Genomic DNA, 69,536 nt, shown 5'->3' with positions numbered 1-69,536 from the left:
AGTTTAATTAAACCGAGTGATTTCAGTATATTGATAGTATTATTAGAATCATTCTAGTTCTATAAACATTTGTCCACAAATAAAATATACCTGTGTTCTGCTTGTAAACCGAACCTCACTCAGTAATTGGTTGGAGGCGGCCATTTTAATGGCTTCTCATCAGCAGTGCCAGTGGGATTGATTGGCAGTTAGGCCACGCCCACTTGCTCAGCATGTGTTGCTACGCAAGGCCTCAGCCCTGGCGACACTCTTCATATCAATTAAAGCCCAATTAGGGAGCCATGTTCAGCTAATTATGCTACGCTTCACATTCCCAGAATAAAGTGAGCGTGTGTTTACTGAGATAAATAAATAAAGACACAGGCTGCCAAGGCGAGCCGACCTTAATCAGATTTTCAGTGCTTTCTCTCTCCCTCTGTATGTGTGTGTGTGTTCATTTTTTCTACTCTGTGCTCGAAACAGGTGTAATTATATGACATCGCCATTTGGTGACAGTGTTGTAACATGTCTTGTGAAAAGATACCAATTCCATGTCTCATTTCTTCCTATTTGAAGAATAATGAAATCAAGAGGGTTATTTCATGCAGAGAGGTTGTTTGCTTGTATGTGTATGAGTAGCGAAAGAGAAAAAAAGTGTGCCTACACCTGTGGACTGCTTCATCTGTTCAGACAAGCACATTTGGTCAAAATGTCGCCTAAAAACCAGACAGTATTCAGTATTCTGGAATATAATAAATAATAAATATTCATTAGCTTTTTATAAAATGTTTTCAGCCTGGTGTAATTGGACTTTTTTTTTTTTTTTTATGGTTTACCAGACATGCTTTCAGCTTTAACCACAAAGAGTCAAACAACAAGAGAGAGACAGCCGATTCTAGATAAATTGGTTAAAAAAAATGGCGTGATGAGGGATGGAAAGAGGGAAAACCTGATATGACAGAGGAGATGAGTGTAAAATAGGATAAAATCCATCGAGTGTCACCTTAAATTTGGATTATATTTGACTACCTGTCTCCCAGCAGGTCCTTGTTCCCCCGCTAAGATGGACTTTGAAGTACAATTCACTTTGCAAAAATCCTCTTTAACCTCCTCTCTTGTCTTTCTTAACAGATTATGTGCAAGATGAGGCTAGTTGTTCCACTTCGTGTCCTTGCTAATGGTTAATCTTGTCTAGCCTTAGACTTGAAATCAATCTATGCCTGTGAGACTGGCCCCTACATTGGTCATTTTTATGACTTGTCTTATGTAAGGTGTCAGGCTGATCATCTACACCACTAACAGCTGTTATTGATCATACTCGTTTCTTTTTAGCACACTAAAGCTTTATTATCTGGAAGTGGGGAACCAGGGGAAGAGCTTTGGGATTGAGCTATTCCACCAACAAAACCAAATCTCAATGCGTTACGGTCCTCAATCTGTCACCTGGATTTTTTTTATCATCAGGGGAGTAGAGTAGCTTAGGTGCTATTGCTTACACTTTTAGATAATGGTTATTTACAATAAATAAAACAATAGTTACGCTGGCAATTTGTTTACAAATGTGAACTTGATGAGAAAATGTGAGTAGCAAGACTGTCACAATGCCAGGTACAGTAGTTGCTAATGTGTTAAAATGTATGTTACTTACTTGCTTATATTTTAGCATGTAAGTCTGATCTGTAAGCATTGGCACACCTCTTTTCGAATAGCTAAACGATTTAAAGTATCATTCATATCCGTGTCACTGCACAAGTGAACGTTACTGTTGGAAGTTAGCAATGATAGCTATGATTGCTCTAGCAAACACTACTAGCTAACAGTAATCGTGAGAGTTTTAAAGAAATGTGACGTTTTGTTTTGTTTTTGACTGTTTTGATGAGCGAGTAAAGGTCGATACGAAGACATTTCTACCTAAAAATGCTGATTAAGGATTTGTTTAAAACCTTTGTGCAAGTCCACTGACAACTGCTTGTATTAAAAGGATCTAAATCAGCTTCCTGGTACATATTTTCAGTGCTGGCAGTATTTTCTTTTATAGGCATTTTGATGGGAAAGAAACATCCTTACACAGCAGAAAAGCTTTCTGAAATGTGTAACTTTGCCAATAAATTGAAGTTCAGGCCTATCATTGTCACATGGTCTCAGGAAAAAGAAAGACTAGCTCTTATACAGTATGTTTCTCCTCTTATGGCTTAAAGCTACCTTTTCACTATCTTCGACAAATAACTAGATTTTCAGGAGAAAATGTGAGTGGTGCTAATGTAGCTGTTAGTATGCTATGAGTGATTTTTAGCATGTTGTTATGCAGGGTGTTGCTTCCTGGTTAAACGTAAATATAGACACAAATCTTTGTTCAATTCAGTGCAAAGGTTGCAGCCCTGTTTGGTATGCATTTTTGTACTGTTGTTGCGCTAACAAACCTTAGCGCTTAATAGGGTAAATGAGTTCAATTAAACACTAATCTTATTGGGGATGCTATAGTTATAAACATTTAAACTGTTTAGCTCACAGTGACATTCTCTTGAAACTGTTGTAGAAAAAAAAACTGACGCAAAGGTTTATGCTAATACCCACTATACCACTAAAAATACAACGTTGTTGTGTTATGAATTGCTATGACACATTTTTAGGGATGCAGTTTGGCATGAAAGCAAGCTCATGTTGCTAAATCAAGCTTGAGTAGAAGCTGACAGAAAGCTAGTGGTAAAAAGCCCACTGCTGAAAATGCAGCTTTGTGGTGTTATGAATTGCTATAATGTAGCTAAATGCTGTGTGTTGCTAAATCAAACTTGTTTAGTGTATGGCAGATGCTAAACCCCAATTATACCTTTCTTGGCAGAAGCAGACAATTTACGCTAAAGGTCACAACCGCTATAAATGCAACTTTGTTGTCTTAAGAATTGCTATGATGTACTATAGCCTATCTAAATCAAGTTTGCTTAGCGTAAAAGCAGACAGTTATGTTAAAGCCCATTATACCACTTAGAATGCAACTTTTTTATGTTATGAATTGCAATGATGTATCTAACTCAAGCTTGCTTTGAAGAAGAGTTTATGCTAAAGCCTGTTAAGAATGCAATTCTGTTGTGTTAAATTGTTCTGACACATTTTAGAATAACACTGTGAAATCAAACTTGCATAGCTAGCATTCGCGTTCATATCATAAATGTTTCAGTGCTGTATACTGTAAGGCTTATGAATTTCATAGAGTTGTTGTAGTAGTTGCTATGATTAGCTAAGATTGTATGCGTTTTGACTCATCCACAAGCATGTGGATACAGGATAAATCAGAGCTGTGTGCCATTTCTGACACTCTTGTGCTAACCTCAGCTACTCTCTCAGTTGTTTTGCGTGTTTCCATTCTGAGTCAGCTCACTTCAAGATTGTCTGTTGCTAATTGTGAAGGACAGCTTCATGACAGAGAGTGGGCGCTGTGGGGCGCATCTGCGGCGGATAAGTGTATGAGCACGTGGGCGTGTTTTGAAATGTGCATTGCTGATAATCAGCTCAATAGTGAAGAGAGAGTATAGCTCTGTACTACGTGTCACTCGTCTGTTTTACATCTGTTTGACTGCAAGGTTTTGACGTTTTTACCCAGCAAACACAGAATGCTCCCTTTAATGTTAGTATTTGGTTTCCGGGTTTTTTTTTTTTTTTTTTGAGAACCAAATGATAACATTCTAGGAACCGTTCTTTTTATAACTTTTTCTACACTGTAAAAAATGTGGCTGCGATTTAGTTATAACAACTTAAAATTTGTTGAGATAACTTAAATATCCAACTTAACTAAAGTTAACTAAACTTAATATTTTAAGTCAAGCATAAACACATACTTTTTAAAGTTGAAACAATGTTGGATTTTAAGTTGTGATAAATAATCGCAGCGTTTTTTTTTTCTTTTTTACAGTGTAGCGACGCAGTACTCGTTCCCGTAATCTCAGGGAACCGAGGTTATGTTAGTAACCCGAGTACATTTTACTGGTGTACTGACTATCATTAATTTATCTATCTCTTTATTGAATAATTACTTATAATTTATATAGATATGAGAGTAAATATGATTTCGGAGGGATTTGACACCCTTATTGAAGAGAACCTAACCCTAACCCTAATCAATAAATTATTGTGTTTACGGACCAAAAGAAGCATGGCCCGCTAAACTGTACAAGAGTTAAGAAATAAATGTAATGATATCCTACTTTAAGTCAAATTATTTTTTATTTTATTTTTTTAATGTCTGAAATTTAAATCAATTTCATATAAAAACCATTGATTGTGTTGAAGTCACTGGGAGGAAATAAAGGAATGTTCTGTGAACTTTAGAATAACGTTCTAAAAGCCAAAAACTAACATTCTATTTCAGTTCAGAAAACTTTCCTGGCTAACCAAAAACAAAAGAACGTTCTGGGAATGTTTGAATAACGTTAAGGGAACGTTAGAATAACGTACTACAAACCAAAAACTACCGCTCTATTTCCGTTAAGAAAACTTTCCTGGCTAACCAAAAACAGACCTTAAAAAAAGAAGGTTCTGGGAACCAAAAATGGTTTGCTGGTTACTCATTCCAAACACAATTTTGTCAACTTGCTTCATTTCAGAGGCCTAGAGACCTTTATCAAACAGGCAATGCTAATCAGACAGACAGGCTGGGGTAAGGCAAGCGTCAAATCTCGTCTACCGTGATAGTGAATAAAAGGATTTGATTTGTAGTAGTGTAGACAGAGATTATATGTCAACTTGACTCTGAGAGTGGCTGCAACATGGCCAGCACATGCTCCTGGCATTACATACCCATACCTACAGTACAACCACGAAAACATGTATTCTGTTGATTATCGTCCGCCGTTGTGTCAGCTGTGTCACTTTGGCCTGGAAGCTGCTTACCACAAATCAAATCTATTTCAGCCTCCTATTTTAGAATAAACAACTCACACGTTCCTCCTTCATCCATCAGCTTAGTGGAAGAGAATGAAAAGCCATTTTTATTAGAACGATGCGCTCCCCAGGGGGGCGAGAGAGGAAACAGGAAATGTAGAGAAGAAAGTGGGAGACAGAAAGGGGAAGAATTGTTTCCTTCCATCATTACAATAAGTGGCTCATTTTGCAGTGTGGTTGAAACAGGAAGCATCGCTTCAGTAATTGTACCACTGTCAGCAATGTGGAGTCACAACAAAGTTGCCATGATTCATCAATCCTCGGAACTCATAATGCCATTCCCAAGACAGCGTCCCTATGAAAGGAAAATCACTTCTTGGTTGTTTATCATAGACTGAAATGCGCCTTTGTCATGATTGCAACTTTATATTTTCTAGTTGTGCCTGTAATTATCTTTTTTTTTTTACTTTGTTTATTATTTAGACTTTTCTACCTTAATGTAACTCTCTCACATTTGCAGATTTTATTTTTATATTTTAAACTTGTTCACAATTACCTATTTATTTATCATTTTCATGTATTCATTTTTATACTTTAAACTTTATATCACAATTAGCTTTTATTTATTTGTTTTTTGTTCTTTTAATACTTTTTTATAGTCTAATTCTCTGAGGTGGAAACTAAAATGCTACTTTCGTGTCTTTTTTTATACTCAATCTCTACTTTTATTTTAAATTTCAAGATCAAATGACCTAAGCTGCCATATACATTAACTTTATAGTGCTATATACTCTTACTGCATGTCTCATTTTTATTTCTCTATTTTTAGGTTGATGCATAAATGAGAACTCTGAGCAACGCTTGAGCAATGATATCTTCCTCTTGGGTGCCATAAAGCGGCCCATTCCTGAGTCCTTCACCCAGCATCTGCTCGGCTTCTCCGTCTCTGATCGACTGCCACGCTGTACCCATCAGCGGCCGCCATATGCTATCCCAGCGGCCATCTCTTGCTGTAAACAAACAATATATTTTGACAGATGCTCACTTGCCACGATCTCAGGCCCTGCCTGACCGTATCACAGTGCCCTGGACACAGTTCTGTGCTCTGACAGGTGGACCCTCACCCCTCCTTCCTCCAGTATGATTACAGAGCGAGTAGATTTAAAGATCAGACTGTTTAAGGTGGCCCTGAATTAACAGCTGTCAGGGGGTCTATTGTCTTCATGGCTGCGGTGTGACACCAGCGCCTCTGAAAAGGCCACAGCAGCCCTGCCATTTCTCATAATAGACTTTTAGTTAAAGGACAGGAAAATAATAAGCAGACTTAATCGCGGAAAGCGGACGTCGTTTGTCACTCCTGCGGAATCAACTTTGGAGGGACAAACGAGGTTCAGTTGTGATGACGAGACAGGGCTGCTCTTTTCATCTTTTCATTCTCACACACATGACAACCGGAACACAAAGACAGCTGTTTAGTATATATATATGTATCTGTCGGTCTAACTACAGGGTTTGGAAAGGTATAGAAAAGTATGGAATTTGATATCAGTCATTTCCACGTCTGGAAAAGTATGAAAAAAAAAAACAGAGTATGGAACAAATATTTGCATTTCCAGACGATTATTCCTGTTTATTGTAGTTTTTTCAATAATAGAAAATTAAGAATTTAATGAAAATAAATCTATCACACAAGATGTATGTTTTTATGGCAACTGTTTAGTGATTGTCAAACAGGATAGAATGAATTCAAGGTGCACTTGAATGCAGGTTATAAGCATTTTGGTTTTCTTTGCATGATATTCTTAGCACCGTATTACAGAGCCTCTAAAAGTACCGTTGCAAAAAAAAAAAAAAGTTGTATATATATATATGCATATTGAGCCACCTATTGCGCCATCAGCCCATTTCGCGCGGTGTGGTTTCTTGGCCGCCACAGAGTATGCGTTAAAGCAGATCTATGGTCTTGAAATATGACATACTGCCTCTACGAAAGCCAGATTTTGAACACCTTTTTACAGTACTCGTCTTTTTTGTAGACCCTTGAACATGCCAAATAAGACAATGCACACAGCCGTATTGTGCCATTAGCCCATTTCGTGTCATGGTTTCTCTGCCACCGCAGAGGATGCGTTAGATTGGACATTAGCCCTTGATATTAGAGGTGCTACCCTATAAGGAAAGCCAAATTTGAACAAATAGATCTCTATTAATTAATGTGCATCCATGCTCTTGTTTTCTTATTAGTAAGATGGCAGTGACGCACAAAGGAAATAGCTTATAGTATATATAAAACTAGAAATTGTATTGCGTAAGCATGCTAAAAATTCCCTGATGTGTGCATGTGAATAGTTTCTCAAGGGCACAAGAAGTTTCTCGTGTGCATGCAAAAGTCGAGACCCTGAGAAAAATACAGATATTTAATATGTATCTGTCTGTCTGTTCTGTCTGTATATCTGTCAAATTTCATTGTGTGCTGATCAAGTCGAAATCCGGTGGTTTCAATGTTCACTTTTCTAAGCTTTTCTATTTCAGAAGGCCAGCTGTGTAAACCAGCATTAGTTTGGAATAAAAAGCTCTCCGACGGAGTGTAAAGAAGCAATGATTAAACACAAACCCGGAGGAGGAGAGCCTTTTGTGGGGCTGCGAGTCTCCAGCGGCTGTCTGATCCTGCTCCTCACTCGGGGGGGGGGGAAAGCAGATTTAATTAAATCAGAATTAAAGAGCATTGTTATTTTGATTGAAGACACCCGGCTCCTTTCCCTCCACACTCTCTCACCCGACTGTCCCGGATTCAAGCTGACGGGGTTTGTCGTTGAAGGTTTACTTGAGTACATAGCGTGCATCTGGTGATCTCCTGAGCACACATGCAAACACATGCAGGTCTTACTACATGTTTGAGGAATACAAACGCCATCTTCTCTGCAGTAGATTGAGTCTAATTCTGTATTATTGGATAATGAGAAAAGCCTATACGACACACAGACTGGCACAATGTTGGAAGTTAATTAAATTTCGGTAGAGTGACAGTAAAGATCCTGACAGAACCTGAAGGCAGCATAAGAAACGGCCAGACAGGAACAATGGCATGTCTATTTTTTTCCAGGCCTCGGCTACATGGCGTGAGAGAGGCCCTTCAGATCAGACAGACAGACAGACAGACAGAGAGAAAAAGAGGGATGGAAGGACAGTAATGAATAGTGTGTGTCCTGATAATTGCATTAATGATTATTAGGCAGAGCTCAGGGGAAGGTGATGAGAGGGAGAGTTTCTGTCAGCTAACTTTGACTAATGGCTGTTCACTCGGGGCCACTGCTTGGAATATTAATTTACAAAATAAACTTTAAGGAAGCAGAGATGGAGGAAAGAGGAAAAAGGAAGGTCTGTGAAGAATTAATTTGTTTAACCCCTTGAAACAGGGCCTCAATCACTTTGGAAAAACATCACAGATGTATTTACATATTTTAATTGCATGACATTATTGTTTGTGAAGCTACTTTAAAATGATAGCTTTTTAGGTTATATGCTTCTTATAATTTAAAGATGAGTTTTAATAATGAGTGTTGTTTCTAGAACCACTAGATTTAGCTATTTCCAAACAAGGAAGTCGGATATACCCGGAAAAATATAGTTGTAGCATTCCCATAGACAGGTGCTCGGTTAGCACAGGAATGTGCGTTTTGAAATGTGCCATTTTGGATGCTCAGTTTTGGACTTCATTTATTTTTCCAATCACTTGGTCCGCAAACGCCAATTTACTAATTGCAAATCGGCGATTATCACCACAAGACTGCATATAGCTAAGCTCTTCATTAGCGACTATTGTGAGTTTTTACTTTGTCAGAATACGCTTAGATGGCCAAAATTGTCAACGGAAAGGGCTAGGCTAACTAGCTAGACATGCTAAACATTTCCCCCCAAACTAGGGTTATCATGGTTCCAACATTTCAGTAGTTGGTACCAATACCAGTAAAATTTACAGTAAATATTTCAGCGTATTCTGACTAACTTACTTACTGGTATCCCTGATTGGCCGTTGCATGCATGTGCTAAACAGATATGATTGCGATTGGCTATAATGTTCAATACTTGTAAAAACACGCTGTTAATAGAAACCTTTGTCGCTCAAACAAACACGTCTAGCGGCGCCTATCAGCGGGTACCGTATATTCCCGGTACTCGGTACTACCAGTAGCTTACTGCAGAAATGCTGGTACCGTTAACTTTTCTTTTTTTTTTTTACCGCTACGTTTGACAACCCTACCCCAAACAAGCAAGTAGCTCACCGAAAAGGTATGCTATTTTATAATAGCAATATGCTTTGTTAGCAGTGGAGCTATGTACTTCCTAGCACTGCATGCCATTGTGGGATAGGTGTTTATCTGTGATACGATAAAGACGAAAAATGGCAGCTTGACGTCATAACATCACATAAATGTCAGAGGATGATAAGCTGTTTAAACAAAGATTAGTGCTCTTTAAGAGATGTGTGTCAATGATCCACCTTCTCACTCAAATAAAGTTTTTGATTGGTGTGCAGTTCGATTTTTTGCCCTCTGCGTTGACACCAACATCTTTGACCCCACATGCAGGTGTCACCTCAGATGGTGATAACAGCACCTCAACAACTTATCCCCTAAAACTCACACATTCAGTGGAGAATAAACACCCTGCTTAATGCCAGGTGGCTGTCGACTGAAGACATTTTTCACATAAATCAAACTGCCATTGGGCTTATCAATAACAAGTCAATTAGCAGGCGGAGAGAGGCACGGATCTCTAGGGGTCACCGCTTGTTTGTTAGATGGACATCTGCAGCTCTGTTTGCTTCGCCATGGCAACAGACCTACAGTTTCTCTCTGTTTTTCTGTCTCGTTCTTTAGGTTTGTGAGGACAGAAGGCTCTGGCAGGCCTAACTACTGCTTTAAAGTGCAAATTTCACCCTGAAATTAAAATTATTTTATTTACTCACCCTCATGTTGTTCCAAACCCATTTGACTTTTCCTTCATTAAAACACAAAAATTGCATGTACTTTTGTTTTTAATAGTGTGAATCACAGTCCAATTTCATTGTATAAAAAAGAGCAGCTTGGACATTTAGCAAAATACCTCTTTTGATTCTTCAAAAGAAAGAATGTCATACAGGTTTGGAACGACGTGAGGGTGAGTAAATGATGACAGATTATATCAATAAACATGCACACATGTGACCTCTATCGTGATCGATAAATTTCCCCCCCCCAATGTTTTCCAATGTTTTTCAAGTCCTCAAGGATGAATGAGCACTTGTAAAAATTGGCATTTTCAATGACCTTTCTAATTTTGCTCAGTTTATAGACTTGGCTATTAAAATTTGGCCGAAAGCAAAGTCTTTTGCATAAAAATGACTTTCCGTCCCTTTATTAGCCTGCTACTCACAATAATGAGGCTTTATTTATTTCCTCAGTTTTTTCTCTCTCTTTGTCTGTTCGTCCATTTAAAGGTATTCAAATAATGTGAATTTAAATAATTATTCATTTTTTAGTATTATATGGGTCGTTCTATGGTTGTTGTTGTAAATATTAACAGAGTCAGTCATTTTTTATACATTTATATATAGGGTACAAATAGCAACCATGTTGTAGAATGACCTATTATTTATGATGTTTTCTCTTGTTTATTTATGATGTTTTCTCTTTGTTTGGTTTGCAGAATTTGTGACTCTCAGATGAGAGAGGCCACCCAATGCTTGCAGGCACTTGGTGACTATTTAATGACTAGTCTGTCAGAAGTCCAGACAGAATCACCTCAGAAATGCACAGGACCAATTACAGCATAATAACTCATCTGCAAATACACCCTTGCTTTATTTATCATGAATAAATCCATTTAATTCATACTTGCTAATGACACCAACACAGATCATAATGGGACTGCACCAAGGCCCACTTGTAGAGTTAATGCTCATTATACTGACATCCTAGTTTCCCTATACTATGGATAATTTGTTTATAAAGTCAACGAAAAATAACCACGTCTCAGCAGGATTCTGAAATTGTGAAATGCAATTGGACTATACCCTATATTTGATATGCTTTTCCAACTTTTGAATATACCATAAAGGACATTTTAGTCAGCCAGCCTTGAGTAGATGGTTGTGTGCTCTCTTTTAAATGTATTCCTTTGATCTGATGTGTTTTAACAGTGTCTGTTTTTCTATATAGAGGGGGATCAAATAGCAAAGCTGCAGCATGTTGGCTTGGACCACCTGCTGGAGATGAGTTTCAGAGAGCACCGGAGGAAAACAGCAGGGGGATGCGTTAGTTTGTATCCATGAGCCTTGTACTGACACGTTTACTATGCAGAATGTGTATATATGTTTGTGTGTCTTAATGCATGATTTATGGTGTGTATTGGAGTGTCTGTGGACGGTTGTTCAGATGTTAGGTCTATGATGTCTCACATTGGTGTATATGTGTGTAAGGGTTTACTTTAAAATAGTTTGTGAAAAAAATGTCCAAGAAGTTTGCTAAATATTACACAATTTGTCCTTTAGGCATGTGTTGATTTGGAATTTTTTATAGTATTTTAGGGTTAGAGTTAATCTGTATGCCAATTATAATTAACATAATGTAAAAAGAAACAAGAAATCTATGGCATGCCCTCATTAGGTAGCTTAGTAAAAGTGTGTGTGTGTGTTTGTGTGTGAATGTGGTTAGCATCACCCCCACCCCCTTCCCGAGACCTCCAATGTTTCTCAGGTGCTAAAATGTGTCGGTTAGGGACCCCATAGTGAGGTATAAATAGGACTCTCATCCTATGGAGAGACACAGTCTTTTATAGGAGCATCAAGTGACTGAGATCCAGCCAGGCACTCTTAAATCGAGAGCCTGGAAGACATCCGCACACAGAAACGCACTAGGCCTCCCTTGTGCCCCCATGCGGAAAGACCCCAGGGGAGAATTTGCCAGCTGAGCCTCAAAAACAAGGTAGGACAACCCAGCTGACTGACAAACTGAATGCTCTCAGCTGTTTTTGTGTATGCATGTCTCAATAGTTCACTTCAGAGCTGATAGCTGGAGAAACCCAGGGTGCAAACACAAGCTGAGAGGGAGAAAAAGAAAAAGAGAGAGAGATAAAAAAGAGAAAATGCCAGCATGTATTCACCATGGGAGTGTTATGGTAAGCCCTTGTTGATTTATTGATCAGGGAAGAGGACCGTTTTGCCTTCTTGCGGATGGGATGAGAGAAGAGTGTCACATCATGACACAGTTGTTTTGTGAATCTGCAAGGGTTTGACAGCTACTGCTAGTCCGAGTAATGTGACTTCTGAGCTAGTCCTTGTTTTTATTTGCCTGTTTATGCATATCTTCGTACTCAGTGAGTGACATGGTTGAAACACAGGATAGGGTCTGATTCATAGGGAATGGCTGGCATTACAATTTCTCTTCATCCGACTTCAGTCAATGGCTGTGCATCATAAGACTGGACTCTCTCTTTCTCTCGAGCTCTCCGTTAAATGCCAGCAAGCTCCTCTACGGACTTAAACTCCTGTTTCAGCACAGTAAATGACTAAGATAACTGATTGACAGCCCTAGAGGTGTCCATTTAACAAAGGGGGGGAATGAAACAAAAGATGAGGGATAGAAAAAGGGACATGGTGGGTCCCTGAGCGAGAGTGTTAGGAAGGAGAGAAATGAAGTTTTCAGCAGTGGATCGATTTCTTAACGCTTGTCTCATGCATTTTACAGAGGCACTAAATGCCACTTATGGTATAATGCTGTACTCTGGGTCAGAGCAAAGCTCTCACGCTTGGGCTGGGATTTCAGGGCTGCTTTTAACAAACAATGCCAGTAGACTTAAGTAAATCTGTCTGATTGTGTCACAGCCTTGGAAATAATGTTGTTTTCCTCTTCTTTTGTGGATTTGTAATCCTGAAACCCCCTTTTTCTATTACACCTAAGAATATTCCTTGGCAGCCAAACTAATCTTATAATCTCATAGTCTCATAAACTCTCGATTCATAAAGAATTAATCTTATTCCTTCTCACTTTCTTTTCTCTCTCTTGAAAGCAGTGGAATCTAAGCTGACGCCATGGAGAAAGGGAGGTGGAGTTCTGAAGATGCTCCCAGAGCCTCCATGCCTGACGAACTGTCTCATCCTAAGTTTTCGGAATGGAAGTTTAAGCTCTTTCGGGTCAAGTCCATGGAGAAGGCCCCTCTGTCTAATGAAACACCGGTGGAAAAGGAAAACCAGCCTGAGGTGGAGGTGGAGATGGAGATGGCAGGCTCTCCAGGCAGTGTTATGAAGCTCTGTTTTGGAGGGAAGAGTAAGGAAAACGTGGAGAGCACTCGAGAGAGAGTGGACCTTAAGCTGCAGGAGATTGATACACATATGAATCTTCTCAAGTGAGTCTAATGATAATATTGAGTGATTTATGAATTCTGAATGTTCAGTTGACTTGTGCATACTGTATTTGAAAGCATCATTGTTAATCAGAGTCAAGCTTAGTTTTTTCTTGCGTCTTTTGCAGAAGCCTGTGTCGTCTTTGTGGCCTCACAATACGGAAGACTAAAGGTCCATCGCATGAAGTCCAGGGAGACTTGGAAGAGGCCAGCCGGTGTGCCTTGCGCAAAATGGGCTGCAAGTTGGTCACCTGGCCGGAGGTGATCTTGAAGGTCTTCAAGGTGGATGTGACAACCGACATGGAGACGGTACATCCGTCTTTGTTTTGTCACAGATGCTGGACTGCTGCCATGAGGGGAGGGGGTTTCTGTTCTTTCACTAGGACCCGGATCCCAGACTGGAAGTCCCACACTTCCAACTGCAACCTCTGCTTCCCTAAGAAGATCTCTTTTCAGCGAATGGGAAGGAAACGGGCCAAACCACTTAAAGGTGCACACAGCCTTCCAAAGAGAGTCAAGAGGGATTCCCTAGAAACTTCAGGTGCCAATAGATTGTGGAGACAGACCACAGAGAATCCTGTGGGATCAGGTGGGAAAGAATGGTTAAAACTGTCAGTGCAGAGAGGACAATGGGTAAAGAATATCACACAATGCCAGAAGGACCATCTGAGCACTAAGCTCATCCCTCCCGAAGTCCCAGCGGACTTGCTACGTGCTGTTACTTGCCAAGTGTGTGATCACCTGCTTTCCGACCCTGTCCAGTCACCGTGTCGGCACCTGTTCTGTCGGGTCTGCATAGTAAGGTACAGTCGAGCTTTGGGCCCGAACTGTCCCACCTGTAGCCAACACCTGAACCCATCCCACCTGACCAGACCAGCCAAGTTCTTCCTTGCCACCCTCAGCTCTCTTCCTCTGCTCTGCCCCAGCGAAGGATGCAGCGACTGGGTCCGATTGGACTCTTTTAGGGAACACTGCCTTGACCACTACAATGAAAAAGAGTCTCAGGAAGAAGAAACACCTTCAGAGAAGAATCTCAATGGTTACTTGCCAGTCAACAAAGGTGGGCGCCCTAGACAGCACCTGTTGTCGCTGACCCGTCGGGCTCAAAAACACAGGCTGAGAGACTTGAAGAACCAGGTGAAGGTGTTTGCTGAAAAGGAAGAAGGAGGGGATGTGAAGTCTGTCTGTTTGACGCTCTTCCTTCTGGCATTGAGAGCCGGGAATGAACACAAACAAGCAGATGAACTGGAAGCTATGATGCAAGGTAATGCCAAGAAACACGTCACCCACAATATGTGACTGTCAAACAGTTGTTGTCAGATGAATACAAATAGAATGAACAGATAATGCATTATTGACTTACATAAGCTTGAGAGCAACCAAGAATAACGTTTTTACAACCTAATATATGGCATCATTTGTTTTGTATAATGAACTAGCCTAATTTTCAATGCCTGACTGCAGTTAATTGTATTCATTTTTCATGGAACAACAGCTTTAACATGTAATTTTACACAATTATGTTCATGTTTAGGCTACTACCTGAAACTAGATATGAAAAATTAAACACATCCACGAGGTTATCTTTACAAAAAAAATTTATGAATTCTTTTCCTATGTGCCTCACTGTCAATTTAAATAGAATAAGCATCACTTTACTGAATGTGCTCGCGCACACACACTCGCAAACACACACACTCACACACTCCACCAGTCAAAAGTTTTGGATCGGTAAGATTTTTAATGTTTTTAAAAGAAGTCTCTTCTGCTCACCAAGGCTGCATTTATTTGATAAAAAAAAAAAAAAAGAACAGTAATATTGTTAAATATTATGACAATTGAAAATAACTGTTAAAATGTCATTCATTCCTGTGATCAACGCTGAATTTTCAGCATCATTTCTCCAGTCTTCTGTGTCAGATGATCCTTCAGAAATCATTCTAATATGCGGATTTGATGCTCAAAAAATTATTATTATCAATGTTGAAAACAGATATTTTTTTCTTCAGGATTCTTTGATGAATAGAAAGTAAAAAAAAAAACAGCATTTATGTGAAATAGAATCTTTTGTAACATTATAAATGTCTTTACTGTAACTTTTGATCAATTTAATTAATTCTTGATGAATAAAAGTATTGATTTATTTTATTTCCTTCCGCCCAAAAAATGTATATAAATTATTACTGACCCCAAACTTTTGAACGGTAGCGTTTAATGTTACAAAAGCTTTCTATTTCAGATAAATGTTGTTCTTTTGAACTTTCTATTCATCAAAGAATCCTGAAATAAAAATGTAAATAACTGTTTTCAACATTGATAATAATGAGAAATGTTTATTGAGCATCAAATCCTCATATTAGGATGATTTCTGAAGAATCATGTGACACTGAAGACTGGAGTAATGATGCTGTTGATCACAAGAATACATTACACTACTATATATTCACATAGAAAACAGCTATTTTAAATTGTAATAATATTTCACAATATAATTTTTATTTTATTTTTTAAATCAAATAAATGCAGCCTTGGTGAGCAGAAGAGACTTCTTTTAAAAACATAAAAAATCTTACATATCTAAAACTTTTGTCTGGTAGTGTATGTGAAACTCAATACTCAATAACAATTCTTGTAAAGAGCCTGTTAGGATGAAAACAACATCAGTAGCCCTTGTATCTGCAAATGACATAGACACTGTCTAAGCCCCCCAGGGGAACAGGGTCCAGCTGGTGCCTGTTTTCATCAGCAGCCAATATCAGTATTTCCAGCCCAGCTGAGTCACCTCTCTTCTAACTTAAGCATTAATAATCTCTCTGATCTAGAACAATTAGGACATATTCCATGCTGCAGTTATAATCAGAATTACAGATATTGTTGCATTCAATTGCTGGTGCTCTGAAATCAGTTCATAATCACATTCAGGCTCACAGTCTCACTTATTTTGAGCTTATTCTGGATAAACAGTTATGTGAATTCAAACTTCTGACTCCATCTCACACAATTTTGTTTTCCCTCTGTATTCTCTTTCAGGCAGGGGAATTGGTCTGCATCCTGCAGTGTGTTTGGCTATACGGGTCAACACCTTCCTTAGCTGCAGTCAGTACCACAAGATGTATCGCACTGTGAAGGCCACTAGTGGCCGCCAGATATTCCAGCCCCTGCACACACTACGTAATGCTGAGAAAGAGCTTCTCCCCGGGTTCCACCAATTTGAATGGCAGCCAGCTTTAAAAAACGTTTCCAGCTCCTGGGATGTGGGCATCATTGATGGCCTCTCCGGTTGGACAACCTTTGTTGAGGATGTCCCTGCGGATACCATTTCCAGACGATTCCGCTACGATGTGGCACTGGTTTCTGCATTAAAAGACCTGGAGGAGGACATAATGGAAGGACTCAGAGAGAGGGGGCTAGATGACAGCATTTGCACCTCTGGCTTTACTGTGGTGGTGAAAGAATCATGTGATGGTATGGGAGATGTCAGCGAGAAGCATGGAAGCGGTCCAGCGGTTCCTGAGAAGGCGGTGAGGTTTTCCTTCACAGTCATGTCCATCTCCATCCGAGTTGAGGGTGAGGATGATGGCATCACCATCTTCCAGGAACCAAAGCCAAACTCTGAGCTCTCTTGTAGACCTTTGTGCCTCATGTTTGTGGATGAGTCCGACCACGAGACCCTGACAGCAATCTTGGGACCTGTGGTAGCAGAGCGGAAAGCCATGATGGAAAGTCGACTTATCATATCTGTTGGTGGTCTGCTACGCTCATTTAGATTCTTCTTCCGGGGTACAGGCTATGATGAGAAGATGGTTCGTGAAATGGAAGGGCTAGAAGCATCAGGCTCCACTTATGTATGCACACTCTGCGACTCAACCCGAGCTGAAGCCTCTAAAAACATGGTGCTTCATTCCATCACACGTAACCACGATGAAAATCTTGAGCGCTACGAGATCTGGAGGAAAAATCCTTTCTCAGAGTCCGCCGATGAACTCCGTGACCGGGTCAAAGGGGTTTCCGCAAAGCCTTTCATGGAGACCCAACCTACTCTGGATGCCCTGCACTGCGACATTGGCAATGCGACTGAATTCTATAAGATTTTTCAGGATGAGATCGGCGAAGTCTACCAGAGGAGCAATCCGAGTCGAGAGGAACGCCGTCGTTGGCGGTCAGCCCTGGACAAACAGCTAAGAAACAAACTGAAACTCAAGCCTGTGATGAGGATGAATGGAAACTATGCGCGCCGGCTGATGACACGTGAGGCTGTGGAGGTGGTCTGTGAGTTGGTTCCTTCAGAGGAACGACGTGAGGCACTACAGAGACTGATGGAACTCTACATCCAGATGAAGCCTGTGTGGCGATCCACCTGTCCCTCCCGAGATTGCCCTGACCAACTCTGTCGATACAGCTACAACTCGCAGCAATTTGCTGACATCCTTTCCACCACATTTAAGTACCGCTATGATGGAAAGATTACCAACTACCTCCACAAGACTCTGGCCCACGTTCCTGAGATTGTTGAGAGAGACGGGTCTATCGGAGCATGGGCCAGTGAAGGCAATGAGTCTGGGAACAAGCTGTTCAGACGTTTTCGGAAGATGAATGCGAGGCAGTCCAAAACGTTTGAACTTGAAGATGTACTGAAACACCACTGGCTGTACACCTCCAAGTCTCTTCAGAAGTTTATGGAGGCTCATAAGAATTCAGTAAAAGCAATGCAAGCCACATTTAACCCAGAAGAGACCCCAGATGAAGTTGATGTGGCTCTTGAAGTTCCAGATTTTTGAGTTTTTCTCTGATTGACTTTCTTTAATGGACCGTTTTTCTTGCTAATGAAAATATTGTTCAGTAATTGATTTTATTTCTTGAGATGAGATGTAATATCACGTTTAATGGCTTTATTATTCACTTCATTATTTTTTTGAAGCCAGTGCATAAACGTGAGCTAAATTGTTTTATGGCGGAGATAAAATTATATGGGCAGAGCTTTTTTTTCTCCCCAGATTTGACAGACAAATTGTCTGTGTTTTATCTCTTTCTGCTTGTGAAATATGAGGGATTTCATTGTATTGCCAGGTTGTGACAACTTCACGAATTCATCCAGAAGGGTTGTTTATGAAAACTTATGAGGGAGTTGTAGGTCACTGAAATTGTGTTAAAGGAGCCCCACATTTATGATGGCTGTACTAATATATCACAAAGACAAAATGAAATTAGAAAACGCAAATTGTCTTCTTTGCAGGAGGTCTAGAGAGAAGGATTATTTTAGCAATGCAGTGTTTTGATGGTGCTCAACTGGTCCATAAATGACTCCCATAGACACTATGCTACAGCATTTGCACATTTATTTAGACCTTACCTTTTATTTCTACCTCAGTCTTCAATCTTACAGGTCCCTCAGGACATTTGCACCATGCTATTCACACAAACACATTTTCAAATATTCTTGAAGAAATGGCAGTGTATTTTACTCGATAAAACCTATTGACTATTGTCAGAATTTCTTTATGTTGCAGTTCAGAGATATGTGCTCTGTTCATCTCAAACTTGTACCTCAATTTATTAATCATGTTTCTATTATTTTGTTTAATAGTATAAGGTTTAATTCATTGTGTTTATTGTATTCTCTTAAAACGAGAGGATTTCAGTGATCCATTTCTTACTTCGACTTGAACTGATTGATTTCTTTGTGAAGTGATTTTACTGATTTCTTTGTGTCTTTACTTGATTGATTTCTTTGTGAAGTGATTTACTGATTTCTTTGTGTCTTTACTTGATTGATTTCTTTGTCATGATTTGAATTATGTCGTTTCATTCTTTGATATTATACATTATACAACATTTCTAAATGCTTGAATTTTTTCTTTGTACTTTGGAGAAGTTTTTTTTTTAAATAAACCAAAGGTACCTCACATCATTCTATTCAATATGATTTAAATAGTGTGTGTAAAACTTTACATATCTGTTTAAATTGCTTTATGTTCTTTTTTTTATTTGAAATAAAACACTGCATTGCACTGTTCGTAAACACTTGTCTACATGTGTACAAAATTTGTGTAGACTTGCACAAAGGCACTGGTGATGTTCTTGTAATGACCTATCGGTATTTTTTTCTTTCATTGTGCAAGAACATTACAGTGATTGTTGTAATTCATGAACTTGTGGACTTTTTCTTAATTATTGAATATAATTGGTTTGTAATAAATGACTTTTTTTCTCCAATTCCATCTGGTAAATAAAATTTAAAAATCACCAAAAATGTAATTGAGATTGTAATTTTATTATGTGTGTGTCCTCTTGTATGTGGTTGGAGACAAACAGAGTAGATAAGATTGACATGGATGTTCCATTCACATTCAAGAACATGCATATATATATATATATATATATATATATATATATATATATATATATATATATATATATATATATATATATGTATGTTCTTGAATGTGAATGTGTATATATAAATATATATACACACACATTAGATAAGTCAAGAACATGTATGTGTGTGTGTATATCTATACATACATATATATATATATATACACACACACAAACACACACACGCATATGTTATTGACTTATCTAATGTGTCTGCATAATATGTGCATATATTATAATTATAAGCATAACATGAGGTTACAATTTAATCTCTGTGTAATTATTTTTATTAAAACAGAAAATCATACTCTACAATCTTTTCCCCACATTTAAAAAAGCAACAAATCATCATCTTAGTAATAATAAACAAGACTTGTAAAAAAAAAATGCATTTAATACTGCCATAAGCATTTTCCTTGATTTAACCATTCATTTCTGTTGTTTTTATCAGTATGAAAAAATACACTTCTCCAATTTTTGTTAATATAAAAATCAAAATATTCTTAAAATGAACAACAAAATAAACTTCAACAACAATGTAGAATGATATTATGTCATGATATATAACAGAACAGAACAACAACAATTCAGTCAAAAAGTCTTCGCAGAAAGCTCTTCTTAGCTGGGTCATTTTCAGTGAGACTGGAGCCTTGCGATGGGTCATCTTCATTGGGACTCTCTTCAATGGCAACATCTGGCGTGGTGGAGTCATCTCCTGCTTGGGCAAGCCTCCGTGATCCAGGCAGAAATACTTGCTATTGCCTTGAGAGAGGAGAAGCAAAAGGCTTTCTGGGAGCTCCATGCACTGGGCATGGACCCAATGTCCACCTTCACCCCTGGAGCAATAGATCATGGCAGGTCGGGTGAGCTCAGTAGAGTAGTAGGGCTCCCAGGTGTTGGGGTTCACCTGACAGGAGAGGCAGCACTTGATCCAATAGCCTGTCTGAGATTCATCCTCCTCATCTTCCTCATTGTAGGTGTCTCCCTCTCCATCGCTGCTATACTCCAGCTCATGAGGCTCTCGGCCAAAGTAGAGCTCCTCAGAGTCTTCCAAAGGTGCCGAGTCCTCAAAGTCAGTGGACTCCTGGCTGCATCCCTGAGTTGATGCTTCTCCATCTGGTTCCTTCTGGAAGTTTACCTGGTAGAAATGGTAGGCATCTGGTGGGGTTGGGTTTCCTTCTGATGGGACTGCAAACAAGGAACTTCCTTTGCCCAGGCTGCCACCAAACCAAGTACGGCTGTGGCTTATTTCGCTGGTCCACTGCGGAGGTTCGCGTGGCTCCATGTGGACTCCGACATCATCCAGGCCAATGTAGGTGCACTCCATGCGCTTTTGAGTCTCAGACTGGTACCCGCCGATAATAATGTACTCATGATTGCCAACGGGAGAGGTTATGGCACTCGTGATGGAGAGACCTTCTTGAAGAACATTACAGGTGATGACAGGCCTTCCTAGGAGAAGCTCCACACGTAGGCGGATCAAACGAGGTGGTCGGCAATCGGAGCTGAGGATGTGACCGCCCAGGAAGTAGACACAGTCCTCTCTCGCTAGAGCTACGTGAAATGACTGCCCATCCGTGAGCTCAGGGAGGGTGTGGGATGAACTGCAACCAAACTCTAGGTCAATAAGAAAGACTTGAGGTGGACAGTCCACCACACTGTTCCAGTTCTCCGTGGTCCTTTCACTGGGGGGCATATAGGACCTGCCGCCAAACAGAACGCAGGCGGTCTTCCCTCGGCTATGGATCACGTTGAGGGTGTGGCCGTATCGAGCGCTAGGGACATCTCCAACCAGCTCTTTTTCTTGACATTGCAATGTGACTTTACGATTACATCCTCTGCTGTCTACACTCAACATGTAGAGACTTGAAGACAGTTCGTTGTTGGGAGTTCGGCCACCATGAATGAGGTAACATTCAGGGCTGCCATCACGAGGCTCAAAATGAGCTACCGCTGGACATCGGAGAGGAGGGAGATAACAAGAGTTGTTTGAAAATGAAATGGCTCGGAGCTTAAGTTCTCCGTTTTTTATGCGGACACCAAATACACCAGTTGGACATGAGCGTTTCGGCCAGCCCTTTTGACCAAAGAGGTAAACATCACCCTCCAGCTCTAGTAAGGAGAAGCCTGGTTGCACAAGGCCAGCACAGTTCACAGCAGTTATAGGCTCTAAGGACATCTTTTTGCAGTGAGCTGTGTAAAATATAATAAAAAAACAACAACATTATTTTTATTGATAAATAAAATATTATAATAAAATTCAGGTCAATTGCACAATCGTAAGGATGAATTCTGAATAGCATACCAGCAAAATACTCCTCCTATTAGTAAGAGTAGTATGCAATTAACTTCTTTTTTTTAAATCAAAGTATGAAAAAAAATGCGGAACCATATAACCGTCTCCCTGTTTCCATAATAACACAGAAACATTCCCACAGGAAACAAGTTGTAGTTTTCCGTATTACCGTTTTTCTTAGATGGTCGCGTTAAGCTTGCAATAAAACGACTACATTACCCAGCATCCAATGCGAAACTGGGGGTTCTCGTTCTACATTTAAACGGTACGTCTGAGATATTTTATAAGCTTTCCTCTCTCCTTTTCTCTTACTGTCTTCCAACAGCTAGCAGCGTTTTTCCTTTTTACACTTTTTAGATTCGTTTTAATGTCTTTAGGTAATCAAATTAGAGATTTTTTATTTATTAAACAAGTACGTTAAGCAAGCGCTGGCTGTCAACATTAGTGATACACTACAACAACTTGAAGATAACAATATTTTAAATCACGACATACTTTAATAATTATATTATAAAAACACGTTATTAACCTACGTGCTTATTTTAATTCTACTCTATATGGCACCAGAATAGCCTATCACATTCCAAATATTCCATATCTAGAATACAGTCTTAACAATATTCATCCTAATAATATGTATATTTCTTACCTCCTGGTCAATGCACTCCGAATTCTGGGAGCTGTTTGGTGCTGCTAACTTTTATTTGAGATATTAAAGCAAATGGTTTAGTGACAGTGGCAGAGGTTCAGTGTTTGTGAAGGTTGACTGGCTCATCTTGAGGTTAACTGCCTGTAACTGCTGCTAACAACAGGTGTTTGAACACAACTCGCACAAGTTTGAATGAAAACAAGTACAAACTCAGTGTATTATTGGCTTGTGTATAAATATGGACTTTATGTTTTTTGTTTTACAGTTCAATTGATGATTCATTCACTTGTCAGTTTGCAAATCAGCTGAGTTGCTGTTTTTTTCATACATTATGGATCTCCCAGATGTAACTTTCATCTTCCAAAATGTACACTTACCATGGTGACACTATGTAGCGTGATTGGCACTTGTTATAATAATAATAATAATAATAATAATAATTCTAATTTATATACATTTTGCTCCCTTATAACTCACATATGTTTAACAATAAATCAAATATTGTTAAGTTATAACTCACATGTAACTCAACAAACTCAATTAAACATCAAATACCGGTAAAACTTTACAATACGCATAAACTAATATGCATTAATTCATGCCTAACTAATGCACAGATAATCACGTGTTAATGTATGACTCATGAAGAACTAAACCATTTATTAATGATTACTGCATCAGCAATTAATACAATTTCTATATGATTAATAAGTAATATATGAATTGTTATTAATTAAATGTGTCATAATATGTTAACGTATAGTATTAACTAATAGTGTAAAATTAATGTGTTAATTACCGGAATGGGTCAAAGCCATGTATTTCAACTTTCAGTCATCTGCATTAATGAATCATTAGCTAATGATTTGCAAAGGTATTATAATGTTATGGCTTTACTTGTTGTGGCACATAAACTAATTAAGTAATATATCATTTTGGTTTTGACATCCACACTAAGCCATGGATTTCAATTTCCAGCCGTCTACAACCGGGATTCCACTGTGCCAGATGAACTGCCCCATCCAGTACCTTGTTGTTCGTGGCACAGGAATATGTCAGGTTAATCTTGAGGTCCAGGATTTAAAGGCAGAATACTGAGAACATGTGGCCAGGCACTGCTATTTCATAACACTGTGTCTAGATCGGACAAAGACAATCCATTATAATAAATGATACTGCACTGGATGTGGTGCGACGCCACACAACCCACAGTAAACTGATGCCACATTATATTTCTGACGTACTACAAGACTTCTGTTACGAAGGACAAATGGACTTGCAATAGTGACGTCCAGTGTAGACAGCTGTATTGTGGCATGACGTGATAATGTCCAGTTTAATCACGGTGTAACAACGGTCAGTAGTTCAGATTCTGGTGTGCTGATATTTGTGTGCTGCCCAACTTACCCCATCCTTCAAACACTTTCTGTGACAGTACATTCACTGTACAACTGCCCTACAGACCTTTAGAGGGGATGTCAAAACCCATAACCATAATGGTATATAACTTAACAATTAGTTAATAGTCATGTGCCAAATTTGCAAATCATTAGCTAATGATCAATTAAAGCAGACAACTGAAAGTTGAAATACATAGCTTTGACCAATTGTGATAATTAACGCATTCATTTACACTTTTAGTTAAAGGTAGAGTAGGCAATTGCAGAGAGGCTAGCAATAGCAAGTTAGCTTTGAAAGCATAAGATCCCACCCTCCCTTCAGAGCGTCTGCAAAGTCACGCGTCCTTCAAAACACATGAACGCACAGCAGTTTGTGCAAAGCGTCACGAGAGACGGCGTTAAATCACCTCATGTCTCAAAGCACATAACATTACAAAAATAGTGAACATAAACAACTAACAGAGCTCTTACTTGCACAACCTGACTGCTACAGATTCATTTCCCCATTGATAGTGTTCACATAGAAACGCATAAATCTGAGTTTGAGGACGTGATCAACTCAGGTTTGGACATGGTGAGAACGCTGCATAAGCTCGTTGTTTTGGTTCAGGACCGAATGCAATGATTGGATGAACATTTTTTGATCCTGAGACTTCCACAGACGATATATGTACGTTTTAATATTTAGAACACTTCTGTTATTGATTGCTATCAGGATGTGAAGAGAGTTTAAACCAGTATAACAAAAAGTGTTTATAAAACAAATTGCATACCCTACCTTTAATACTAAGTTAAGGGGTCCTTGTCCTGATAAACATTGAAGACCCCTGTGTTAAGGAATTAATACATTATGACGCATTTAGTCAATAGAAATTCATATACTACTTAAATCTATCAATCATTTAGACTCTTTATTAGTTGCTGATGCAGTAATCATTAATGAGTGGTTTAGTTCCTCATGAGTCATATATTAACATGTGATTATCTGTGCATTAGTTAAGCATGAATTAATGCATATTAGAGCACTCGAATTGTAAAGTCTCAAAATATCTTTTATTGGCTGAGATTGTGTCACGTTGCACGTTGCCATCACACAGATTTCGGGTTCTTTTATGACCTGCATTCGACACCTAAATCACACTCTTCATAATCGCATCTGTGACAGTGTAGCCCGTCTCTATGTAATGTGCCGTTAAAATAGTCTCCTCTGTGTATCTGAGTGGTCTGTGTGCAATCAGGTTCAGTGAGGAGCAGAATGATTCACTCTCATTACACCAAATACGGAATGCGTGAGTCACACATCACATTTTGGCAGGAGGGGTAGCTCGGATTTGTAAAAATACTCCTTATTTCCCGCAGGCTTATATTTGCATTAACTGTTTCTGCTTGGCGGCTCTTTAAAGGAATGAAAGAAATTAGGCGACTGGTGTTGAAAGAAAGAGAGAGAGAAGGAGAAGAAGGGAACAGCTGTGCCGGTCTCATTAGCATAATGTTTTTGTGTTTCAGAGCCCTCGTGCAGTTGCGTGTTTGTTTTGGGGGCCGAGAAATGTGTGTGTGTGTGTGTGCGAGAGTGCAAAAACAAAGACCCGTAACCACGAGTGCCTGGAAGAACAGTGAAAAACACAAACAGCGGAGCACCTGTGTCTGAAGAGCAGGGCCATGAAGAGGAGGCTGAGCGACTCCCCTGAGGCGCAACACACACAGAAAGAATTCCTCCGGTGTCTCCAAGCGCATAGGAGAGCTTTATTCTCCCGCTCAAGTGCACTTACATGCCGGTGTTCACACTTACAGATGCTGTAAAAAAACCTGTTGAGTCCTGTAGCGGATTTGCATACGGCGCAGGCAAATAAATGCTGTTGTTTGCCAGCTCTGTCACAAAGAGACGGAAGGGAGACTGAAACGCAACACAACACAACAAAATGCAAGCACAACAATGCTTGCATTATAATGAACAAGGATATCACTTTCAGACTACCTCATTGATTATAATATAGCATGTAGTTTATTGTGTTTGGTGTCCGATTCATTTTAAAGAATCAATTTGTTCAAATCATTAAAAGCAGGGTAGGTGATTTGTTCCAGAAACATTGTTTGTTATGCTGGTTGAAAGTCTCTTCACATCCTGATAGCAATCACTAAGTTAAGTGGTCTAAATGTATTTATATGTTATATATATATATATATATATATATATATATATATATATATATATTGTCTGCGGAAGGCGTAGGACCACAAAATGTTCGTCCAATCATTGAATTTGGTCCGAATGCAATGATTTGATATCAGACATTCAACCCTGCAAAAACTAATTTCCAGGAGATGGCTCATTTCTAATTGGCTAATTACTTCAACTTAAACCTGTTTTATGTCAGTTTGTTGCGAATACAACCTTTCTGATTTTTGTTTTGTACGTTTTTTTACGTTTTTCATCTAATATTTATATTTCAGCTTTATTTCAATAAACATAAACAATTTAGTTACCAAAAACAACATTGGTATACTGTATTATTCTTTAAAAACAGTATGCATGCAATGATACACATTTTAATATAAAATTAAGCTGATATGACTGAAATGGAAGGTCCAATTAAATGCAGTACATTGTAGTATACAGGACTTCGCAAACTTCCTATACTGCACTTTTTAGCAAATCTGGGTATTCCATACGTGTAGTACTAACAGTCTATGGGCCAGATTTACTAAACAGGGCAAATTAGCGTGAGAGCACAATTCCAAAACAGCGCCGATGTGAGTTCTGATAAAATAAAAGAACACATACGCTGTCAGATCAGTTCCATAATAACCAACGCAATCTACCAGTTAGCGTCTGGTTTAAGATTAGCTTTTTTTGGCAGGTAAATAATGGCGCAAACACCAATAAATTGACCAGCGCAAACTTTAGCCGCAAAAATAACTGTGCCCACTGCTTTCATCGCAAATTTTTCACTGCGTGTCTTTAGTAAATCCTGACAGTTGTTTTTTAACGCCAAAAGAGGATTTGCGCTGGCATAAGCTGTATTCCAAGAGAGAAGGAAGAGGTGGACCAGCAGTGCAGCTGACGCCTGAAGCCCTGCATGGACTTGCGCTGTATTATTGATAGAGGAGAGTAATTAGACTCTAGTGTAGCACCTGTTTCTGTCCCTGCTAATGTTGTGCCACCTGAAGAAGGCTCTCCCTGGGGCGTGTTCGTGATGAATGACACGGCGACAGCTCGTAGTTTCTGACGATTATCACGCCATTCTTCATTATATTTTAATGTCACGGCAATCACTGCCCGCCCCCCTCCCCAGCCGTCATTGATTGTAATTAAGCTGAACTTCAGAATGATAATTTTATTCCAATCAGGGCTAATGCAGCTATAATGCATATCGCTATGATAAGTGACCTGTAAAAAAGTGCAGCCTAGCAGAATCCCTTCATCATTCTTTTTCTCAGGTTTTTATACCAATACTTCCTTTTCTTTTGGCTTGATTCAGGCTCTCTGGTTTTCTTCAAGGTTTGCATGGTGTAAACAAATATCTCTTTTAATGTCTCTTTCTCTGTTTCTTTCTGTATCTCTTCTCAATGTTGATAGGTTTGACAGGATGCCAGGTTTAGTTAATAGCTCAGTTGTGGACAACCATGACCAAGCCATGACTGAAGCTCTGGAGCAGTTCTGCAACTCCCCGGAGCAAACGTATGAGCAGTTCCTGTCCACCTTCACGAACCTGACCCCAGGTGAGCATACTGAACGCCACATACATCTTCTTTCCTCGGATACGTCCGTAAATCCTTCGCCTGTGGTCTTCACTGTCGTTTCCCATTGCAGAGAACGTGAGGGATACGCGTTTGACTGCTCCTAGAGGACATGGAGACAGAGAGATGGACAGCAGCCGAGAGCGACAAAGAGAGGATGGAGTGACAGAGATGGAGGAGAGCGTATACCGAAGGATTGGACAGGCGAATCGCTGCTCACCGACTGCTGATCAGGAAGAGGTCACAGCCTTATAGATTCAAACCGCTCGAACCGTCAGTCTTTACTGGGAGAGGTTCAGGCAGACCTCTCCTTCTCTTTAGTCAAAGTTTAAAAAAATTATTAAGTCTTCTGCTTTAACACACACACACATACACACATTCAGGTCCTTCACTGTCTAGCACTGTTTCTGAACTCCCTGAAACGCCTCAATTGTAGTCTTGAGTTTTCTTCTGGGGAACGAACGCTTCACAATATTCCTTATTAAAAATGTCCAGCCCAAGGCATACTCAAAAAAAGGCCTAGTTTAGTTGCGCTAGTAGTGTGTTGAAACTCGCGGTTATGGTAAGGGGCGTGACTTTTCCGAAACACGCTCAAAGTGGTTGACCAATCACTGAACACTTGTCCAGTCGGCCAATCAGAGCACATTACACTTTTTGGAAGGAGGGGCTTCATAGAGACTGAACAGGGTACCGTTCACATTTTCCTTAGAATGCAACCACATATCAGCACATTAAAATTCATTCAGTGACCGTATAGCAATGCTCTGGCAACCATGCAAAACAACCTATGAGCGCCAGTCATATTTTTATCAAAATGCAATGGCCTAACAATGACACATCAACAGGATAAAATTCACAATCTATTAGCAATCAAACAGAATCTATTAGCAATCATATAGCAACGCTGGCAACCATGCATAACAATTTATGAAGATTTTTCTATGCTTAAGCACCACTCATATTTTTTCAGCCTAGCAACAACATAGCAACCACATAGAAATGTTTAAATCCAATCAGAACCTCTTAGCAATAGCAATGCTCTGGCCACCATGCATAACAACCTTGCGTTATGGTGGGGATTTTTGTACTGGTAAGCACGCTCATTTTTCTTCTGAATGCAACTACCTAGCAACCACATATCAACATGTTTAATTTCACTCAGAAATGATTATAGCAATTATAGCTTAAAACCTCTTAGCAACCAAGTTAGCATTATAGCTGTGGGCAAGCCATTGGCCATTTTTCTTTATTTTCCCTCTTTTTGGTGTATTTCTTCCTCAAGGCTTTTGGAATTCTCCTCTCAGTGTATTGAATGGCTTCATTGCAATGTGTGGTTTGCTTATCGGTGTGTGTGTGTGTGTGTGTGTGAACGGTGCTTAAGACTCCCGCCTGGCTTGTGTATTGATCTCAGTGGGGCTCTGGCGAGCCACAGCACCAGTTACTGTCAATAACGCAAAGCACATCAGCCAACATCCCAGGCCAGTCAATGCTAAAAAAAGAAGCCTCTGCATTATTTAGCTCTCCGCCACAAGGAGAGAAAAAGAGCTGTATTGATTATAATGTTGTTTTGATTGTAATCACACCAATTCTCATAACTGCTGTCATTTCAGAGCATCATTAAAGGAAATGAGATAGTAAGTTTATGAGTTTGTGTGCTTGTATAGGTGCTGTTGGATGGCGGCTGTGTTGGAGGAAGACTGGGCGGCCCATCGAGCTCTGCTCCAGACAGACCTGTGAAGGTAAACGGTCAGGACATTCAAAACCAAAACCTAACAAGCTACTTAGCAAAACAGTATTTTAAGGTTGAAAGCAACATAATTCTGCCTTTGAAGAACACTTATTTTGCATATATTTTAAGGCAGTATTGCATCTTCCACAGAGAATGCAATCTCAGATGATGTTTTTAGTGAAAATTCATGCAAGATGCCTTTAAACAGGCTGTTATTTCATTCAGAACTATTTTACTTAATGTTTGTGTGTATATTAGCTCATTAGATTATGATAAACTAACACTTCCATTAAATTATTGGAATAAGGTCAAAAGTTCAATCTAATAAAAAATAACTATTTTACTTAACGTTTGTGTTACACATTTTAACCTTCGAGTATGCCAACACTAACTTTAAACTCAAGACTTCAGTCTAATAAAAAAAGACAACATTTGTGTGTTATGCATTTTTAAACTCAGATACTATGCAAAGCTAACGATAACGTTAAAGTGTTGGAAATAGTCAAGAATTCAATTGAGTAAAAAGGACTTTTACGTAATATATCTGTCTGTGCTATGCATTTTTAAGATCATTAGAGTATGCTAAGCTAATGTTAACTTTAAACTCTTGTTGGAATCAAGTGAATCAAGACTTTAATCTAAAATAAAAGGAGTATTTTACATATTATTTATCTGTACAGTGCCTTTTTAAGATCATCAACGTATGCTAAGCTAACCTGTTAACACTGAACTGTTGTCATAGCTTAGCAACATGCTACTATCGAACTTTATTGGAAACAATTGTTAGCCAAAACAGTTTAATAAATCAGTTTAATAAAAATTTACTATTTAGGTGTGTGCTAGGCCTATATGTTTATGCTTATTAGAGTAATGTGATGTTAGCTTAGCAATATGTAAATGTAAAACTCTATTTAAGTTAGTTGTGAATGAACTTTTCTGTGTGAAGAGCACCCGTTTGTGTGAAGCTAATAATCAATTCTAAAATAACTGTCTGTAAAAATGTATATTTAATTACTGTTTTGTCTTTTTTCTTTCCTTGGCAGTTTGATAATTATCTGGGAGATTCGGAGGATGAAGAGGAAAATGTTGACGCTACAGGTGTTTATTTCTCGAAAAAAACATCATTTAAAGACATGTCACTTTACACCGAGTCAGTTTAGATTAGCTAGATTACACTGGCCTAGATGCACATTTGGAGTCTTTATTTACGTTTTTTACACTTTTTTTTTTCTTACGTTAAGCACATCGGTGTGAATTCTTGCCATCTTTTTCATATTTCACAACAGCTTCAAATGGAATTGGATCCATCACAAATTCACATAATATTCACATAATATACATCGACATGTTGGCATCACCTGTATGGATGTATTTTAAGTGCGGCATGCTCGAATAAATATTCTTTTCATCTGCATATGTAAGGATTGCATGGTCTCACTTTACCTTTAATAGGGTTTAGTGGATATCATGTGCATGCTATGTTTTGTAATTAGAGCTGTCATACAGCTTGATTTAAATATATTACCATTTATTACACATATTCAATGCATGCAAATTCTAAACCGCTCCCTCATCATTAGAGCCAGGGGCAAGTGCTCGCTTGGCGAGGCTTAGCGCTCGCTGTGCTTGTAATGAGTCGCTCTTTTCTTGAGTGCCAGAGAGGCTCATTTAAACTCCAATGACCAGTTTAATAATAAATAAATAAATTGTTGAATAAGATTAATACTTTCCAGCCATTTTATTGCTGCAAGTTTGCTAACCGAACTAAAATGATAAAAAAATAAAATTAAAAAAAGGTAACCAAGAAAATTATTTCAGTTTCATATTTTCATGTTGAATTCAATGCCTTTTATGAGTACATCATTTGAATCATTAATACACTGACTGAATCATTTTGTTTAAAGCTGCTGATTTAGTCAGGAACAAAACAAGTGACATCTTTATGAGTGAATCATTGAATCATTCAGTCAACCACATTGATTTGTTCAAAAATGCTATTTCATTCAGGAACAAAACAAGTGACATCTTTAGAGTAAATCATCTGAATCATTAATACTCTGACTGAATCATTTTGTTTAAAGCTGCTGATTTATTCAGGAACAAAACAAGTGACATCTTTATGAGTGAATAATTGAATCATTCAGTCAACCACATTGATTTGTTCAAAAATGCTGTTTCATTCAGGAACAAAACAAGTGACATCTTTATGAGTAAATCATTTGAATTATTAATACTCTGACTGAATCATTTTGTTTAAAGCTGCCTGATTTGTCGTCGCCAATGGCCTCGTGGTCAGTGCGCCGGCATGTAGCGCATTTGCGCTCGGGCGGCTCGAGTTCGAGTCCCGGCTCGTGGACCTTTCCCGATCCCATCCCCCGTCTCTCTCCCACCTCGTTTCCTGTCATCTCTCTACTGTCCTGTCACAATAAAAGGAAAATCACCAAAAAAACTATATAAAAAAAAAAAAAAAGAAGCTGCCTGATTTATAAAAAAAATAAAAAAAGTGACATCTTAATGAGTGAATCATTGAATCATTCAGTCAACCACACTGATTTGTTCAAAAATGCCATTTCATTCAGGAACAGAACAAGTGACATCTTTATGAGTAAATCATCTGAATCATTAATACTCTGACTGAATCATTTTGTTTAAAGCTGATGATTTATTCAGGAACAAAACAAGTGACATCTTAATGAGTGAATCATTGAATCATTCAGTCAACCACATTGATTTGTTCAAAAATGCCATTTCATTCAGGAACAAAACAAGTGACATCTTTATAAGTGAATCATTGAATCATTCAGTCAACCACATTGATTTGTTCAAAAATGCCATTTCATTCAGGAACAAAACAAGTGACATCTTTATGAGTAAATCATTTAAATCATTAATACTCTGACTGAATAATTTTGTTTAAAGCTGCCTGATTTATAAAAAAAAAAAAAAAAAAAAAGTGACATCTTAATGAGTGAATCATTGAATCATTCAGTCAACCACATTGATTTGTTCAAAAATGCCATTTCATTCAGGAACAAAACAAGTGACATCTTTATGAGAGAATTATTGAACTATTCACTCAAACAAATGGATTCCATCAAAAACACTCATTCATTTAAGAATAAAAGATAACTATAGTGTGTGGGGTTAAACTTTATTTTAAAGGGATAGTTCACTTTGAAATTAATTGTTGGTATGTTTTAGCTTACCTCAAGGGCATCCAAGATGTAGGTGTCTTTGTTTCTGCAGTAGTTTCAATTTTGATATTTTTAGGTCAAACCGTTCTTGTTCTTGTTTAGGTCAAACCGTTCCGTTCTTGCGACAATCTGGCCTCTAGCTCATAAATGCCAGAGGAGAACTGGCCCCCGACTGAGCCTGGGTTCTCCCAAGGTTTTTTTTTCTCCATTAGGTCACCTGATGGAGTTTTAGGACACCATTAGGTCACTTGATGAAGTTTTTCGGTTCCTTGCCACTGTTGCCTTTGGCTTGCTCAGTTGGGGATATTTTGGGGATATTTAATTTAATTTTATCAATCAATAAATTCCTCTTGAAACAAACTTTGTTGTATTATTTTAATTTAATACTGTGAAGCTGCTTTGATACAATCTGTATTGTGAAAAGCGCTATACAAATAAACTTGACTTGACTTGACTTGTCTGTCAGTCATATAATGCAGGTCTATGGTCACTGTCTCAAAGAGCATGCACAGAGTCCAAATTAAAACAATTCCCCATCGTAAGTACACATTGATGGCCTAAGACACGAAACGAGCGGTTTGTGTGAGAAAACGAACAGTATTTATATCGTTTTTACCTCTTATACGCAGACATGTCCAAGTGATCTGATCTGACGTGTGCGCAGACTGGTGCATAGATATATACACTAGATGTCGCCTTAAAGACATTCGTTCCAATGAACTGCCGTAGACAAGGCGACATCTAGTGTGTATATATCTATGCACCAGTCTGCGTACACGTCAGATCAGATCACTCGGACATGGCTGTGTATAAGAGGTAAAAACGATATAAATACTGTTCGTTTTCTCACACAAACCGCTCGTTTCGTGTCTTAGGCCATCAATGTGTACTTACGATGGGGAATTGTTTAATTTGGACGACGGGGAATTGTTTTAATTTGGACTCTGTGCATGCTATTTGAGACAAGTGACCATAGACCTGCATTATATGACCGACAGACAAGAACGGTTTGACCTAAAAATATCAAAATTGAAACTACTGCGGAAAAAAAGACACCTACATCTTGGATGCCCTTGAGGTAAGCTAAAACATACCAAAAATTAATTTCAAAGTGAACTATCCCTTTAAGGTGTCTTGTTACAGGGTAATTATGCATTTAAATACTGAGTAATATTAATTAACTACATGTACTTACTATATGTTAGGGTTTGGTTTAGGGTTAGTTGCATCGAATTATGCATAATTTATAGTTATTGCGTTTCTGTTTCTGTGTGTTGCTTAGAAATGCACAACGAGAACAATTTGTGGCGTTACAAGGGATGAAACGTGAATCCATATAATGCATACATAACTAAAAATAGTAACAAAATAAAAAAAATATTTATTCCTCATTAAAAGTAACTAAACCCAACTGCAAAATTAAAGAAAAAAGGAAACAGTGAATTTTTCAAAACTATAATAACCTTGATGTGAACTCTTGAAACGTACAGTACAGGTAAACAGTAATAATAGTCTTGACTTCAGGGTTCAGTAACACGTCGGCCATCCAGATGAATCTTAAAATGGGTTGAGGGGAAGGCGGTTCTGGTCAAAGCGGATCAAAGCTCAAAAAGAGCTACAGGGTACCTACGGTTTTAATGAAACACGCCTCCGCATGCTGGTCAGAGAGGTTCACGACATGGCATCACAGCAACAGCCTTCAGATTCATTAGCGGCGTGAAGCTTCTTTCTGTGTTTCCTTAGTGAGCTGGTTAATGGTCTTGTTTTTGAGACCACCTTGTTCTGAAAGCCGTGGGTGAGTGGGGTTTCTTTAGAGGTGTGCAGTCCACAAACACACACACACATGGTGTTGTATACACTCAAACAGAAATGCATTCTACACCCCAGACGCCTGGTCCTCACCCAGCAGCTGAAACTATGACTTTCACTGTGCCAGTAATTAGCTGTTTAATTAACATCAGCATCAATCGAGCTCTTGCCAGGCCTTATGTCTTTCTCACTCACACATAAGCTACTGCACAAATCCAGAGATGCAAGACATGAAAACTGCTTGTTGGCACATTAATCCTTCCTTTTTAACATAAAGTGTAAGTTCAATCAAAATGTACTCATGCTGATGTTGTTCCAGACTCTTAACACTTTATTTTTTTCGTTAGAACGTAATTTTTTTTTGCTGAATGTCTTTTCCAGAAGGCTCTAAAAGGGACAAAAAAGCACAATAAAAAACTAAAAACGCAAGCACAAATCGAATTTGTGTTCGCGTTCAAATCATCCCATGCAAACTCTTATGAATCAGTCACAAGATGAGTTTAATCAGTTATGTTTGACGTCAGTTTTGTCACTTCTGTTGTGACGTGCGCTACATGTTTGAAGATTTTACAAAACTCCTAGAGACATTTGCTGAGAAAAACTGACATTTATTTGTGCACAAGAAAACTTTTAAACTTCACGTGACAACTTTTTAAACAATTTTATCTACACATGCATGAAAACTTAATGAAAACGTTTTTTGTGTGCTTGTAAAATTTTACATTTGCAAAAGAAACTTCACTGTTTGTGAATTTTTTTTTCCAAAGCTTAAATTCTTTTGTAAATCTCAAAATAAAAAAATTATTCCGCTATGAGACTTTTTTTCAAAATTTACATTTCAGACTTTCATGTGCGCACAAGATACCTCTGACATGAACGTTTTTTGCATATATTTATAATGTTTTCTACTTTCACATTTGCGCAAGAACTTTGATGTGTGCGAAAAACATTTTTATGACATTTAATTTATTTGCCAAAAATCATATAAAAAAAAGAATAATCTTCCCCTATGCAGAGTTTTTTTTCCAAAAAAAAAAAAAAAAAACTCTAAAGAAAACATGCACAAGAAACCTCTAAAATGAAAAATCTTCCCCTAAAAATGTCATGTGCATTGACGACAATTTCATGTTAATAAACCATTAAAGTGAAAGTTTCTTGTGTCTACACCAAAAGTCTATTTTATGTTTTATTATTTTTTTGTGCCAATTTCACTTTGCAGAAAAGGGAGGGGATGATATTTAGCAAATAATGACTGGAATTTTCTTTTTCTCTCTCAAAAATGTACCGAATGGCTTTAGAAGACTCTTAATATCATACATACAGTTATTGTAAGTCGTATTGTTTTTCTTTATTGGAGCTTGACATTATCAGTCATAATCCACTTTGATTATATGGTAATCGCCGGCGGCACAAACATTCTTCAAAATATCTTCTTCTGTGTTCCACGGGAAGAAAGAATGAAAGAATTTCGAACAACATGAGAGTGAGTAAATAATGACAGAAGTTTCTCTGTAAAAGAAGAAGCTGATTGTAAATGACTGCTGATGGACGGCTTTGCGTAAAAGAAACTGATTATTCATGCGTGTCTTGTTGTGTGTTGTCAGGTACATGTGCACTGCCAGGTGAGATTGAAGAAGATCTGATAGCTGTCTCCTCTTCATCGCTCTGTCACCACACACTGCTGGAGATCTCCTCGACTTTCACAGACCAGATGACACACACTCCCAGTGCCGCTGAGAATCAGGTACACACAACTCTCTGAGAGCAGTCAAGCTCCGGCAGTAACTCAGAGACTGAGATGCACTTTTCTGATGCGTTTCTCAGAGACTCTGTAAAATTCTGAATTAACCTGTAAAATGTTTATTCCAGGATGAAAGTGAGGAGGTTGTTCCTTTTCATCTGGATGAGGACTTTGATTACGACAACGTTGTGCTGTCTCACAAATACGTGATCCAGGAACAGAACGGCTGACCATCTTGAGCTGTAAATGCTTCTAACATCTCTCATTTTGCAGAGTAAAGTCCTCGTTGAGGCGATCAGAAATGTTTTCGTTTCGCCAAAGAACTAGAAGGAAGATGAATCAGCTGTTTTGCCGTTTTCAGAAACTGTACTACTCTGTAAACTAATGTTAGTTCATAGAAACTAAGAAATAACCAATTTTTCTTCCATAAAGTGACTTGCTTCTGAGTGAAGACAAAATTGCTTTGATGAATCCTTCATAAAAAGACCAGGAGCATATTTTTAAAAAGTCAATTTAATGTGTATTTTCAATTTAAAAGCACTTTGCATAAACAAACCATATGATGTGTATTCGTTTTGTAGTCATTATGATTATTATTGTTATTATTTTACAACTAGCTAAGCTCAGACGCTTTCATTTTCTGACTCAACAGCTCAAATAGGCGACCTGTGGTGTAACTCTTTTTCTGATGTACTTGGAAAAGTAATTAATTGCTCGCTCTAACTGCGTTTTATTCACTTGAACAAAACGCTCAGGGACTTTCTTTCTGTTCTCCTTACAAACCTCATAACGTGAATAAAAGCCCACAACATGTCTATGAAAAGAATCTGTCCCTTTTTTTTCTTGACTTGATCGTTTTAGACATTTCAGAGAATGTCCGTACGTACCGTAAAAGAATTGTCTTGCTGTTTCCCAGCATGTTTTCTCTCATTTTCACCACCCCTTCATTTCCCCTACTTTCAAAAGTTCCTTTTCTTTGTACCCTGTTACCCTGTGACCCAATGCTTCTGAAGAAACAAAAAATAGTACTCTTCAACACTTAACTGTTGTTTACCTGTACTAAAACATCAAGGGAGAAATGTTCTTTTTCCCAAACCTGAACTCCCTACAGAGGGAGCGTTTTTAAGCTTTTAAATGACATATAAATGATATATGTATGTACAGCAGGAAATCTCACAATATAGGTGTGTGTGTGTGTGTGTGTGTGTGTGTGTGTATATATATATATATATATATATATATATACACATTACATAATACTTAAGCTATAAGTAATAATTAATTGAAAAATAACCAGCTCTTAAATATTTATTTATAAATGCTGCCTATCTAAAATTATTTTTTTTTCATCTGTTGCATTGAGTCCAAGTTTATAAATGTTAGGCTATATTATATTACTTAATTTTTTTTAATGATAATGTGCATTGACAAATAGTATAACTTGACTGTCTTACCCAACATTTGTTGTAATTATAGTTATTAGAGTATTGCACCGTTAGCTTAGCAACATGCTAACATCAAAGAAGGTGAAAACAAAAACTTAGGCTGCTGACTTGTTGTCTCGCTGCTTTATCAGGCAGTGACTTTGCAGGCAGAGTTCGTGAGATCTTTGTTTTTTAGCTCAACTGTCACAGAATGGAAAGCACAGGATTGTGGGATATCAAAGGCAGCGAAGGATACATCTATGCTGCCTTTAAAAATCGGTCAGTTGAAGGTATCTCAGGAGACAGGAAGTGAAACTAACATCGGATTCGAACGTGCCATGTTGCCTTCCTACCTTGCATCCATCCTTTTAAGCTCTCGGATGCATGGGAGAAAGTTTAATGTGTAATATGGAGGAATAAGTCCTGCCTTCTTAATAAAAGAGCCAATATGGAAATATGAAATGTTATCATAAGCTTGGAGAATTTGATGTTTCTCCATTCAAAGAGAGGAGCTGCACTTGCATGACTGAAATAGCTGCCCGAGGGGCATTTCAAAGATGGCCGCCGAGTGAAATTACTTGCCTGAAAGGGACTTTGATCAAACTTCACTGGAATTAGTTAAGTCTGTTGTCCAAAACACTATTTGTGAGTTGTTGCCTATGTAGAGCGTTGCACATCATTCACTTATGAGGTTCTGTGACTGTTAAGATAGCACTTTAGAAGGCAGCTGTTTATGCAGTTAGTAGACTAGACTTAGCTTTTCGAACTGAGCTAAAGTGTGCATATTTAAATTGTCCTCTGTCTCTTCAGCCATGCATTTGTGTAATGTCTGCTTCTGTCATGTAAGTCATTGGTAGACATCAAGACCTTTTCAGAGCACTGCAAAGAGCTTAACTGATTTTAAAAGTTAACATGATTGTTAAAATATACATCCTCATTTAGTTACAAACCTATAATATGCGATTTGTTTCTGTGAAACACTCTAAAAGTTGTCCATATGACTCGTGCGCTATATTCCAAGTGCTCTGAAGTCATACACTAGCTCTGCGTGATTTATTTGCTGTTATTCGCCCTCAAAGCAATTCATCCATGACACTTATTCTCGATTCAAATATGTTGCAGGTTTGACATAATGATGTTTTTGGTCACAAAACAAGTGAGAATAAATGACATTTGATGTTACAGTTAGCAGCCCAGGTGCCATATTTGTTATCTTAAAGGGATAGTTCACCCAAAAATTTAAGTTCTGTCATTATTTACTCACCCTGAAGTCATTCCAAAATATGTTACGTTCATTTTCAGAACTCAAATAAAGATCTTTTTGATGAAATCTGAAAGCTTTCTGTCCCTCCATTGACAGCTACGCAACTACCACTTTCAATCCCCAAAAAGACATCATTCAAGTAATCCATGAGACTCCAGTGGTTTAACCTCAATTTTATGAAGCGACGCAAGTGCTTTGCGCGAAACCCCGCCAAAATGATTACAAAATATTAATCTCCAATGCCAGTTCATGCATCAACGTCTGCTCTAGCGTCAATAGGGTGACCAGACGTCCCGAAAAATTCGGGACAGTCCCGAAATCTAAACTGTTGTCCCGAATCCCGAATCTGGCCCTAATTGTCCCGAAAATTATACTAAAGCAAAATCTTGAGTAGTTATTGTCTTATAAACATTAAAAACTGTCTGCGGAGGTTGAGGCCGGCGACACACTGGCTGCGTGGCGTGTCCGTTTTTATTTCGGCTCCCCTGTTAACAGGTTAGAGCTTGCACACTGCCTGCGTGAGACACGCGTCTCGGCGCGCCTCGAGCCGCGCGGAAAACGCGTGCATGCTAGAAACAGAACCGACGCCTATTTTTCACGCGACACGCAAGCCTGCAAAATAGCAAGCAAAATAGAATAGGAAAAGATGTTTGTATGTCATTTTGACATGAAAACATATTAATAAATGACATTTTGATGTTTGAAAGTTTAAGTTTTTACATAAATGCAGATATAAATGTAATAAAAAAAAATATATGATCGATTTTCAAATATTGCACCTGTCAATACAGAATAATGACAGACTGTTGATCTTTGAATAAAAATATGTTTGGTTCAGGTTTGAAATTCATTATCTTTTATTATAGGCTACACAGTCTGATATCATAGAAGCCCCCCATCCCGTCACCCCAGACCCATAGACACCCCCCAGACCCATAGACACCCCCCCCCCCCCGTCCCGAATTTCAGCCAATCTCATCTGGTCACCCTAAGCGTCAACACTGAACGCATGCGCTGTGGTGCTCTCATTAACGTGAGTTCAAGATTAAGACATTGTAAATAAACTGGAAAATTATGTTTTTTTTGTGCAAACAAAGCAACTAACCCTTTAGGCCAATTCAACCTGCACCGACAGACGGCAACAGTCACTTTGTCGGGTCAGTGTTACCCCTGTCGGTGTTTTGTTGGCGTTGGTCCGCTCCAATGTTCTCAGTTCAAACATGTTGACATGGCGTTTGTCGGGTCATGGAATGCCTGAGAAGTGACGTACTGACTGTCGGCATTGGTTGGCGTCCGTCAGTGCAGTGTGAATTGGCCTCTTTGTTTTATGGAAGAAAACTTCCTTTGTGTTCCATAGAAAAAATAACAGCATTGAACAATGAGGTCGAGTAAATAATTTCCCTTTAAAGACCATAAACGCCCATGCCTCTGCTTCGGTCTTGAACAATATGTAATCAAATGAATGTTTTTATACACTGACACTGTAAAATAAGTGTTTATTGCACACTTTGTCTTCATGTTCCTTGATTTGTGAATCAGCTTAAAGCAGTTTCTATGACTTGGTCTTGTTGCTAAGCAATAGTTGAGCAATGAAAACGAGCATGTGGAAGATCGCAGACCACTGCAACGGCAGCACTTTATCTCGGCTCAAACCATGCCTGCAGCTTTGGATCTGTTCATGATTTGTTTCAGGAAGATTTCTGATGTGTGTGTATGTGTGTGCGAGACCTTTTCCAGGCAGGGTTCGAGTGGCCTACAGTACCAGGTGGATGCTCCTGTTTGCCAGGTGGGGTTCCCGCTGTCACAACCTCAACTCTTTCAGTTAGAGAAACCAAAGAGATTGCAGGAGAGATAAAGAGGGCAACCCCGTTCCTTCCCCCGCAATATGAGACAGGTGCGTGAGAACGAGAAAAAAAAAGGGTTTTGTGGGGCACCAACAGTTTTATCACCAGGTGATAAAAAGTTAAGAAACCAGTTAAAAGATGTTTCTTTAAACTGTTGCTCTGCTCCAGGCTGGCTGCCAGATTCACCATTTTGTTCTACATCCTCAGAAATGCAAAACCCAATCATATCCCTAAAAGCTCATTAATAGGCTGTTTAAGTTTTGATTATCCATTAATTAAATTAAGGATTTATCAAGGACACGCTCATCCACGCATAATAAGGGAATGAGGCAAAGGAAAAACGAAACTTTCTTTGGGATGAGGCAACTTATCTTTAGCCAGTGCTAACTGTGCCTTATCGAACAATGGTTGACTTATGTGTCAGAGTTTCATATTATTAGAATATTCCCACAGTCATGGAAAACCAGAGAATATTAGGGAATTGTAAATTTGTGATTTCTATTAGAACATACATAAAATCTTAAGAAATCAGGGACATTTTTATAGTAATTTATAATTTAATTATACATTTTTTAAATGTCATTTTAATGTATATATATGAAATATATTTATGAAATATATATTTTAATAAATAAAACATATGTCTTTTTTTAGTGCAATCTCTCTAAAATGATTTTTTTAAATCATGTTTTAGTTGTGCAGAAATAAAGTTTTTTTTTTTCTTTCTTTTTTTCTTTTCTTCTAAAGAATAATGTGCATTGATGAATTGTGCAGGGACAGGAATCAGGGACATTTCTTAAGATAGTAAATAAACCAATTTTATTTCCACATTGTCTTTAAAGCAATTTTATTTTTAACATAGTTGAAAAGAACCAAATGTGACTTTAATTTCCACGACCCCTCACTGATTGAATTTCTCGAATCATTGAGCATATGCTAATTTATTAACTTGCTCGTCAGTATCACAACCAGCGTCCAGTAACTGTTGCTTTAATTGAACATGCCAATCATTTCTAAATAGCTTGAGCATATCGGACCAAGCGAGCCTTTCTGCACTCTGCATTTTCTTTCTTTTAACTGTTATTTCTGAGTGCCTGTGCTCTGCCCCTGATTAAAGCTGTCGTTCAGCATCCTCTTGAGTTATTAGCAACCATGTGTGTTTTTTGAGTGAGATGTGGGCTATATTCTTCCAGTGTTTCTCTCCTGAGGGTGTCACTGTTGTGTTGCTAGTTGGCCTCAAGACTGTTCTTGTCTATCTTCCAGAAGCATCATCTGCAGAGCTGAGCCCAACCAAGTAACCCACATTAGGGGTGGGCGATATGGCAAAAATATCATATCACGATTTTTTTCAGGAAAATCACGATTAACGATTTTATCACGATTCTTTTTTATGTTGGTTTTACTATTTTGTGATTGAGCATTACAGCCAAACTAATATCCATATTTTAAAAACAAGGCCTTAGGTAACAAAATATAACAGACAGGGGCGAAGATAAAAAAAATTGTCATTATTTTCTTTGCTATTAAATATTAAGATCAAAGATCATTACACATACACAACTTAATATACAAACTAAATAAACAGTGCTTTATGTTTTCAGCTACAGTAGGTGTATTTAACAGTAGCATTGAAGAAAGTAATTAAATGAACAAATATGAAAATAAAACAAAACATAGACTTCACTGTATAAATTATACATTGATACTTATTAAAGCTACTATTAAAGTTATCAGTCAAGAGCAGTGAGTGATTTTCTCTTTGCATTTTGTTGTTTATTAGAATTAAAGGGATAGTTCTCCTAAAAATTCAAATTGTCATAATTTACTCTCTCAAGTTGTTTTAAACTCGAATAAGTTTCTTTCTTCTGTTGAAAATAAAAGTTATTTGAAAGGATGTGGGTAACCAAACAGTTGATGTACCCCAGTGACTTGGTATATTTTTCTCCTATGGAAGTCAATGGGGACCAGCTACTGTTGGATAGCCACATTATTCAAAATATTAATATTATAAAAAATATTAGGAAATATTAGAATGAAATTAATACAGGTTTGGAACAACATTAGAATGTGTAAATAATGAGATAATTGTTATTTTTGGGTGAACTATCCCTTTAAGGACAAGCGGCAGCGTTTTTACTATTACTACAGTACTGTCTCTTTAAGAGCTGCGCGCGATGCGTCTAATGTACACGCATTTGACAAGCAGATTTTCTCTAAATTTTCTCAAGTTTGCTTTCACTTTAGACATAACCGACTTTGTTTATGTAAACCTTGTGTGTATTTAACAGTATTAGCACAATAAGACTCGAAAGATAACTTAGTCCAGTATATCCAGGCGCTGGTAGACACTAACGTTAAGTTAGACAGGCTTTTGTGCATGTGAGCTTCACATGTAACTTACGCGCTGAGAAGCACACGTTAGAACCGCGCATCAGCAAGCGAATTAAATGTTTAACCGACAAGGCATTAAAGCACATGCAAATTATGAACTTTTGTGAACTGCAGTGTCCCGTTCCGCTGCGTTAACATTTTATGTGAATGAATATACATCGCGTTGTTCAGTATGGTGGGACAGAGACGATACTACGATATTTCTTCAAAAGCAGATCGTGGAGACATTTTAATCGTCCACGATCAAAAATCGTCATATCGCACACCCCTAACCCACATCCACAAACACACATAGCATATTTACATAAATCTACATAAAGAGAACACACAAGGCTCACTTTCTACACTTAAAATGACCACTGAATTATAATTAAAACTTTTTGAATACATTTAATAAAATAAAAACAGCCTTCTATAGTTTCCAAGAAGGTCTATAGTACCTACACACCTTATAATTCAATGCGAAAGTAAACTATTTAATATATTAATACATTAGCTGCTAAATAGTCTCAGCCTCAGATGTCACACCCACGGACCATTGGCTGAACGTTTGAAGCATAAGGCACAAAAAACTGGAAAGTTCAGGAGTTTCAAAGTCGTAATCTGATTGGTTTAATTCTACAGGATGTCCGGGAGACGTGTGTGTCACGTTCTTTAACGGTCCACCTGGAAACAAAGCTGTTGTGATGCCAAACCCCCTCATGGAAGAAGAAAGCCATCATGTTAACAACTGTGACAATGAGCACTTATCAGGATCAACTAAACGTTGGATTTTGTAGGGACATCAATGTTACATTTTCACACCCCTAAACATGACGCTGAACAGTTAAAAATGACTACTCTTATGTTAAAAATAAAGTGATAGCACCTAGAGAAAGCTAACTGTTAGCATTCCCATTCATCTGTGCAGGACCTGAAAATATAGGGTTTAAAATCTGACATCTAGCAACTTTAACCCCTTGACCTAACATTTTCCTCACAGACGCAATACCTAATATTGATTCTTCTAGAATCTAAACAGCTAAGTCCACTACTGGAATAAAAATATATTTTTATTTTTCAGTGTTTGGCACCAGAAGTTGTGCATGCTATTCCATTTTAAGATGTACATAATGTTCTATTGACAATGAACAACTTGGTTATTGCGTAGCATGTAAAATGGCCTTAACCATAATCACAGAAAACCACTGTTAAATGCATCTTTTCTAATCTTAGTTTGGCTAAGCTGTTGAAAATCAACCATCCAGGGCTAATCAGGTCCTTACAGAGGGTTTTAAACTTTGTGCCACCTAACAAATCCATGTAACGTATAAATGCTTCCTCTGGGGCCTTGACTAGCATTCAGTGCCCTTGATGAATCATACTATTGCAGAACATACGGCGTACACCTCAGGAAAATCTGCTGGCAGGAGCTTATTCGTCTGAATATTCCCTCCGATAATGCGGCCGGCTAGTGGGCAGCCCAGTAGTACAGCTGAAACATTAATTCAGACAGATGCAGACACCAAAGGTTCAATTCCCCTCCATTTTCTGCCTTATTCTTCTACAGAGCTGAGGGATGTGGAGCCTGCTGGGTATGGAATGGACGCCATTTGCATCCATGCGCCGAACGAAATCACATTTAGATGCTAATTACTTACATACCGAAGGGTGCTGGTTATCCGTACATGTGTATGCCAGTGTTGGAGAGTTAGAAATTAAAAGCATCAAAGATACTAACCTAAAGGAATAGTTCACTCCAAACTGAATATTCAAATTATGTTGTGGATGTTTTGGATGACCTATTGCTGTAAATGCATTTAGTTATGTTGTTGTGCAGTGCTCTAGCAAGTAGCATTGGCAAGATTGATTAATTACAGCGATATTCTATGCTGTTTTGCAGTATAAATAGTGATTAGTTATGTTTTTAAGACAATATGAACCCAAAATTTAGGCACACTGTTTACTATCCAGTCAATTCCAGATGGATAAAATCAGGTTCAAATCAGATTTTTCTCGTTGAATATCCTGTTTCACTCTGTAACATAAAGTAAGTAAAATGGGTTGCAAAGGATGCTTTATGCCGTAAATTGTTTGGATATTTATGTAAACAGCTTGCAATGTAGTTAGCTACGTTTTTAGTATAGCTTGTAGGTTAGCTAACTGCATTTTTAGGGCTATCAAGACTATAATTTAATAATTTTGCAAAACAAATTCCATGGGATTACACCGAACAGGAAAACTCATTTACTCACTAGTCTGCTTTTACAGCCTTGTTGTGTTTATACATGTGCTTTTGCAAAGTATTCTAACTTAAACATTAGAAATTGAAGATTTTAAATAACTACTGAAAGAGTTGTCTGAAGTAGTGCAACCTATATCCTAAGGGTATGTTTACACGAAAACTAAAAACGGAAAAGTTTTTCCTTTGTGTTTTTTTGTGTACAGACGTCAACGTTGTCAAAGTGATCTCCGTTCACACGGATCCGTGAAAACGACCAAAAACGCTGTTAATGCTGCCAGGCCAGATGGCGATGTCACTTTGTAAAGAAAAATTACACGCCTATAGACTGAACACGTAATATGCATGCACATGACATCACTGTTTTCACAAATTCCCATTTTTGTAGTTTACTCTGAGACATTAATGGAATAGTTTTTAAAAACGTACACTTTGAATAGCCTTTTCAAAAGTTGTTTTCAGGCCTCCCAAATGCCGTTGTCGTCTAAATGAACGGCCAAAACGCATAAAAAGTGTTGTGTAAACGGTACCTAACTTAAGCTTTTTTAGTACCAATTGTATCCCAGCCAATATTATAGTTTATAGTTGTGTTAATTTGTGAGGATTACCGTGGGTTAAGAAAACGTGCAAGAATCATTAACTTTTTTTGGCCACAGTTCATTTTCTGCTTACGCCAAAATCAATGGAAAAATCCTATTGGCTTTTGTCAAGGGAACCAGGGTGATTCTAACTTCCATATTGGCCTACAAGTATGTCATTTTTCCAGCACTCGACTAGTGCAAACAAGAGCAATGTGCCTTGTGCTACCATAAGACTAAAAAGAATCTTGAAAAGTATCAGTGCACAGGGATTGTGTACTGTCATGACTTCTTTGCCAATCTGCCTCCATGAATAAATAATCTGCCAGGAACGTCAGGGAACTCGCCTGGCTCAAGGTTGAGTGCACTCCTGAACAGCGATATTGAGGGTCTTGGAAGAACAGTGGCTAAATTAACAATACAGCCTTTGAGTATTCTATTTTTTTTCATCTTCTCCTCACTGCATTATTGCAGTAATGGCTCTTGGTGCCAAAGCCCTTGATGGATTCCTGTGGGAGAGCTTGGATTAATGGAATGGCGGTGCTGAGATTTATGCCAGTTTCCTTTCATCAGGTTTTACAGTGGAGGAAAACAGGAGTTAACACTGTCTGTGTATTATTCGATTGTATTCCGCCATATGCGTCTCCACTCCTGTGTCCGGCACTCAGGTTGCATTGATTTACAACAGGTGAAATCATGGCGCAATAAAAGCCTTTGATAATAAAGCATCATGCCGCAGGGGAGAGAGAGAGAATGAGCGAAAGAGGGACGGAAGATAGAGGAGGGGAAGGTCTGATGATCTCCAAAGCAGTTTATGTAAATTCTCTCTCATTCCCCTCAGGGTTGGCAGTCACCTTGCCAAGGCCCAGTTAGGCGGCGTTGGCCTGGCCGCCTTCACGCGGCTGCCCTCCACAGTTGGAGAGGGAGCGACATGGGGGCTCAGCACCTCCGTGAGCTGGGATTTGGTGCTGGATCAGTCCGTGCAAGCCGGGGAAATGCGTCACGCAGCACATGGCGAACTTCCAAAACTCTCTCCTTTGCTCTCTCCCTCCTTTTCGCCACTTCCTCCCAGTCACATAGTCAAGGGATGACATTGGGCAAACCTTTGAGTGTGGGGTAAAAACAGACATTGTAATCTTGAAGAACCATGCAAAAGCACATCAAAATAAATCCTGTCAAGAGATAGTCTCGGTGGCATTTACTCAGCGACTACGGGACTCGAATCTCTATTCTAAAGAGAAAACACAAAGTCCTTTTTGAATTTTCATTGGTTTATTGACCCGTTTTGAACAAACGTAACTTTTATGACCAAGTAAGACCAATAAAATATGGACTGAAGGGTTTATAGCATATGCAATGTATTTAATGTTTTAGTTTTTGCAGGTTTTACATCTAAAGAAATAAGTAGTAGCCTACTTTTGACAAAAGTGTTTCAAATCATGTTAACTCGCATAAAATTAAGACTTGGGGTGCATCCAAAATCGCACACTTCCCTACTATATAGTAGGCGAAAAACAGTATGTGACAAAAGAAGTATTCTGAATTCACAGTACTTATAAAAGAGTAAGTAAAAGGTACCCGGGTGACCTACTTCTTCCGGCGAGATCCTGAAGTGTGCTTTACTATCCCATGATGCCACGGGAGAGGATTTGTCAATGACAGTTAAGCGACGTAACTGACGCTGGTAAGGTCACATGATAAAGACAACATGGCGAATGTATTGTGTCTGGATTACATTCATACTACACACATTCATACTATATAGAACATACTTTTTTAGCGGTTGTAATTACTTATTCAAAATAAGTACCTACTCAAGAGAGTATTCGATTTCATACGCAGCCATCGTCATAAGAGTGACCTAGATAAAGATATTTTAGTTTACTTAAAGTCCCCCTGTAGTCAATAATTTTATCCCTTAAAACTCATCTTTGATCACCAAAATTACATATTTAAAAAAAACTTAAAATAACTTGAATGCAACTCTACACTCTTGCCTCATTTAGTATACATGGTCCTATGAATATGCAAATTAGCCCCGCCTCCACTCACTCACACAAGCTCAGAGATCCACTCGTTGACGATCACACGTTGACCTGATTGGTTACAAAGTAGTTTGTGACGTCAGAAACACCAGCGATTTCAAACCGCGTTTTTGAGACTGTCTTTGGTTCACTGCGGTTTTAAGGAGAAAATACTCAGCAATGGTGTCGACTTATGAATTTGTACATGGTTTGTCTTAAAGCATATTAAAATACCACATAGACATCTAAACAATATTAAAAGCTGGATTTTCACCACAGGGGGACTTTAATGGAATGACTTTAAAATGATTTTCTAATCCTTGGATCCTGTAATTGTTGAGGTTGACTGTACCAGTTTATTTTCTTTGCATTTTGTGTCTGTTGACAAAGAAAAGCAAGACAAAGAGCAGCAGCAGAATGATAAAATATGTCTATTTATAGCATAAATTACATTGATGCTCATCCTTTGTTCTTGTTGAACTAGTGCTAAATAGCTTCCTGTCCTTGTCTGTAAGTGTTAAATAAAAATAAAAATGCCAAATCACAAACTAATTATAACTTAAAAGCAACATATAACTTGAATTTATCAAGATCATAGGAAAAGATATGTGGAAAATATCTCTCTCTCAGGCTGTGTCCAAAATCGCCCCTATGCCCTTAAATAGCACTATTTGAAGGGACAGCCATTTGAAGTGATGTCCGAAACCATAGTGGATGTTACCGAGTGCACTAATTCAATCCAATAATGCACCGTAATAACGAGTTTACAACTCAATGGCTAGAGAATACCCATAATGCATTGTAACGGTCATGCCGAATGAATTCCAGCATCTCGCCAGAAGATTGCAGTATGGAAGTAAAATAATGCCAAATGTTTTTGAAACAAAAAGGCTTGTTGAACTGCACTTGAAAAAAATATGCATTGTATTAACCATGCTTGCATTTTATGGGCTGAAATTCAACATTGTTATATATTTAAGCTGTGAATATTTCAGTTCAAAACATTTCACACACATTTCCATTATTCAAAATTCAACCAAGGCCAAGGAGTTAAGATCTTGCTAGTTAGGCTGCATACATACACTTGCGAATTTCCCTAAGCCATTTTGAACAGATTTCTCAATTCCGTCAAGTGGACGAGGGAAATTTATTTGGACATATAGGCCTACCCTCAACCCCTTGATTTTGAAAGAGGGAGCGAGTCTACTGCGTACACCACAGACCTTATGCGCCAGAGAAACAAGTGCGCAGCCATCTTTAAAATATTGTCTTTTAACTTCTGTTTTTGCGGTCGCTCTGTATATTTCTATGGCATTGCTGTCCATGAGTAATTAGCTTTTGAAGTGGATTTAATGTAAAGCTAACGAAAGTTATCATGAGGATTATAATGTTTAAAGCAGATGTCAGTCGACCGAGAAGATTTTAACACGAGCCGTTCATTCATAAATATGCAAGATCGCTGTGAAAATACAGACCGGAAGACAAAAGATAATGAGCGCAGCGCTGAAAAGGGGCGGGGTCTATAGCAGCTCCATAGACTACAGTGCAACACAATTGTGACGTCACAACAGCAACTTCCAGCGCTTGCTATATAAATATATATATATATATATATATATATATATATATATATATATATATATATATATGCACACCTGTATTATTAAATTATTATTAAATTATTAAATTCTCTTCTCAATAATGCACCGAGATCTATGCAACTCGCACGTCTCAAGCAGATGCTAAGGCTCTTGCCTTTTCAGGGTCGCACAATTACCAGGGTGCCACAATTATTAAACAGCATTGTTACAGTTTGTTACAGACCTCATGACAGAAAAGGGCAGAGATTTTGAGCTGTATTTAAAATTGCATTCTTAGCGATATGTATCACCTGCATATATAAGCTCTCAGGCCCCTAACGGTGAGTCGGAGGTTGCCAGTAGTGCACAGGAAATGAGACCAGGTTCTTTTTCATTTCCCTGCTTCGGTAGTCCCCTCCTCCTAACTCAATGCAGGCCGTGTTCAGCCCGGCCCTTCGATTAGATCTCGCTGTTCTGGTCCCGGCAAGGTGGGACCGACTCTGTAATCACATATCTAATCTGTGTCATATATTTTATACGTGTATGTAATATCTGTTGGTAAATGCCAGGCTCACAGACTGCATGATTGAGATCCCGGCCGAGAGGACGCCTAGGTGATTGATTCCTGCCCTCGCCGTGGGGACTGAATGATTGGACGAGGTGATTGACAGTTGAGAGGTTTTAAATGGGCTGGTGCGAAAGTGCGTCAAGCTGAGAGAAAGAGAAAGAGAGAGAATCGCAACATACTCTCCTCTGTGCGTATCATTTATTCAGCTTTTTCTTTTCTCTTTCCTTGCTCAATTAGCTGGCTGTGTCTCTCGTTCTCCCACACGGTATCTGATAGTGCGGAGGCTGAGATGGTCCTCATCTTGTTAAGTAAACGTACAGTCCTCAAGTCCCTCGTCCATCGATTCCTCCGCATATCACATGACAAATCCCCTCCGGCCCCGAACAGCCGCTTGCGCTCCTCAGAAAGGGGATTGAGGTGGAAAATGAAATATTTCCATTTTTCATATCTTAATTTATCATGCGAACACAGATCTGTATGTGTGTGGGGAGCCAGAGACACTTATCTTCAATCTCTCTCTTGCTCTAAGTCGGTTTCTGTGTATCAGGTTTTCAACTTAGCTTCATTAGCATATAGCATACTTACAGTGGGGTCCAAAAGTTGGAGACCACAAGTGAATATTTACTTTTCTTCTTTTTTTATTTTAAACATGTTTTCATTACAAGTAATATAGAAACGTTTATTTTTAAAAGATGTCTTTGTAAGCAGCAGCATTCAATGTAATGTGTCATTAATAAACATCATTAATATTATTTATTATTTATAGTCATTGAATCATTCCTCTCATTACTGTATCAGCATTTAAACACATTTTTAATGTGTGTGAATTTGGAATTACACTGCTGGCTTCCATACAAACATAAATTATGTGACAACCTCAGAGCTTGCTGTACATGTTTCTGTCTTCAGTAGATTATACATTTAATATATTAGCCCCCGGTTTCACAAACTAGGCTTAAGCCTAGTCCCAGACTAAAATGCATTATTTAGCGGTTTTAACTGAAAACAAGTTGCACTGACATATCTAAAAATATGTCAGTGACATTGTTTTGTCTCAAGATGCACACCAGTAATGTGTTTTTCAACGGCACGTTTATAAAAGCTACTTAAATGCCCTAATTGAACTAATGCCTAATCCTGGCTTAATCTAAGCCTTGTCTGTGAAACCAGGCCATAATGTATAAACTACTGAAGTATATATATATATATATATATATATACATATATATATATATATATATACTGTATATATAAACTACTATATATATATATTGCAAACTGCATAACTGCAAACAGTTTGCAGGTGAAAAAGGAAAGCAAGAACTATATATTCCCATAAAGAAGTGTCTGAGACTTCTGATTTGAGGCGAAATATGACCTGGAGTTTTCTTGACATGTTTTCTGAGATTCACCCAGAATCCCAGATATATAAAAAGAAACTTTATACTTTTAGTTTGTGTAAACGTTGACTGCAGCATTCTGAGAGATATTTTGGTGCTCAATACAATAAAATAAATTGGAACTTAACAGAAAACAGACAAAACATGTTTTCCAAAAGAAAAGAGGGAAATTGATTAACGGCTTTGTATTGATACTGTGTGTGTGTGTGTGTGTGTGTGTGTGTGTGTGTGTTTCAGGTAAACCCTACGTTAGATGGCAATATCCAAAATACTTGTGGGGGCATTTTTGGTCCCCATATGAAAAATGGCTTATAAATCACACTAAGTGATGTTTTTTGAAACTGTAAAAATGCAGAACGTTTTCTGTGATGGGTAGGTTTGGGGTAGGGGATAAAATATATAGTTTGTACAGTATAAAAATAATTATATGGAAAGTCCCAATAAAACAAGAAAACACAACAAGTGTGTGTGTGTGTGTGTGTGTGTGTGTGTGTGTGTATGAGAGAGAGAGAGAAAGAAAGAAAGAAAGAAGTTACACACACCTGCAGGTGTCCTGTCTCTTCTGTAAATGAGGCAGAAGGGAAGTTTTTGGTTTTGTGTGCTGCTTATTAACCTTTAAGCCGAGGATGAAAAGGTTACCATGTTTCTCATTCCCCATCCTGTTTTTTTTTTCTTAATGTATTTGCCTTAATTTTTATTATTTATAACACATTTTGAATTACATTTTCATATATATATATATATATATATATATATATATATATATATACAATTATTTCAAATAGTCTTTAATTGTTATGTTGCTTGGCAACCATAAACAGGCTATTGAACTATATTAATTGGCATAAGCATTACTTTAAATTTAAATGTGCTTTATAAATAAAATTAGCTTGAACTTAAACTTGAACTAAATCTACCACAGTTAAAGAATCACTTTATGTTGTGTGTAGCTCTACATAACAACTGTATGAAAAAAAAAAAAATCACCTAGTTTACCGGCTTGTTACATCATTGTCAAGAATTTTGATTTAATTAATTGCATATTAATCTAATTATTCATTATTAATTGGGCCAGGGCTATGGAATAACCTGCCTTTAGAGATGAGATTGCCACCTTTTAAAAGTCTCTTTTAAAAACGTATCTGTTCTCCCTGGCTTACTGGTGTTTCTTTATTGTGGATTTGTGTCAGTACTCTGCCTTTAAGTGCTTATATTTGGATTTTAATGTTTTTTTTTCTTTCTTTTTTTACAGCGCTCTGGTCAGTCTTGTGGCTGTTTTTAAATGTGCTTTATAAATAAAATTAACTTGAACTTTAACTTGAACTAAATCTACCACAGTTAAAGGAATTACTTTATATCATGTGTAGATCTAACAACTGTATTTAAAAAAAAAACACACACCTAGTTTACTTTAAGTGGCTTTGTTACATCATTGTACAAAAATGTTGTAATGAATGATGATTTAATGAATTGCATAATAATAATTCATTCATCACAATTATTTCCCACTGTAAAAAGTTGCTGCCTTAAATTTTTAAGTACAATCAACTTGTATGTTTGTCATTTCAACTTAAATTACATTAAACTGAATTAAAAACACTAGAATATATAACCAAAAAAGTTGAAAATTGCTTAACTTATATTGATGAGTTAAAGCAATGTAAAAACATAATTAAGTTGTTAAAACGTATTGATCGTATAATTTTTTACAGTGTATGAATATTCGACGAGAAAAGCTCTAAAATAAAGACCATTTAAATATATATATATATATATATATTGGCTATATATATATATATATATATATATATATATATATATATAATTTTTTTTCTATATATATTTTTTTTACAGTTAACCATGTTTTTTTTCTACCAAGTATCCAATTTATGGCTCTGATTGATACGTGCCAAAGGATAAGGTGATATTTTGGATTGGGCGAGGGCCTGAGCGGTAAAGAGATGGGGAAGAAAAGCTGTCAGGCAAACAAAGAAAGAGAAGAAGCAGGACCCTCTTAAGAACCTGATTGAGAACAGGAGAAAATCAATCAACAGAGCCCTTGTGATTGACAGGCTGGCAAGGTGTTTTCTGCAGAGGTGTCAAATGCTGCACAATTGCGATTTCTCTCCACCATCCTTCGCTCTCTCCTTCTCTTTAGTGTCCGTCACCCTTTTATTCACATATCATCATTCCGTCCATCTCACCCAAATTACTCCTCTATCTCCTCCACAATATCTCCACTCGCTGCACTTCTCTCTCACACCTCTCTCCATCCGCCCTTTGCAATCTCTCTCCTCTCTTGTTTCTGGAGGAAGACTCTCGCATTTAGGAGTGCTGACTGACAATCCTTTAATCTTGTTGCTCTGCAACCTTCATGGGAGAGGAAGGGATGCGTTCTTCACACATACACGAACAAAGCAGCACCCCTCCCCTCCTTTCTGCTCTCCAAGCCTATTTGTTTTCCGTAATATCACGGCGCACTGAGGAACAGAGTCAGGAAATGGCATCGTACATCTCCTTGAGATTCTGCCCTTAATCTTGAAATAACACCCAAAGAAGTGTGATGGAATATATGGACATTTTAATTTAACATTTTCCAACTTTTCCTTCTGTGAGGCCACTTTGTAGTACACTTTGTTCTTTAAGAAACTTTCCTCTCTCCCATTTTGGCCTAAAACCCCTGCATGCTTTCATCCTCGCCTAGAGCAATAACTGAGTGACTTTGTTCAGGTTATATGTAACACTTTTGTCAAAAGTCTTAGCTTTCATGCCTTGACATGGAATGTGAGCTTTTATTGAAGTTATAGCTTCTAAAGGCTGCTCAGATTACATGCATACTCAAATATAATTGTAGTTTATCTGACACTTAAATCTAAAATGTCTTATATTAGTACAATTAAAGATGAAAAGATATTCTTTAATGTTACAATGTTTGAAAGAAACCACCCCTTGTGTCATCTTTGGTTACTTCCCAAATAGAGACTTCCATAGAGCGCCATCTCCTGGCGGCCGGCGATTTAACGCACCAATTTTAAGATGTGTCGAACAAAATGTGGCTCGTGCCAGAATTTTTCTGATAAATCCTTGCCTGACGAGGTAGAGAAAGATTTTCACCTCACTCACAAGTGGCGTGCTCGTTTTTTTCCCTGTCAGTTGTTTGGGATCTGAACTAGCGGTGGACGATTCGTGAGTGAATAAATCTTCTGAGTCGATTCTTTTCAGTTGAAACCAAACTGGCTGACTGTCTGAATCGGCTCGCTAATCTGAGTCATTTTATCAACTCAGTCAAGCACTGAATCGCTGGATGCAGTTTTTTTCTCTATCACTAAAACAGTACAACGTCAAAACGGAAGGGAGAAAAAGAGCGCTGTATTAAGTGAATGTTAATCGACAATCAGTTGAAACAAAACCTGGAAATAAGTTTGACAGGGATACAGAAGATCTTTAATTTCAACAACACTTGCTCGCGCGGCTACCCAACAACGACTCTACTTGCAGGTAAAGACATTAGTACGCAAAAGCACGCAAATTACCAAAAGTTGTTAAGCACTGCATGTATTTTTTTTAAATGTAAAAAAAAAAAAAATTATATATATATATATATATATATTTTTTTACATACTGTGTAAAAATGACCCGTAATTATTCACCACAATGTCTGATAAGTTGCTATTGATATTATTACTGGTATTATCAATGACACCATCATGGTACTGTCATGGCAGGTTACTTTTTTGAAAGGCAATTTTAAGACTTCTGTGTTCTACCATTTTAAAAGCATTTTAGAGATGCTTTGTAGCCCATGTTCGGGCCTACATTTGGTTTACATTATGTTTATGGTTATTCATAGCACGTCCATCTTTGTTTGCCAATGTAAATGTTTCTTCAGTGACCATTTGTAAAGGGCTTTTAACAGAGTTAAACTAAATATAATAATAATTATTATTTTCTTTTTACTTGTGAAATGTCAGTTACTAGCCCACTATCTAGTGATTTGTTCTAGTGAACTGTCAAATGAAAACATATAAACAAAAATGAAAACATCAGTTCTTCCCACTGAACGTTGTTGCATTATGGATGTCATATACTGTATGCCAGTGTCATTTGCTAAAAAAGCACTTCACCTGGGTCTAAATGGGCCTGAAACAAGTCCACATGTCAATATAAAGCTCATTTGCCTGTGATATGGCTTAAATGTAGGTAGGCTATAAAACACTTCACTCTTCTTGTTTTCTTTTTCTTTTTGCTACTGTGAGACACAAAGCGAATGCACAGCAGCTTTTTCTGTGCATTTATCCTGTCAGCCGCTAATGGCAGAGTACTCTGAGCGGCTGCTTTTGAAACCGAAGGACGTTGTGGCGGCCCGGTTGTTATTGCCAAACTTCCTTTCCAACAGCCTTTGCTCTGTTTAGAACGGGATGGAAAGGGCTTCTGGCAGCTGTTCCGATTGTATGGCTTGCTTGAGAGACCTCTGTGCTTGGCATCCGAGGATAACATCTGTCACTCATCCAGCACTTCAAGACAATGAGTACAAAGAAGATGTATTGATTCTGAACGCAAAAGTGTGCCCTGCTGGCCGGACCCGTGACAGGGGAAAGTTTGCCTAATATTGTAATAGGAAGAATACTGAATAATGTGTTTTATTTTCAAAGCTGTCGTGAGGGGATCATCATTTTTAAGAAGCCAGGATTTATCATTCAATTTTTAAAGACAGCCGCACTATTGACAGTGAAGCGAGAGATAGTTTTAAAAAGGCACAACCTTATCAAACACTTCCTACTTTCCTCCATGGGACTTATGGCATACATCTTTTTTATTTTTTTTATTTAAAGCTAACATAGAGACGTTATCCCGCAGAGACCCGGAACCATTGAATTTTGAGCTGAGGGCTGAATGCAAAGCGATATAACTAGGCCACCGATGCTGTTTTGTTTCAGAACGTGGCTTAAATACAGCATCGGGAACAAGAATCTGCTTTCTGAAAGGGCTATATTTGTTTTTCTTAAATCTCTGAAGCCCATTTGACATTTCGATAAAGTTTTGATAAATGCTTAGGGGTGAAGATGGTACTAAGGTGACATCTTGCTTCCTAAAATGGATCAAAGCAGGCAAGTTTTCTTTATAAGCTTCCTGCGGATTTGTGTTTGACTTTTTTTGTTATGAGCCTGCGAAATCGAGCGGTTCAAAAGAAATGAAATATGAGAGGTGACTTATTCTTTTGTTTTTAAGATGTAAACACCAACAATAGCATCCAACCCACGAGTGTGACTGTACTTGGCCCGATTGCTTTCGTTGATAAATGAAACTTTTTTTTCTTCCCTGCATTTGCACCATCCCCGAGAGAATGAGAATGTCCTTTCGCCCGTGTGCGGTGGCACTTCGCTGTGAAATTGGAATGAGTCACTGTTTTGCATTTACTAGATGTAGCAGCTCAGTGGTGATGTGACTAGTACGACACGACTTGTTTAAAGAAACAGTTCAACCAAAAATGTAAATTGTTGCTGTGGAACATACACAAAAGAAGAGCTTTGTCAGAATGTTAAAACCACGCATGCAACTCTTAAATCTCTTTTGAATCCTTCATATTAAAATTTTAACTTCTGTGAAGCAAACAATGGGGTTTGGTGTCATATTTGCCAGCCACTACTGTTCAAAAGTTTGGGTTCGCTTAGATTTGTCTTCGGAAGAGGACAAGAAGACATGGAAGAAGTCTCTTGTTCCTCAACGCTGCATTTATTTGATCACAAATACAGTAAAACAGTAATATTGTGAAATATTATTAGAATTCAGAAGAACTGTTTTCTATTTGAATATATTTTAAAATGTAATTTATTCTTGTGAAGGCAAAACTGAATCTTCTGTCACATGATCCTTCAGAAATCATTTTAATAAGCTGATTTGGTTCTCAAGAAGCATTTTTTTTTATTATCAATGTTGATAACAGTTATGCTGTTAGATTTTTTTTTTTTTTTTTTTTTTTTGTGTGTGTGTGGAAACCGTAAATTTTTTTTTCCCAGGATTCTTTGATGAATAGAAAGTTCAAAAGAACAGCATTTATAATTTTTTTTTGTTGTTGCAACAATCTAAGTCTTAAAGGATTAGTTCACTTTCAAAACATTTTTTGCTGATAATTTACTCACCCCGATGTCATCCAAGATATCCATGTCTTTCTTTCTTCAGTCGAAAAGAAATTAAGGTTTTTGAGGAAAACATTCCAGGATTTTTCTACACAGAATGGACTTCAATTGCAACCAACTACTATACCAATGTTCAAAGAAGGTTAAAATGTCCGTCTCAATGCAGCTTCAAAGTCTCTACACGATCCGCGTCGAGAAATATGGGTCTTATCTAGTGAAACGATCGGTCATTTTCTATATATACTTTTTAACCACAAATGCTCGTCATGTACCATCTCTGAGATGTGCCACGCATTGCGTCATCACGTTGGAAAGGTCACGCGTCACATCATCTATCTAAGTTATTTGTCTGTTTACTCCGGTTCAAAAAGGTAGGGAAGGGCGAAAAACTCCATCTCATTTTCTCCTCCAACTTCAAAATCGTCCGACATGTTTGTTTTAATTTATATATATAAATTTTTTTTCGAAAATGACCGATCGTTTCACTAGATAAGACCCATATTTCTCGGCTGGGATCGTGTAGAGACTTTGAAGCTGCATTGAGACGGACATTTTAACCTTCTTTGAACATTGGTATAGTAGTTGGTTGCCATTGAAGTCCATTCTGTGTAGAAAAATCCTGGAACGTTTTCCTCAAAAACCTTAATTTCTTTTCGACTGAAGAAAGAAAGACATGGATATCTTGGATGACATCGGGGTGAGTAAATTATCAGCAACTTTTTTTTGAAAGTGAACTAATCCTTTAAGTGTCACTTTTGATTTCTATTTAATGTGTCTTTTGTAAATAAATGAATTTTTCACATAATTTTTTTTTTATAGATCCCAAACTTTTAAATGATAGTGTATTCAAATATTTTACAGATTTGTACAATTATTGTGGTTTTAATGGATATTTATGGCCATTTACTCTATTTTTAAATTTAGATTACCTTTGCCTTTGTTTAATGCTCACTTAAAGTTAATCTTTAAAAACTGTTAAAAGGAATCTTTAGCAAATCTCAAAATGAATATGCATTTTTCATAATGTACATTAGGATGTTGTGATGCATAAATTCACTTGTAGCATTTTAATTATTATTAAGCATTTTATTTATTTTTCATTCATTTAGATAAAATGACATATCAGCCAGTTATATAGTAAACATATGAACTAATCTGTATCGGCAAATGAGATCTGATCCGGCGATGTAGATAATGGCAGATTCTGAATTTTGTGTAAACTTCCTTTACATTACATTAAAAGGAAAAAGGGACACACAAGATGACAAAATGATGAATGTCACTAATTTAAGTGATCCATTTAACTATTAATTCCTATTTTGAATAAGTCTTTGTAAACAAAATTTCTCCCTTGTTTTCATGAAAAATGCTCTCGAATGAATTTCGGCACACAATTTCAAATGTATTGTCCTAGGTCTTGTCTTTGGACAGGACTCCCATTAAATACCTATTTTGTGGAGTCTGAAAAGTGTCGTACGCTGATAACATGCTCTGAAAAGACAAAGGCCTTCAACAAAAGATGCTCGCATTTCCCGCTGTTAGAAAAAGCGGTGAATGTTGCCGCGTTGAAAGAGAAAGCGAGTGAGAGGGACAGAGCTGTAATTTTGGAGCGTCGCAGCTCTTTTCACTTAACCGCAGAGTAACAACAATGACGAAAGGCTATCTGACACTGAGGGTGCCCATGCTGAGAGAGCATTCGGTTCAGCACAATCTCAAAGGGTTTGGAATATAAAATAAATTACACTGCTAAAGTCAGTTTTAAAGGGATGGTTCACCCAAAATGAATTTTCTGTCATAATTTATTCGCCCTCAAACCGGTATGAATTTCTTTCTTCAGCTGAACCCGAAAGAAGATGTTTGGAAGAATGTTGACCAAACAGGGGGTGAACTATCCCTTTAAGGGAAGAAGAGTAAAAAAGGAAAAGTAATGTCTTTTATTATTAGGCTAATTTTGGAAAAGACGACTGGAAATAGAAAATGGAAAATGTGTACAGAGACTGTTATTATGACATTATAAATTTTTTTTGTGTGTGTGTCTATTATTGTATATTTCAGAACCCAAATGTCACCTACTGAATAACATACAAATAAGCTGCAAATTGGACCAAATGCTATTCTCTATTTCAAAAGTCTGGGTCTGCGAGACGTAATTTGCACAACTAGAAAATTAGTTATCTGGGTCAGTTGGGTAAGCGGTCATTGCTCTATTTGACCACAAATGTCACAGTCAGGTAAGACTGCATTTGTTGACTGCCTTTAAAACCTGTATTTGGTCTTACTGTGAGAAATTGCAATGAAAAAAAGGGAAATAGTGAACCCCCCCCCCGGCCCCCCCAATAATTTTATTTCTAGAAATCACGCATGTGCTTTTCATTTTCACCTTCTGTGTGTAAATAACTGGAGGTGGGTTGTTTTGACTCGATAGCTGATTAAATTACTCATTGCAATAATCTGATACTGTGTATGCTATTCATCATGTGAGCGAGTTTACGGTATTTGCCTGTCAACAGTGTGTGTTTTTGGTAATCTGTCATTCTCTGAGATGGCTTGTGCTTGTTTGCTGGAATTGTGATGTGTTTGCGGGTCGGCGGGCGTTTCGCCGTGTGCAGTTGCGGCGTCTTCGCCTAAACCTTAATTTTCCCAGACCGTCAGCCAATTACGTGATGCATGTCAATGTCTTCATCTTCATATGTGCTCTGCTGATACAATATACAATTTTGTTGTCATTGTTTTGGGAGGGTTTTCTATTATTATTTTTGTAATCTCAAATACGATTCAAAAATGGCATATTTATTTAAGAGTGCATTTGGTTACAAATAGTGGCAGTCTCATGCATCCATCCTTTAGTCTATACACTACAGCTTTCAAATTTCAATCATTATTTGTTATGTATTTATAATGTATATTTTTAGATAATACAATACATATTGTTTCTATATATAAAAATAAAGTTAATGGTGGTTTATCATAAACTGATGATACCACACATTTTTTTTATTAAATAGGCCTACATTTGATTATTTTAAACAATTTTAACATGCTATATAAAAAAATCTGTGGGGTATTTTGAGCTAAAACTTCAAATACACACACTGGTGCAACAGATACTTATTTTACATCTTGTGAAAAGGGCATCATACCACCCCTTTAATTTCAGTGGGTTGGATATTTGTGTATCTGTATTAAAGTACAGATGGACTAAAATGCAAACAGTTAAAAATCCAAAGTTAAATTCATCACTTAAAAGGCCAAACATCTCTTCACTGAGAAATCTCATATTGACTCGAATCATGTAAACAAGCCAAAGACATCTTGAAAAAGTCAAAGGGGTGGAGAGAGAGCAAGATGAATGTTTTTCCTAATTTATACTCCTGGTTTTCACCTTGACACTGTCACCAATGACATGTTGGTCCTGTGATTTGCAGACCACATCTGTGTGGGTTGAATGCTCTCTGTCTCTGAGTGGGTTTTGACTCCATAACGTGAAGCCAGAGTGGTCTTGATGGTTAGAAAGATCTTTAAATAGTTGTTTTTCATGCCTTTATAGTCAAAACACTCCAAATTAGCCGTCATTGGATGCTGACAATTCATCATTAATGACTATTTCTATGACTGTATGACTTTACTATAATTGATGGGTTTCTCAAAGAAAATGTGTTATATATAATCTGTCTGTCTGCCTCCTTTCTGGTGTTGGGGGCATTTCATTTTTTTTTTAGAGTATTCAATTTTAAGAATTCAAATTTATACAGTACCATTCAAAAGTTTTGGGATTGGTTGGGCTTTTTAAACCTTTTTTTTTGAAAACACACCAAAGTTGAATTTATTTGATTAATATGCAGTAATAACATTCAAATATTGTGAAATATTATTACAATTTAAAATAACTGTTTTCTATTTGCATACATTTTAAAATGTAATTTATTCCTGTGATCAAACCTGAATTTTCAGCATCATTACTTCAGTCTTCAGTGTGATCCTTCAGAAATCCTTCTGATATGCTGATTTGATGATCAAGAAACATTTATTATTATTATCAATTTTGTAAACAGATTTTTTTTGTAACCGTTTTTCAGGATACTTTGATGAATAAAAAGTATAAAAGAACAGCATTTATTTAAACAAGAAGTCTTCTGTGAAAGTGTTCTTTAAACTTGAATGTAAGAGTATATTGGGCACTTTTTAATATATAGTATATTTAACTTTTATGACTAATTATATTTAGTTTAATATGATTCATGTACACATCAAATTATCATATATTATTATAATTATCAAAATAAATTGAATTATAAATAAATATTGTAGTATTATATTATTGAATGTATGTACCTTTTTTAATTTTAGACCTGTCAGGATGGTTTTTGTGGGGAACACAAAACATGGGGTAAAAAGCAAGGGGTACATGCGTCACTCACCTGTGTCATGCTCCGGCTACTTTGTGTATGGTGTGGGAGTGGCATATGTTAGTTGTCAAAACGCAGCTAAACCTCGAACCTCCACAGAATCACCCGTTAAAAGAAAAAAGCCGATCAGAGGAGACTCTGCTGGAAAAAGGAGAGTGCGACAGAGCTCGTAATAAAACAAGAACCAACATTGACTTGGCTTTTCAGAAATGGCGAGAACTAAGGGATTTGAAATGCTGTAAAAGCGACGCAGAGATGACGTTTTTTTTACTCGACAGGTGAGTCAGGTATATTACTGAACAGATACATTTCCATATGTAGCTCTCTATCAGAGTTTATTGTGAAGCGTTACATTGTGAAGGCTCATTTCATTATGGCTTTTGCAGCGCTGTGCTGGAATTTATTTTCAAGGAAGTACTGTGTCTTTTAATGGGTATAGCGAACGTCTTCAGCTAGTCAGCTTGAGATCCTTCTCCTTTTGAGATCTAATCTGGTTATATCTCTTAAGGCCCTATCATACCTAACGCGTTTTTTGCAGTGAGAGGCGCCTTTTTTCAATTGTTTTCCTATGGCAGTGAGCGTTCTGCGCGCTGTTTATGCGCCCCAGGTGCCTCGCGTTTAACCGCCTGCTGTGCCTCGCGTTTTTACAGTTGAAAAAAAAGCAACTTAGAGAGGAAAAAGCGGCCGACGTCATCGCGTTTAAAAAATTTTTTTTAGAGCACTCGTGATTAGACTGACAGGACAGCTGACTCGGTGGTTGCTTAGCAACATAAAAAAAAGACGCAGCGCATTGCCAGTTCAGTGTGATTGGGGCCAATTGGCAGTGCTGTGTGCCTCGTGTTTTCGAACCTGAAAAACGCGTTAGGTGTGATCGGGGCCTAGTAGTGAATATTTTATGAGCAGTAGGATAACCATATTCATCCGCACAGTCACTCAAGCAATGTTCTTCCGCAAAATGCCAAAAGTTATGTAAGTTTCAGTTCAAACTAAAAATCTTTAGTTATCATTCTTGTCCAGTGAGAAGGACAGTCTCTTGACCACGGCCGTGGGCGGAGTGTGCTGTAAAAGCCCTCCCTCTGGCTGAATGAGTGACATTAAGATCACATTGTGGTTCATAATGTAATTTATACATTTCATCAACTAATGCAGTGCAAATCCATTTTCCCTTCCCAATCCTGAAGGGCCACATACATTAACTTGATGGCGAGGCAGAGTCAGAGGGTCCGACTAATGAGGCTAAATGTAATTAGAAGTCGTCTTTCCCCTTAACCCTCCTCGACAAACACCGCAGCTCCGGGCTCTCCACCGCACTAAACTCCAATAGAGGACTAACGTGAAATGAAACTTTAACAGCGGTGTAATAAGACTCACCGATAGGGTTTTATATGCATTGACCCCAAAAACTATTTAGAATAGTTCATTAATTATTTTAAATGATTAATTCTAAATCATTTTACTCACTGTCATGTCATTCCAAGCCTCTGTAACTTTATTCTGTGGAACAAAAATATATATTTTTTATTGATGTGTACAGGTTGTTTTTCCCCTTATACTATTACATTGATTGAGAATTGAACCGTTGAAGCTTAAAGTTTGCAAAAGGAACAAATATTACTGAATATTCCTGACTGTCCTTGGTGCTTTCATGAGAGAACTAGTGATGAGTCTAAATCTTTCAATGAATTGGGTTTATCTGAACAAAACTGGTCTGAGTGATTCATACATCAATAAAACTGATTCAGCTCGCTCAAATTTAACTTAGTGGCTACATCCGAAAATACAGTTCCCTACGATACAGTAGATGAAAAACAGTATGTGACAAAAGAAGTATGTCCAAATTCACAGTACTCATAAAAGCAGCAAAAAGTACCTGGATGACCTACAGTTCTTCTTCCGGCGAGATTCTGAAGTGTGCATATGATGGACACTTTGCAATCCCATGAGGCCACGGGAGAGGATTTGTGAGTGACAGGGAAGTCACATGATAATGACAACATAGCAAATATAGTACTTTCATTAACACCTTAATTCATTTGACACACATTCATTCTATACAGAACATACTTTTTTAGCGGCTGCAAAGTAATTACTTGATAAAAATTTGTACCTAAAAGAGAGTATGTGTTTTTAGACGCAGCCACTGACTCAATGATCTAATCATAGCGGTTAACAGACAACATCATGTCAGTTGATGACTTCAGACTATATGCACTAAATTATTCCGGCTACTGATTCTTTTCTGGTGCTTTTGCATAATTTTGTCATAATTTTGTCTTTCACAGAAGAAAGTCATACAGGTTTAGTGCAACATGGCTATGTATATAAATGTGTGTGTGTGTGTGTGTATACTGTAGCATAAGAAGTGTTACTTTAACGTCAGTGTAAACCACTGGGTTTGGGGTTTCAGGTAGGCCTACATTAGGTTTATTTAACAACAGAAACTGAATAATCACATGTAAAAATAAAACACTGCTTAGTTTTCACTGTATGAATTAAATATATATACTGATTATTTTTAAAGCTACAAAAGTTATTCAGCCAAGAGCAGTAAGTGATTTTCTCTGTCTTTTGTTCAAGACCCCAGTTATTGCAAGCCGTTGCGATATGCATATCGCTATATATACATTTGCGATATTTTGATAATTTCAATATATTGTGCAGCCCTATATATATATATATATATATATATATATATATATATATATATATATATATATATATATATTACATTTAGCAAAAAATGTCTGACTGAGAACTGACTTCAAATGAAACCAGTTGAAAAAAAGCTTGCGCAATATTTGTTTTTGATGCTATGACCTTCGCACATTTCTGAGTGTGACTTAGGCCTAAGTGTCCAAATACTTTTTGGGGTCAGTGTAAGTTCTAAGCATTCTGGCAGTAAAACAGTCCCACCACAGCTGTTTCTCAATGGCAATATGTTCCTGAGTCTCTCTGCAGAGCGAATTTTTAAGGCTCATTGGGAACATGTTGTACAGAAGCCGCCAACCATCAGGAGGGAGACTGACTGCAGCTTGGCTCTGGGGGTACAGACGCTGAACATTAGCCTCAGCTGGAGCCAAATTCTTAATTTAGACTTTTTCATATTTAATTTTTGCCAGTTTTTTTAGCGCCATGTGCTCTGTTGGACCCTTATCTTTCAGTTTAATAAATCACTTTGCAGTGCATTCTGGGAAGGACGAGTGAAGATACAGAGCTGGAGATCTTTAAATAATTGTTTACGGTTTGCGTAATGATTTGAGGCATAAAGTACTCATGTTTATTTATGGTAGATGTGGTACAGTAGAAAATACTTTTTTTTTTTTTTACACAGTGGGCAATTCATGCAAAATGAAAGTACTTGTGGGCGAATACTAATGCATGATTAATCACCTAATATGAATATATAATTGAACTGATTAAATAATCTTATCACATTAAACAGGCATGGAGTTCCTTCAACCACTCGCATATCCAGGCGAATCCAGCAGAAGGGTGTTTGTAATTACTGTTTGAAGGAGAAAGACGAGGATGGGGCGGTCTTTATCAGAACACACACTGGTGCCTCAGGTGACTTTTGATTCCCAAATTCTTTGTTTGATCTCGCAAGGAGGCAACACGCCAGTTCCAATTACTCATTTCCCCCATTTCCAAAAACAGCAACTGTATCGCAACGTCTTCCTGTGGCATCTATCGTGAAATTGATGTTTATTCTTAAAATACATGGTATTTAAGATGGCCTCTGACTTCTTCTAACGTCTCATGAGGCAAAATATACTGCATTGTTTGTCGCCTGCATGCAACCTTAATTTCTCAGTTCTATTCATCACACTGAGGAATTTATGTGGCCCGACAAATGCAATACCTCCACACAGATTGCCGTCTTGTTCTATTCCCCGTGTGATGCCCCTGAAATCAAGGCGTCCACTTTGCTAAACTTTTATGTGAAGTTTCTGATCTTTTTCACACAGCAGTATTTGTCCTACTTAACAATGCACTATAATAGCAGCATCTGAGAAATAGGAAAAATATACAAAAGAAGCCAGCGAGAAGCCTGATTTTCAGTTGTTTCCTCAGAGGCAGAGAGAGTTTTTAATATTTATATATATATTGGAATGTTGGAAACAGTAGTTGTGCTGCTTAATATTTTTGTATAACCTGTGATATTATCAGTATATATTCAGTATTCTTTGATGAATAAAAAGTTAAAAAAAGAACAGCATTTATTCAAAATAGAAATCTTTTGTAACAATATACACTACAGTTCAAAAGTTTGGGGTCAGTATTTTTATTTTTTTATTTTATGAAAGATATTAATACTTTCATTCAACAAGGATGTGTTAAATTGATAAAAAGTGCAGTAAAGATTTATATTGTTAGAAACGATTTCTATTTTGAATAAATGCTGTTCTTTTTAACTTTTTATTCATCAATGAATCCTGAAAAAAGTATCGCAGTTTTCCAAAAAATATTAAGCAGCACAACTGTTTCCAATATTGATAATAACTGTAACACGGAGTCAGAGACATTCGAATCCATCTGCAAGGCTTTATTAAGAATCGTCAACAGGCAGGAATAATCACCAGAAAACAGGAACAACGTAGGAAATCCGGGACACAGTTCAATAGACAGGCAATGGTCGCAATGGCAGGTAGCAAGACTCGTCAACGGGGTACACAGTCCAGAGTCATACACAGAAAATCCAACACGGAGATAAACGCTCAGAATTACGACCATAGGGAACGATAAGACTTTGCAATGAACAAGAGACAGTCCGCGCCTATAAAGGCAATAACTAATGGGATGATGAGCCACAGCTGGGACGGAAAAGTACTGGGTCCGTGTGAGAAAAGAGTCCGGGCGGAACTAATATTCGGGTGATGGTTCCCGCTGTGTTCGGTCGGAAAGGGCCACAGAGGCGCTATTAGTGACAATAACTGAGTATCAAATCAACATTAGAATGATTTCTGAAGGATCATGTGACACTGAAGACTGGAGTAATGATGCTGAAAATTCAGTTTTGATCACAGGAATAAATTACACTTTAAAATATATTCGCATAGAAAACAGCTATTTCAAATTGTACAAATATTTCAAAATTTTTCTGATTTGACTGTATTTGTATTTTAATATTTTGTATAAATATTACATAAATGCAATAAATATTGTTTAAACATTTCTTTCTTACAAGCTTAAACTATACAGGTGAAACTCGAAGTGAATATCGTGCAAAAGTTCAAGTATTTCAGTTATTCAAATTAAAAGGTGAAACTAATATTTTTAGTATACAACTATATATATATATATATATATATATATATATATATATATATATATATGCATGATTATACTTTTCAGAGGGCCGACATTTCTGTATTTAAAATCCTTTTTTTTTTTACTGATTTCATGTAATATTCAAATTTTGAATATTGAGATTTTGAATTTGGGGTTTTCATAAGCTGTAAGCCATAATCATCAAAATTATAACTTTTGCATGATATAATTTTTTTGGGAGTTTCACCTGTATATTAATGCTTATATGCATTAATACTCAATACATTAAGGATAAAAATGTAGAAGTGGATTTTACCATAACAAAAATAAAAAAAACCTGTCCTCTCTCCCCACTCATTTTAGTCTGTTTTTGCTCTTCTCTCTTTTCCTCCATCATTCTGCACTCTCTCAGTGGGCGTTATGGTGGATGGTGTCGGCATACAGCTGTCAGAGGTAAGAATGCTCCGCTGGAGGTGACAGTCTGTGCTAGTCATACTGTGCAGGCCGAGCTTCAGACACACACACACACACTCAAGTCCCTCAGCCAACACACTCCACTCCTCCTCACGCCTTTCTCGCATATCCTTTCATTGCCGTGAACCGTGAACGAGCTTCATTCGGAAAAAGCAATGCAATATTCAGGATAATTAAAATTAAAGATAATATCTCATCTTTCTTTTTTCTTCTTCTTTGTTTCCGTCCTCTGGGTATCAGATTGCAAGTTATTTCCTCTCATTTTCTAAGATATTGAAGAAGATATTCCAGATTTTTTTTGTAGCCTATCATGCTGAATTAGAGATGCAATCTTGGGTGGTGTAAAAAAACATACGAGCGGTAAATCTGATTATCTGTTCTGAAAAGCTTTATACTTTGCCTCATACTCTCATTCCACTGAAATCTTATCAGTCCGGACATTTTGAAACAATTGAAAGTAGCTCAGGGCTAAATGTGAATATAACAATGTCACGTTATGGTTCCGCCTACTACATGTTTCTTGGTGTTTTTATTGGCTTCTTTTATTGCGAAGCACCTTAAATGTGCGCTCTTAAATGACACATTTAAATGGCTTGTGTTAATCTATACTGGTTTTTAGAGTTAACATGAAACAGCATTTTACTCATGTAATATGATGCATTTCAGAGATGCTAGATATTCAATGAGAAAACTTGATTTTATCCTGGATCATGAATTGCAATTTAATAATTTAGTTTTTTTGGTGCAACTTTACTTTACTTGGTCCACTTTACATTTGCACTAAAGCCCAGCAAACCATGTAATGTAATGTAATGAAATATATTGCAGTCTTGAATAAATAATTGTGAACCGACATTTATTCAATTGTGACAGGCCTATTGATTCCTAAGAATCAGGGGCTGTTTACATGACACCGTTTTTAACTAAAAACGTAAAACTTTTTATGCGTTTTGGCCGTTCATTTACATGACAACAGCGTTTTGGGGGCCTGGTAACAATAAAGCTGCGTTTACACTGCCTACAACTGTATCGCTGCATGTCGCCAATGAGGTCGCTAGTGGGCGTTCCCACTACTGGTTGTATAAGAATGTTTGTGAATTAAATTCCCAGATGTTACTCTATGTTGTAGACAGTGAATCAGTTTTCTTGTCGCTACAAACAAACATTTCAATCAGTACATAAAATGCTTGTTGCCACCGCGGCTATTTCAGGCTCGGAGTCAGCATGGCGAGAACCACCGAATTTACACACGCTAAAATTAACTTCTCCATTTTGCCGCTGACACTTTTTCAACAGGATATAGTGGCGGATCATGTGCGCTCCACTGACTTCACTCCTATTGGTTGACGCTCCCGAAAATCACTCTTCATTTGCATGAAGTTAAACATAACTCAACTTTGACGCTTTGCGTTCGCTCGCAAAACGCTTTGCGTTTCCCCGAGAAACTTTGCATTCGCTAGCAAAACTTTTTGCGTTCCCTCGATAACCTTTGCGTTCGCTAGCAAAATTGTTTGCGTTCCCCCGAGAAACTTTGCATTCGCTAGCAAAACTTTTTGCATTCCCCCGAGAAACTTTGCATTCGCTCGCAAAACTTTTTGTGTTCCCCCGAGAAACTTTGCATTCACTAGCAAAACTTTTTGCGTTCCCCCGAGAAACTTTGCGTTTGCTCGCAAAACTTTTTGCGTTCCCCAGAAAAACTTTGCGTTTTCTCGCAAAACTTTTTGTGTTCCCCCGAGACACTTTGCATACGCTAGCAAAACTTTTTGTGTTTCCCAGAAAAACTT

At 37.7% G+C, this 69,536-nt stretch overlaps 3 protein-coding genes across 9 annotated transcripts; 2 read left to right on the top strand and 1 right to left on the bottom strand.

The window, feature by feature from the left end:
• The first annotated feature begins 10,688 nt into the window (after positions 1-10,688).
• Positions 10,689-19,114, top strand: rag1 (recombination activating 1). 4 transcript variants are annotated; one of them, XM_082159248.1, is made up of 4 exons: positions 10,689-11,819; positions 12,904-13,239; positions 13,365-14,500; positions 16,267-19,114. In XM_082159248.1, exons 2-4 carry the CDS (start codon positions 12,926-12,928, stop codon positions 18,012-18,014), a joined length of 3,198 nt encoding a protein of 1,065 aa, XP_082015374.1. In that variant the 5' UTR covers positions 10,689-11,819; positions 12,904-12,925; the 3' UTR covers positions 18,015-19,114. The 4 variants fall into 4 exon arrangements, with proteins under 4 accessions (XP_082015374.1, XP_082015373.1, XP_082015375.1 ...); XM_082159247.1 differs by having other exon boundaries at positions 10,691-11,819; positions 12,907-13,239; XM_082159249.1 differs by lacking the exon at positions 10,689-11,819 and adding an exon at positions 11,826-12,012 and having other exon boundaries at positions 12,907-13,239.
• A 947-nt stretch (positions 19,115-20,061) lies between these two features.
• Positions 20,062-23,168, bottom strand: rag2 (recombination activating gene 2). The gene is given in 3 exon segments (XM_082160071.1): positions 20,062-20,242; positions 20,245-21,807; positions 22,560-23,168. Coding segments are annotated over 2 exon segments (1,590 nt in total). The 5' UTR covers positions 21,794-21,807; positions 22,560-23,168; the 3' UTR covers positions 20,062-20,201.
• Positions 21,860-36,996, top strand: iftap (intraflagellar transport associated protein). 4 transcript variants are annotated; one of them, XM_082160075.1, is made up of 8 exons: positions 21,860-22,175; positions 25,466-26,023; positions 27,537-27,679; positions 27,771-27,937; positions 29,362-29,436; positions 30,470-30,524; positions 36,034-36,173; positions 36,299-36,996. In XM_082160075.1, exons 3-8 carry the CDS (start codon positions 27,547-27,549, stop codon positions 36,398-36,400), a joined length of 672 nt encoding a protein of 223 aa, XP_082016201.1. In that variant the 5' UTR covers positions 21,860-22,175; positions 25,466-26,023; positions 27,537-27,546; the 3' UTR covers positions 36,401-36,996. The 4 variants fall into 4 exon arrangements, with proteins under 4 accessions (XP_082016201.1, XP_082016199.1, XP_082016200.1 ...); XM_082160073.1 differs by lacking the exon at positions 25,466-26,023 and having other exon boundaries at positions 21,861-22,175; XM_082160074.1 differs by lacking the exon at positions 21,860-22,175 and having other exon boundaries at positions 24,909-26,023.
• Positions 36,997-69,536: the final 32,540 nt, after the last annotated feature.

The sequence above is a fragment of the Leuciscus leuciscus genome (assembly GCF_965113295.1).
Source record: "Leuciscus leuciscus genome assembly, chromosome: 25".
NCBI classification, from domain to species: Eukaryota; Metazoa; Chordata; class Actinopteri; order Cypriniformes; family Leuciscidae; genus Leuciscus; species Leuciscus leuciscus.
This window is presented reverse-complemented; position numbering and strand designations above follow the sequence as displayed.

Bases quoted from the DNA above. Each gene is read 5' to 3' on its own strand.
- iftap (XM_082160072.1), top strand. From the start codon at position 27,490: ATGTCTCTTTCTCTGTTTCTTTCTGTATCTCTTCTCAATGTTGATAGG. The intron at 27,938-29,361 runs GTCACAGCCTTA...GTGCTTGTATAG, and splicing joins CGACTGCTGATCAGGAAGAG to GTGCTGTTGGATGGCGGCTG. The intron at 30,525-36,033 runs GTGTTTATTTCT...GTGTGTTGTCAG, and splicing joins GGAAAATGTTGACGCTACAG to GTACATGTGCACTGCCAGGT.
- rag1 (XM_082159248.1), top strand. From the start codon at position 12,926: ATGGAGAAAGGGAGGTGGAGTTCTGAAGATGCTCCCAGAGCCTCCATG. The intron at 13,240-13,364 runs GTGAGTCTAATG...CGTCTTTTGCAG, and splicing joins ACACATATGAATCTTCTCAA to AAGCCTGTGTCGTCTTTGTG. The intron at 14,501-16,266 runs GTAATGCCAAGA...ATTCTCTTTCAG, and splicing joins ACTGGAAGCTATGATGCAAG to GCAGGGGAATTGGTCTGCAT.